This window comes from Cryptomeria japonica, chromosome 1 (assembly GCF_030272615.1).
Source record: "Cryptomeria japonica chromosome 1, Sugi_1.0, whole genome shotgun sequence".
In the NCBI taxonomy this organism is placed as follows: domain Eukaryota; kingdom Viridiplantae; phylum Streptophyta; class Pinopsida; order Cupressales; family Cupressaceae; genus Cryptomeria; species Cryptomeria japonica.
Window position 1 is genome coordinate 216,355,409 of NC_081405.1, and position 72,089 is coordinate 216,427,497.

Here is a 72,089-nt window from a genome sequence, read left to right on the forward strand (position 1 = left end):
TGAAAGACTTAACAAACACCAAAGCCAATGCAATCCGCAGGTAACTAGAATATGTATAACTCAATGCTTTGATGGATGTCCATGACCGGTTTAAAAACTTCAATATCGGTTTGCGAGCAGAGAGGGTGCATACAAAGGTTGTGAAATGTGGCTTTACACCTGCTGCATGTATTTGCTTGAAAACTTTGAAAGGTTTTTCAACAAGACATCGTGTGCATATCCTTCAATTATTGCATCATTAGATGACATCTCTTGAAGTCTACTTATGGTTCAAACCACACTAACTCATTATTTGGACCTAAAACCCATTGACTGGTCATTTTACAGAGCACTGTGATGCTACTCTTATTCGGCAGAATAGGAGGGCAAGAAGAAGAACATGTTTTGCCTAAGTAAATGGTCGTGAAACTGATGCTTCCTTCTTACCTTCCCTTACGCTTACTACCGAGGGTGATACCTTTACCCTGGCCCCTGACTCTGGAGATGGATCTCGATAAATTGTCATGGGATATCGAGATCTTTATCTGGCGTTGAAGGATTCGCTACTAGATCAGCTCCAACCGCTAAGGATGCTTCCTTTGCTATGGGTGTTCCAGGTTCTCGATTAATAAATATATGCATACTGTCAAACAGTGAACATGCAGTGTTTAATGTTCATGGTGCATCGAGGATTTTTGTCAAATAGTGGACATGTGGTATCTATGCTCCCACAATTCTTTGAAGCATTCAGTCAAATAGTGAACATGCAGTGTTTATGCTACCACATTTTGCATCATTCTGTCAAACAGTTCACATGCGTTGGTAAACTTCACAATGTCTTCGAAGTATTATGTTCATCTGTGAGTTGGAGAAAGAAGCTTAGCTACATGTTCCCATCCAGGAAGGACCATCCTAGTTGAATACTTCATTGTTTAGAAAGCACACCCCCTCCTCTTTTTGTTACTCCATCCTATTGAACCCCCGAGGAATCATAAACTCAATGAGGAGCTACCTGGAGCTAGCGAGGAAGAAGCCTACTGCCCCCCCTGATATTAAACTGAGCCTAATTAATAAATAGCTGCTATTTAGTCTTTCTTGCTAATGGCGTGACTTATTGATCGATTCCCAATTTATTCTGTCGCCTCCATTTGCCAAGCCAATTTTTTTTTACACTACAGATTAGGGTGTCTTCAAGAAATCCGACATAGGTATGAGGCTCAACCATGGACACCTGCAATTCATGTGATTGAAGTGTGTACAACTCTCATAACCTAAATAAATATTACAATATTAGAATGTATCTTAGAGTGCTCCATTAAATCAAAGATTTTGAGAGATTCCTTGCTATAAATTTCATGTTTGATTCTCCATTTTACAAGCTTGTTTACTAGCACAACAACAACCCATCCATTAAAGCCTTGTATTACTTCTGCTCAATAGATGAAGATAACTTAGAAATTTCTTTCAAATGCTCGAATAGAGGTTAGAATGCTAGGATTTTTTAGCAACTGAGCATATTAGGTTAGGATTGCTTCCTTTTTTAGCATTTTTAACCTTCCAAGGTTAGAAATATGAAATTTTTGAGCAACAAAGGGAATTAAGAAAAGGATCAGTTGCAACTATTCCATCAGAACCTACATAAAGACTTTTGATTACTCTTCCTCTTCAAAAAGGGCAAAACGAGAAATATATTGAAAACAATTTAAAATATTTGAATTATTTTTAAAAGAATAATTCAAATATTGTCCATTAAACTTCAATGCCTTGGTTTAGGAAAAAGGACCACAACTTTCAATTGGTAAGGAGTTATGCTCCAAAATTTGAAATATGCCTTCAAGGTAGGAAAATGAGCACATAACCTCATTTAGTCCTCATTACGAAACCTAGGGTGAGGGATTTTAATTGTTTTAGAGCAAGGAACATCAAAATTTGAAAATTTAAAATATAGCAAACTGTGAATTGGGTTTAGGCAAAAATTGGTCATATGGCACAAAATGATTCTTAGGACATGTTCACAAAGCGATTACCCTCAATTTATTATAATTTTCAAAAATCGTCCATTTTTCACATTTTGACTAACATATTTATAATTGACGATAATGTAGGTTAAGAATGACAACCTTAGATCACGTGCTCACTCATTTTGTAGAAATACATAATTGAGCCTTCATACAACATTGGGACCAATTTGAAGTTCAAATTTTGGGTATTTCAAATATGGGGCAACACTCTCTTTCCTCCTTGGTTCTTGTTTTCTTTTAGCTTGTATTGTAGCTCTCGAAGCTCATCCACGCTAAAGAAAAAATAACTGTAACTCAACATTTTTAAATTCTAGAAACAATTGTAATAGCATTCCTTTCATATTGAATAAAAGCAACAAGTTGTCCTTCTGAATCATCTTGTTTTGATTAATTAAAAACAGGGTTTTGAAAGGAACCCGAAACCTTGTTACAAAGCAGGAGAAAGATAAAGAATAAACGAGGCATAAAACAACAGTGCCTGATCACCCACATAAAGAATAGTTCCCAGTCAAAACAAAAAGGGAACACAAGACAAAGGAAGCAACACTAGACAACTAAAGGAAAGCACAAAGACATCACAAGAACAACTAAATGTTTCTCATAAGTTATTTAGCATGAACCACCATTTGCTTCATTTCGATCGCAAAATTTTTCATTTCTTCCAGCTCGTTTTCCTTGATATCAACCTGTTTCTGAGTGTTGGCCCTTGTTCTTTTTTCGTGACCCTTCTTCTCCATTTGATCCTTATCATCCTCCTTGCCTTTAATCTGTTCAAATTTGTTAATCATGATGTTAACATGGTCAATAGTGGCCTTAAGGATCTAGAAGTTTTGCTCGGCAATCCTCTTCACAGTAAGCTCCATCCTATCCACTCTGTTGACCAGATTGTTCAGGTTAGTATCCAGACCCTTAACATCTTTGTTCCCTTCTAACTCCTTCACCTTCTTTTCCGTTTCTAGAATTTTAATAACCATAGCCTCAATTGCTTAAGCCTTGTTAATAGAAACCATTAATTATTTTACGTTTTCAGAGAGAGGCTTCTCGCCCATAGTAGCCTTTTTTATCACATTGAGGTCAGTCTTCAAGTCACTAATCTCTTTCACCATTTTGCTAATGACCTCACAAAAACCCTTGATGCTGTCATTACCAATGTCACCATGACAGTCATTTTGATTTCCCATGTCGTTCTCCTGACCCTCATTTTGCATTCTCTGTGTGCTCAGGTTCTCCCCATGATCACCATCCAGCATTTCATCTTCCTCCTTACCCTTCTTATTATCGGTTTTTTCAACCTCAGTATCCTCATCAGAAGAAATAATAATCTTCCTTTTCTGAATCATCTTGTTCTTTGTTATGGTTGACCGAATTAAAGTTAGTTATTATGATTTGTCTTTAATCCTTTGCTTCTTTGTTCATTCCAAGTAATGTGGAGTAAGAAAATGTATGCTTAGTACAAGTTATATGTTGTGCATAATTGTTATATCAATATTGTGGAGTTGTAAAACATAGTTTCCTTCACACAAACTATTGAAAACAACGCCTTCGTATAAATTGCTCATGTGATAAATACTATAGGTTCAGTTGTGAAGATCAAAGTTTTTGATAATTCAGATTGTGAGTCAAGTTATCATTTTTAGATCCTAATATTGGTGCATCGCCTCCTAGTAGCATAGAGTTTCATTTCAAGCAATATTTCTCCCTCTTTTCCAAGCAAGTTTCAATAGTTTTAGGAGGTGTTATAAGGGAACCAACCCATAATCTAGAGAATCACCTTCATCATGAGAAACCCATAGGCTCAAAGGTGTTTCCATGTTGCACAAGATCACTAAGCATCAAAGCTTGAGCCATTGTGCACAATCCTTCGTGACACTAGTAATATAACTATGCTACCATCTCATGAGAGGGGTCTTGGCTGTGTAATGCTTCTTCCTCTTTCTTATATGCTATACCACTATACAGTCATACTTTCTAAGCTCAGAATACATTTATTATCTAAGTACATTTTATATAATTTATCATATATCATAGGAGCTTTCCTCCACTAAGCAAGGATTGTTTCTATTGCATCTTTTATTTTATCATAGGGGTTTTCCTCCATTAAGTGGGGTTTGTTTCTATCGTATCTTTCATCTTTTGTAATAGGGGTGTTCTTCCATTAAGAGGGGTTTGTTTCTATTACACTATCATTTATGTTTTATCTGAATCTATCTATCTGGCTATCTATAGAGGTAGAAACACCAAAGAAAGGATTTGACTAAGGGAAACCTCTATACAACCCCAACATTTTTCCCTCGTTTAAGTGTGTGTAGGTGGCAAACAGATCCAAGAAGTGTGGAGTAGTTTCAAAGCGATTATGACAATTTCTTCTCTATTTGTTCGTAAAAACGACAACATAGTGCGCAAAAAGAAGTCTTCATGGCGTGCTAGTGTCCTAAGTCTGAGACCTATGCAGACTGCTGGTAAAATTTATGTTCTGGTTAAGTACTTACTCTTGTACGATTATATTAATTTCCAGTATTTCATATGCTTATGCTATTTTTGTATTAGTGTAGTGTTCTTTTATTTCCTTTGTATCTTCCTGGTTCACCAGAGTGCTAGTTTAGTGAGGCATCGAAATAAAATTTATTCCTTGAGGTTTATCACTTCGAGGGTAGTGAATCCCCTCTACACTTTCTTTATGCTAAATGAAGTAAATAGACATACTAATTTAATTAAAACATACCGAGGGTAGTTTAAATTGTCCCCCTTACAACTTGCATCCCAATTTAAATAGTTTAACATGAGAGTCAACATACAATAATCAAAATTTTGAATCAAAATGATTAAGACGTAAATTTAAAATCAGATTACTATAATTATACCAAATTTTTTATCTAACAACTAAAAATATAAAAAAGAATCATATCCCCCCCAAAATACAAAGATATATATAAACTATAGCCAAATTCTATCAATCTTTATATATAAATAATTTAACACACAATGACAATAAATTTTTTGACTCAAAATAAACATGAAATAGATTTGAAACTAGACAACTATATTCATACCAATTTTTTTTATCTAACTAAAAACACAAAAAGAATAATATAAAAAAACAGACAAACAAATAAATGATTAAATAATATCTAAATTCTATCAATTTATAAATATAAATAATTTTATATACAAAATAACACATAACAATCAAGCGGATGTAGGCCTTGGCTCAATTGGTTGAAAGCATCTTGTTGCAAGTAGGTGGTCATGGGTGTGTTGCACTGTCAATGGTCCCAACACACTACCTACATTTTACAGTTTAAGAAAAACATAGAACAATCAAAATTTCTAAAAACATGAAAACAATCATATATTAAAATGCCAACATCATTGATAATCTATTGTAGGAAAGTGGTCACAAGATCCAATCCCTCATCTGTGTGGTACTAGAGGGTGCATTGCACCAATGTCATTGGTCCCAACAGACTATCTACATGATACAATGTAAAAAAATCCCAATGTATTGACATACTACATGTTACAGTTTAAAACGCATAAAACAATCAAATTTTCTAAAACATGAAAACAATCATATCTTAAAATAAATAAAATTATCTTAAAAAATGTATAGACAAATAAACGAATAAATAATATTCAAGGTCTATTCATCTTTTAACTATAAACACCTAACTTAATCAGATATCAAATGAACATATCTTAAAACATCACCTTTAAAAAACAAACCAAACACACACTTCTCTCCCTTGAAATCTTATCCTATCCACATAAACCCATTACACAATCAAATTTTCTAAAACATGAAAACAATCATATCTTTAAGCACACAAAATTACAAACATATATTTAAAAAATCATACAAACAACTAAAGAGATAAACAACATTCCTATCTTTAAATATAAACACCTAACTCCAATTAAATATCAAATTGACACATCTTAAAACATCACCTTAGAAAACAAAACCAAATATACAACTTATCCCCTTAAACCTTATCCAACGTCACTAGTCCCAACACACTACATGTTACAATTAATAAACAAATATAGAATAACCAAATTTTCTAACATGAAAACAATCCACACAAACCCATTTAAACTAAACCCCAAAAATTTAATAATACACAACCTAATCCTTCATCACCCTAACAATCATCTCCTCACAATTAAAATACAAAATTCCACTTTCAAATCTCCCATTCAATTTCCCAGAAACAAAAATCTCGCGTTCCACCCATTAAAGGAATGACTCATCATCATCATCCACTCATTTATCTTCCAATTGGTCGGACAGTATGCCACAATTTTGTCGCCGCCCCATTTAACGCAGGCAAAACACAACACGTGCACTATATCCATTTATTCATTCAGGTCGCTATACTTTGCACAGTCCTCACGCTTCCCAGAAACTACTACAATAAACAAATACTTGCCGTTTCGACAAAACTTGTCTTTCATAAAAAAAAGAAAAAGAAAAAACTTGTGTGAGTTCCAGTCTTCCAAGTCCCGACAAATATTTGTCCTGCCCTTTGAATAATCCCCCATTTCCACCGGCCAAGCCCGTGGAGGAGCTATCTGACTGGCGGGGGAGTTGGTGGAATTTTCTAAGTTAGCTTGCGTGGAAGATAATCACCAACTATTCTTGAGGGAAAATAGAGGCGAGCTATCGAGGTAGCACTCTACAGCATATTTTTCGTCATGCTTAAGAATATGCCATTTTCAATCGCCTTATGAAAGTCCGACCTATAAATTCTCATTTCATGCTCTGCACTTCATCGCAGCCTGTTTGTCCACGCAAATAACAATGTCAGGTACACACAAGAATTTGGTTTTGGTTTTGGTATTTGTCGCTTAGATTTTGTGGGGACGGGAATGTGTCTGTTTTAAACTTCCGATGAAGTGTTTAGCTGGAGTTAGTTCGTTTGAGGCAATTTTGTTTTCCAAAACAAAAAACCCTAGTTACAGAGGATTTCTTTGCCATAATTTTCGAAGCCCTAATTGTTGAGGAGTTTGACACGGCAGTTGAGCAGTCTCAAGCAGAATTGGATTTCTGAAAGTTGAGATACACAGGGCTTTGGTGTTGGCTGGGTCATTGTCTTTGTTAAATGTTCTGGTTTGGGATTCTTAGACCTAATTATTGAGGAGTTTTGACACGACAGTTGAGGAGCAGGCTCAAGCAGAATTGGATTTCTGAAAGTTGAGATAGACAAGGCTGTGGTGTTGGCTTGGCCATCGTCTTTGTTAAAATTCTTTGGTTTGGGATTTATAAGCTCTAAATCCTACGTTGATTTGGATTTTTTCGAATTCTTCAACCAGGTCTTGGAATTCTCCGTTTCAAATTTAGAAGAACGTTCATTCGGGCCTGAATTAGTATGTTTTAGTGAATTATCGTCCTTTTTTTATCAAATAGGGCGAATTCTGACCGTTTGGATGGTTCTGTCTTTGAAACTGTGATCAATGGGTTGAGTTTCTGTCCCTAGGATGGTTCAATTTTAGGTTTATGTGTTCAGGAGAAGATATTCTGGGTCATTATCTTAGTTTTAAGGAAATTTAGAAATTCTATCACCAGTAGAGATGTATGGAAGGATCAGCAATTACATATCTTCTGTAGCTGCCCCGTTCCACCCGTTTGGTGGTGCTGTAGACATAATTGTAGTGCAGCAGCAAGACGGGACGTTTAAAGGCACGCCTTGGTATGTTAGGTTTGGTAAATTTCAGGGTGTTTTGAAGCTCAACGAAAAAATTGTGACGGTGTCGGTGAATGGCGTAGATGCAGATTTTCATATGCATTTGCTTAATAATGGTCAGGCATATTTCTTGAGAGAAGAGGATTCTGATGAAGAAGACAGGAGTTCACATTCGTCAGTTGAAGATGATGTGGTCATTGGGAGCCGCAGAGAGAGCTTCAAGTCTGCTAGATCTCTTGTAGACATAGAAGAGCAAGTTGATAGTGGCGTTGGTGGCTATGGAGATGACGAAATGAAAGAGAACAAAATTAAGGCATCATTGGATGTGGATGGCATTTCAAGGAATCGTCAAAACAATGGGGAGGTATTCATTTCCTTTCCTGGGCACTGTTCCAACTTGTCAGATGAGCAGTTTGAGAATGACAATTCAAACTCTTTACCAGTGGACGAAAATAATGCCAGAGAACCCAATTTGGAGATTACATTGGACAATAGGGTCAATTTGGCTCTCTTGCCTTCGGAGGATGCTAGTCTCCAACAAGAAGCATCAGCTATTTCTTTGCAAGGAGAATTTGCAAATGGAAATGAGATACAAAATGTTTCTAGTCGCCTAGAACCTTCAACAGTGCAGCATATTAAGAGTACTTTTGTCAAGATAGATACGGTCAGTCAAACAGAGTACCAAGGCAGGGATTCTGACATTGGGTGGAATTCATATAAAGATACCTCAGTGTTCATAATGGAGGAAAGCTCAAGCACTCATGGTCTGGCTGGAGGGAATACCTCACAAACTGATGATATCGTTCTTTCTAGATACAGTACTTATGATTATGAAAATATGGAGCTATCACAATCAGAAGATGTTTTGGACTTTGGAAAAGCTGAGGATAGTAGCTCAGAAGTAGTCTTAATGAGTGTGGATGGTCATGTAATGACAGCACCTATTTCATCATTTAAGCGTGTAGGAAGTACAAATTTAATTAGAGATATATCTGCAAACAAAATTAACCCTTTAGAAACACTGGATAATAATTCCACTGAAAATAGAGCAGATCACTGTGACTTGGAGAACAAACAAGGCACTAATTCTGGTAATAATTGGCAGAAAGTTGCAGCTACTGGTACAGGTGAGAGCATCATGCAGACTCAATATGGCTTTGGCATTTCTGAGTCTGTTCTTGGTTCAGAGAGAGAATGCAAACAAATAGAGCAGCTTACAGACAGCGCTAATATAACAGAAATTGAGGCTCACACTGAGAATCATTCCAGAGAATCCGATGAGTGTTGTGTCCAATCAAAGGTAGACACCCTTCAAATGCCAAGAACTGAAAGTGAAATTGAGTTTGCATTTAATGATGAAGAAATTTTCAAAAGTTGCCTTGCTCTTAATGAGCTATCTACTGCTACAGGGGAAGAAGAAAAAAAATATAGTTTGACTTCTCCTTTGGAGACAGATGAAGGTTGTAATATGGGAGGAAGTGATGGGAGTGAAACAGAACCTTCTTCAGCTGCCTTGCAGCTTGATAATCCTCAAGCATTGCTTGCTGAAAGTTCACACTTATCAAAAATTTCGAGTAAATCTGATTTTCAACACTTAGTTGGCAGCATGCCTGATATCTCAATGCATAGATCTAGACCAATCCATATTCCAGGACAGCATGCAAAAGTAGGAGGCAATGCACAAGCATCTGGTTCACTGCCAAATTTGAGAGTCCCTTCTGCCAGTATGGAAAGAGCAGTCACTGAGCGGGTGTATAGACATTCTCTTGACATCAATTCTTCGTTCTGCAAATGGACTCCAAATAATGATATCTACACTCCAAGATTTGAGAATGCAAAGCATGATCTTCTTAAAAAGGAGAAAGATCAAACAGCTGGAGCTTCTGAATCATTCAGTTTGGATGACAAAGATACTTTAAACAAAAGTGTGCAACCTGATATGGGTACTGGTACGGCACAAAACCCATTTTAATAAATAGCAAGCTTAAAATGACACTTTTGCTTTTCTGTTGAGTAATATGTGCTTCGTAGGATTTCTTTTCGCTTCCACCTATGTTTTATATTAATTTTTGTTGGCATTGAATTCATTGTAGATGTAAAAATTTCTCTTTGTAGAGATTTGCTTTTCAAGGGAATGGGGGCTGAGGCTGCAGCTGAAGCTTTTGATTCTAAACGAGTATCAAGAGAGGTGTTTAGGAGTTCAGGGGCTGAGATAATAAAAAATGAAAAGCTTGTTGTAAAAATTAGCAACCGATATTACCCTTGGTCTGCAGCTGCGCCTATAATTCTTGGAATGGTTGCATTGGGTCTTGAAGCTCCTGCTGAAGTGGAGGGTGAAATTTCTGTAGATCATGTAGAAACAAAAGCAGTAAATGATTATGCATCAAACACTATTCCATCTTCCAGTGGACGTTGGAGACTTTGGCCTTTTACATTCAGGAGGCTTAAGACACCTGAAAAAAGCACCTCAGGAAGATCAGATTCCCAGGTTGAGTCAGTGGTTGACCAAGAGATTTCCTCGCAGAGTTCTTGTGATAAGGAAGTGGAATTAAAAAGTGGTTCAAGTAAACCACCACAGAAACGTAAGGTGCAGACAAATATTCCAACATCAGAGCAGTTAGCATCATTGAATCTTAAGGAAGGCCAGAACATGATCACCTTTACTTTTTTGACTACTATATGGGGGAAGCAACAGGTTAGAATTCATTTCAGCATTTCACTTTTTGGTCTAGATTTTGGGGCAAAAAGTTGATGTAGTTTATTAGGTTGTTTATTTCTAAAACTTGGACAGGTTGATGCTCGGATTTATTTGTGGAAATGGAACACTCGAATTGTGATATCGGACGTTGACGGAACTATCACCAAGTAAGTGAAATCAAATTGTTATCTTGGATGGATGTTGAATCCTGGTTGAACTATTATAGAGGAAATATGTCACAAAGTTTTGTATTGTTCAAGCTCAGCATAAATAAAATTTGGATTAAATTTGACAAAGGTAAAATTTGAAAAAAAAAATCGTAATTAAATTTGACAAGTATAAATTTGCATTTAAAAAAATAAATATTAAATTAAAATAAAATGATACCATGTTGAGTTTCTGTTTTTGTATATTGTGCTGTCCTTGGCATTGCTAAATTGTTATATTATGATTTTAATATAACATTATAATAAAATCATAAAGCACACATACTTACACACCTATGGCAATGTTTATTTAATTTATAGTTTCAGGATAACATTATAATAAATTGCGAAGCACTAATATTTGGGAGCCTAGGACGATGTTAATTTAATTTATAAATGTGGTAGGTCTGGATCCATTCATAAAGAATTTGTGGTGACCGTGAAACAAGGGAAAGAATCTTTTTGCCATTAGAACCTGTTGCTGCTGCTTGGGCGGTGTATGCTAAAATCATAGTGCATGGTAAAAGTTAAATTAAAATTGAAAACAAGTAGGATATGATATTGACGAGGAAGACAGATTAGAAATGGGAGTATAACTCCATGGAAACCTCATTCCTGGATGAAAAACGATGATTAATCACTGTATATAGACCAAAATTAAGAACATACTGCAGATGGAGATGCAGTTATTAGCATTTTTATATAGTAAAGATATTCCTAAGGATTAAGAATGGGCTGAATGAGGTTCATTGTATTTACTTTATCATAGGAGTTGGCCTTGATTTTAAATGTGTACTATATAATTATAAACGAATCTCTTCTTAAAATCCTGTTTGTGACTGTGGATGCTTGGAGGATGATAAATACCAAAGGAAGTTATTGTTGAGACTTTTATAAATTTAGTTTGCTCACTTTTTTCTCTTAGGCATCATAGGAAAGATAAGAGTGCTATGTTAGAAAAGGCCAAATTGTTTCTTTCAGGAAACTTAAAGTTCTATGTTAGAAAAGACCAAATTGTTTCTTTCAGTTTTTCAGATTAATCTTTCCATCTTTGTGGAGTCAAATTAGTGCCTACAAAAGTGTAGAAATTATAGCCTCTTGTCAAAAGTGTGATTGACTTGACTCTTATATAAATATAATTTTTTGTTTGGCAAGAAGATTCACAATTTTTTTTGAAACTTTAAACTTAATTAGCTTTCTACCTGTATGGTAGCTTGTTAAGACTTTTGACATATCTGCAAATATGTAATTAACTTATCCTTTATTATCTAATGAGCTCTACAGCCAGTGCTTGCATTCATGAATTGATAATAACTTAAGTATGTTTGATGAGCGTTATGGTGATTGTTAGTGTGAAAAAAAATATTTATAACCTACAATTTGATTCACAATTAGTGGGATTGGTTTCAAATGATTTTGTCAGTATCCTTCACTTTATTGTAATGTTACTCTTTTTTACTAGGTGTTTGTTACTTTAGTCTTTGAAATTTGCAACTGATTGGTGGTTTTGCAATCAGTAGCTTAAAGAGAAATGCTACTCAAAGCACATGACAAGGAAAAAGTACATATGCACAATTTAAAAACCGCATGTTGTAAACATCCTTTTGTAGTAAAGTTTTTTGACTATTTTACTTTGAATTGTAATAGCGATTACAATCAATCAAAATGAGCATACCTTGTAATTTTGTATTTGTGGCTTGTATGCAGATCTGATGTGCTGGGGCAGGTGATGCCTTTGGTTGGAAAAGACTGGACACAAACTGGTGTGGCACGACTTTTTTCTGCTATCAAGGTATTAAATCATCAAAATGAAATTCTTTACAGTGCAATAATAATTTTCTGACCCTACAAGACATAAATAGTTCTCTTGGATCTGTGCCTGGAAAAACCAAAGGAAAGCTGGATGTTATGGCTGCATGCAAGTACAAAATAACATGAACACACAGAAATACTAAGACCTTCAAAGAAACAGAATCTTTACAAAAATCATATTCATCATCTATGTCACAGAGTTTGCTACATTTCATAGTAGAAATTCAAAATCTGGCTAACATTATAAAAAACCTTTTAAATTTGTTAAAAAATGCCATTGATTTTGTACAGTTGTGAAAATGAAAATATAAAGGTTCTGCAACAAGTGTTTGGGAATTTGGGGGCATCCATGTTTTTTTTAAAATTAAAAAAGGAATAAAAAAGAAAAATTAAGTTGGTTGTAGGGCATTTTTGTTCTTCTGGCTCCTACACCACCGCACTTTATGATCTCTCCCCACACTACATTTTGTTCTCATCTAACACTACACATTTTATTTTGACAGATTCTTTTGACAGATTCTTTTGCCCTTTTTCTTTATGTGTACTAATTATTTACTGCAACAAATAATTTCCATCACTTCCGGCAGGCTTTGACACTCTGCTGCCTACACATTTTGCTTCCTGCAATTGTTTTCCCCGCGAATCTGTTTCAACTCATCTAGTGTTTGTTTCCCTGCGTTTTTTTTCCCTCCCTTGTTTGTAAGTTTCTGTGGGGCCTTTTGTCTTTTGTGTCCCTTATTTCAACTTCTTCCAAGGTGTTATTATTCATTGTGAATCCTCTATGTAAACAAAACATTTTAAAATTGATTCTTCTTTTAGTTGTATATTTCGATTTAGTGATAATCTTATCATTTCAATATTTTTAGTTTTTCTAATTAGCTTCATTTATTTATATTTTATCTTTTGCTTTTTTATTTATTACAAATATTAATTTATTTAAACGTTTTATTTATTATTTATTTTCTTTTTTAATTTTAAATTTATTTTGATTTCAAGATAATTTATAGATTTTTTTTTTTCGGGCAAGTTGCCACCAGAGGGGTAGCTCCCTTTCATTAAACAGCAAAAACTAAAAGAGATATTACTGTCTACATTGACCAATCTGCAAAATTTTATTGGTGGGAGAATTTATTTCATATTGTTCAGAAGATAGATGAGACCTTCTCGAAGCTCTTCTAAGTGTTCCACCTGTGGAGGAGAGAGGAGGCTTGGTTGCATAACAACATAATTCCTCCAAAGCTCCATGCTACACTTCGCTAATCTTTCTGAGAACAGATTAAAACATTCACTTAACTCCACAATGTTGTTCATTCCTAGTCTACTGAAGACACCTCCAACATTGTAGACAGCAGCAAAATGGTCATAGTTTCAGGTTGCTTCAAGCGTTTCTTTGTGCCAACTCAACTGTAAGTATATTTTAGTAGCAAGTTTCCCCAACATCTTCTGGCGTAGCACATCCCCAAAGGTCATGACAAAGGCACCCAGAATTTTGCTGTCGTGTACATGGCTATTTTCAAAAATTTCCATCCTGATAACAGCAACAATCACATGCTCCGTTGCTGGATAGGAATTACAAAGAGCCTCCTTAGCTGATTGGATTAATTTTCCACGTGCACAGCAGCACTGGTGATTCCTTATTGCAACCGTCTGCTCCATTATATCCTTGGAAGGAGATGATCCTAAGTAGTCAATTTAAACTGTTGGATGGCAACATTCTTGAATGAGAGGACTGTTATCCAGACTGAATATTTCCTCAGGATTTCCCTGTCCACATGGATCTTGAAAGGAAGGCTTGCTTGCAGTATTGACGTGATCCAAATCCAGAATGTCTTTCAACACAGGCGGCATGTTGCAGCACTCTGGTTTTACAATTTCAACAGTTTGTTTCATGCCTATCTTTGATGACAGGTCCACCGCCATATTTGCTTCCCTGTAAATGTGTTTAATTGTATAGTCCTCTAATCTGTCAAAATGGGTACGATTGTATCTATCCATTTCTGAAGTTTCCAGGTGGGTGCTCTTCTTTTCATAACAGAAGTAATGCATATTCGTGAATCCCCTTCAATGTCAACCATTTATACATTACCTTTGATTCATAGTTTGAGGCCTTCTAATAGAGCACCAAATTCGGCATCGTCATTTGTTCCTCCTAGAAGAAGATACCCTAAACTAGGGAAACTATTTCATTTCTCAGAATGCAGCACCACCCAAATTGCTAGTACCACATGATAGGCCCTCAAAATTCAATTTTAATCTTCCTCAATGGGGGAGCATTATTTATAGATATTAGATATATACTATTAGAATTTTATAATGATTCTTTTCCCAAATTTCATTGATCATGAATACAAACCTTGTGACATAGTTCAACACAATGATGGACTCTTTTCAGCATCGTAAAGAAAATTCCTTAAGGATTACAAACTTGTCCCCATTCCTTTCTACAAATCTTGGCATTGGCTTAGATCAACTCTCAAATTGGAGAATGGAAAAGAGACAAACAAAAACATGCAATGCTTGGAAGGAATGGGTTGAGCATAATTAAAGCAGCTGGTTCCTGGAGAGGATCTTAGTTCTGGAATATTGTATCTGGAAGGAAACCTCCTTCTGCTGTAAAAACCTGGATGAGTCACTGATGAATTACAAGGTCCTTGGTCAAGCTCACTGCAAATGGAGATTGCTGGTAGTAAAAGACATAAACTAGAAATGTATCCTTCTCAAAATTGAGGAGGCTGAACAAAGAATGCCTGGTCAGATGACAGGGTAGTGTGAATAAACTGCATTTTTCATCATAGGACTACATTTATAGGTTTAAAATGGGGTGGAGAACAGCTGGATATAGCAGGGAGGTTGTTGGAAGAGACAGGAGCAGTCAGTATAGATTTGATCATCACAGACCTTAACCAAAAATATTGCCAGACACCAGAATCTCAGTCAAGAAAGATGGAAGCTAACTAGATTCTAGTGCCAATTGATTTGTGCTTCTCAGAACTTACATCAGAAAATGAAGGGAACACACACAGAAATAAGAGAGAGTAAATAGATTACTCTGAAACTGATACTTGTACTCTTGATTAGTGGAACAAATAGACTCTCAATGATGAGGGATCATGCTGGCCAGATAAGGGCAAGCTTATATTGCAGGGTATGCCCGTACCTGGGGACATACCTGTACCAAATGGGTCCAGGTATGGGTTTTGGCTGTGGTATGCCCTTGGTATATACCAAGGACTGGGGGTACATCCCAGGTAGGTCTGAGACATACCTAGGGAGTACCTGTTGTGACCTTTTTTTCACACATCGCCCCATTGCAAATGGGGACCCTCTGATTTTCCTGCTTTCTAGGGTTTTGTTAGTGTCCTGTAACCTTTTGCTGCAGTTTCACCAAGCCTTGTCCAGTTTAGAGCATTTTAGGCCTTGACGATTGAAAGTTAGTTTTTGCAAGTTATGTGATTCCGGAGTGTGAACACCACCAGAGTGCTTAGAAAGGCCAAAGGACGAAGATCGCAATCGATTTGGACGAATTTGGACAACTTTCTATTTTTAGAAAGTTTGCTTTTTTGCTTTTTCCTATTTTTTAGGAAGTTTTGTTTTTGGCATTTTTAGCCCGATCCCCGATATGGCTATTTTTAGAAAGTTTTTCCTATTTTTTAGGGATGTCTGCTTTTTGCTTTTTCGGGATGCAAACCTAAGGTTTACACTTGCACCACTGACATGCCTCGACCGGAACTCAAAAATTCTAAGTTTTGACCTGAAAAAGCTAAATCCCTAGATTTTAGGCTTTTTGCTTTTTCGGGATGCAAACCTAGGGTTTACACTTGCACCATTGACCAGCTTCGACTGGAACTCGAAAATTCCAAATTTTGACCTAAAAAAGCTAAATCCCTAGATTTTAGGCTTTTTGCTTTTTCGGGATGCAAACCTAGGGTTTACACTTGCACCACTGACCAGCTTCGATCGGAACTCGAAAATTCCAAGTTTCGATCTAAAAAGCTAAATCCCTAGATTTTAGGCTTTTTGCTGCTTCAGATGATCCACCTAGGCATGGATTTCAAATTTCAAGTTAATCCGATTAAATTTGATTAAGTTGTGAAATTTTGAAATTTTTCTAAAAATCTTCTAAGTCTGGCTAAACGAAGGGTTTTGCAGGTACAAATGAGGCTATCCAGAAGTCCGCCATGTGTTGAAGAGGCCATGATGGCCAGCACTCTAAAGTCCGCCCATGAGGGGATGTTTTGAAGACCGCCTTGCATGGAGCAACCATCAAAGTCCGCCATGTATGCATTGGAAGCCATGTAGGGGACACCACCAAAGTCCGCCCAAGCAAGAGGAGGGATGCCTAAAGTCCGCCCAAGTGATGGAGGAGCTATCCTTAAAGTCCGCCACACCTTAGGGGGCCATGAAGGAGCTAACACCAAAGTCTGCCCAAGGTGGAGCACTCTCCAAAGTCCGCCCCGTGCCAAAATTTTGCCTTGAAGAGAGCTATGAGGGGAGCCTTTCAAAGTCCGCCCAAGGTGGAGAGCCTTCCAAAGTCCGCCCAAGCAAGAGGAGGGATGCCTAAAGTCTGCCCAAGCGATGGAGGAGCTATCCTTAAAGTCCACCACACCTTAGGGGGCCATGAAGGAGCTAACACCAAAGTCCGCCCAATGTGGAGCACTCTCCAAAGTCCGCCCCATGCCTTAGCCAAATTTTCACCAAGAAGGAGGTCATGTAGGAGCAAAGGCCAAAGTCCGCCAAGGTTAGAAGGGTCATGAAGGAGCCTTGCCTGAAGTCCGCCATGCCTTTGGGAGGTCACATGAGTGCCAAGTCCCAAGTCCGCCAAAGGTAAAGGAGACCATGTAGGAGCCCTCTCCCAAGTCCGCCAAAGTAAGAGAGCAAGGTAGGAGGTGCCAAGTTTAAAGTCTGCCAAGGGTAAAGAGAACAATAAGGAGAGGCGCCAGAAGTCCGTCCAAGGTGGAGAAGCCACCAAAGTCCGCCATAGTCATGTGGAAACCTTGCTAGAAGTCCGCCCAAGATGCTAAGTCATGGAAGAAGAGCCTTGCTAGAAGTCCGCTCTAGGGGATGTTGCTTGAAGTCCGCCCTAGGAGGTGTTTCTAAATTCCGCCCATGGAGATATTGCTTGAAGTCCGCCATGATTTGGAAGAGGCCATGATAACCAACACACCAAAGTCCGCCTAGGCCATGAAGGAAACTTGCCTGAAGTCCGCCCTATGCCTTAGCCTTCAAAGTTCGCCTTGATGGAATCCTTCCTAAAGTCTGCCCAAGATGAAAACAACCCATTAAAGGTCCGCCTACACATGGAAGGTCAAACAAAGTCAACATGATGTCACAAAATCCACAGAGATTTCGAAATTAAATCTAAAATGAAGAAAATATCTAAGGATTATTAAATATCTTCAAAATAAATCCAAAGTGGAAAGTTTTTTTTGAGGAAAAGAATATTGAAAGATTATTGAGATATTAAATCAAAATGGAAAGTTTTTTTGAAAGGGAATATTGGAGAATCGATAAATATCTTCAAACTTAAATCAAAATGGAATGTTTTTTTTGAGATATTGTCTTAAAACTGGGAAACATGAAGTTAAAATTAGAAGTATGGGTTGGATGATTTTAAGGGTTTCTACTTGAAGATTTAACCTTGTCTACAAATACTTCATTATCAACTTCATTATTACACCAAGAAGTTCAAAGTTACTAAGGAGAGCTTAGTAAAGTATGTCAGTTTGAAGATCATCTGGAGAAAATTCTAGATATTGCTGGAAGTTGGATAATATTTTTTGGCAAAAGGTTTACAGATTTCTGGAGAAAGGCAACTAGTACGAGGAAGAATCATCCAAACTTTTCTGAATTTTCTGAATATTTCGGAGAAAATTCTAGCCTTACTTCTATCCAAGTTAGAGGTGAAATTAAAATTGTGAATTTTCTGAATATTTTCCAGAATTTAATAAATGATTTTTTCGAAAATTTTGGAGGAAGAAAATCATTTTTTGGCTTAGTATGAATTTTTTTTGAAAGTTTTGACACTTGGTGGTAACCACAACCAACCTTAAGACTGAGGGTTTTAAGGTGAAAATTCGATTTTTATGGCTAAGTATGAGAATAAAAAAAGGGAAAATTTTCCAACACTTAGCCATTTCGCAGCCCCGTTATTTTCAAATCTTTGCAAATCCTTTTCTAACTTTAAAATTTCCATTGTTTGCCTGCAGGCCTTATACATTATGAAATTCCAGGTAGACAAAGATGCTCCTCCAGAGTCAAGGATGACTTCAAAGTGGAAGAATATCAACGACACCAACCTCGGACACATCAATCTGAGGGAGTTTAAGAAGCGAATGTTTGGTCTAGACAACCTTGTGCCTACCACCATTGCACAAAAAATGATGAAGAGTGGTATCGTGCATGCTGCCGGCTTCCTCCCCACCATGCAGTGCAATGAACTAGTAGTCAAATGTGCCAAACACTACAACCCCATCAGTAAGGATATTGTTGCACCTGATGGAAGAGTGTTGGCAAATGTCAGCGATGAGGCCATTAGAGAGGCCTTCAGGATCCCCGAGTACCACAACGCAGTATATATGACAAAGGACGAAGCTGACAGTCTGTACCATGACCACCTAGAGGAATATGATGCCATAGTTAACCATTCCTGGCTAGACAAGCCGAGGAAGGGCGCCTCCAAACTCCAGAGAAAGAGCCTAGTGCGAGCATACTTCAAGGAGGACATTGGGGACATGATTGTCTTGCTTAATAGAATAATAGGAAATCCTCAGGGAGCTCCATTCGAACCCGGATGATCAGCGACAACCTAGACAGCCAGCTAAGGAACCTAGAGGCGAATAGGACTTTCCTCATGAGTTCTTACTTGTTTTATTCTTTGGCCAGGACCTCCTACAGGTACAAAGGTCTCACTTGTAGAGAAGTTGGGAACAAGGAGAACCAATTTCCATTATATGATTGCTATCCCCAGTTCCACATGGAGGAGAAGTTCCATTTCAAAAGGGTGAATGATACCTTCCTGATGCACATTACCCGGACACTTCAAGGTGGCCTGCACCAGAGGCTCTCTCAAGAGTCTATGGACTTCATCGGTCGGTTCGGGTGTTGGTACATCCAATATCCAAAGTTCACTTACCTCCGAATTCAGGGATTCTTTGGGCCTCCATACAAGCTTCCAGCTTATCCTACCAACTGAGTGGTGTTGCTCGAGGTTGTGAGACAATTGGAGGAGTATATAGTGATTCAAAGGGATAAGCAGAAGAAGGCAGGGACGTCCTCACTTACAATTGGTAATGGGCTGGAAACATGTCCATCATCACAGGCTGCAGCCACCGCTGAGAAAGAACTGGCCTGGTATCCCTTCTATCAATACAAGGCAAGAAAAGATTTCGATCCATTTCATAGGATAAAGAAGATCGAAGGAACAACGTTTGAGCACAGACTGGATCTAGAAGACTACTGGGCTAATGCAGCCGATAGTTTCGAGATCCGGAAGAGGTTCTGCTCAAGAATTCCTTTGAGTATGGTGAGAGCAATGAAAGTATTTAGAGTTGCTGATCAGGTAGAAGAAAGCCTAGAACTTCAGCAGCCGGGCTTTGAAAAGATGAAGAATGAACCCTTAGTCTTAATAGATTGGACAGAGGGAGAGAAATCGGATCTAGCAGACCTCATGAGGTCGGTGGTTGAGTACTCAAGGTGGTGGGCGTCTGAAAAGACAAAACAGTTGAAAGCCAAAGGTATGACTTTGACTTATGAATTAATGGGAGTAGATGATACTCTGTCCGTCGACCTTTGTACCTCCGCCGGTGATGCTCAAAATCCAGAAAGTGTTGGGTCTCGAAAGAGGAAGGAGTTGGGTGGAAGCTCCACAAAGGTCACAGGGAAAAGGGCTGTAGGTGAGAGAAGAGAATCCAGCAAAAGTCACTCCATCCTAAGTGCTGCTTCCATTGCACTTGATCAGAGTGCAATTGGGGAGCAAGAGATGAACATCTGTGTGATTGATGATGAAGTAAGAGTGCTTTCCCAGCCAGTTGAGGAGGTGGTGGAAAAGGTCTTCCGAAGTCCAGACAGGGGGCAAATTGAAGCACCTGCAATCTTCTTGGATGGCATACCAACGAACCCAGGAGAGGTAGATGATGAGTTTGAACGGAACACTGTAGAACAATCAACCATTCCGAATAGGCTGAGAGCAAGGATAAAGGCCAAGGTTCCCAAGGAGGCCCACTCAACCGGGGAGGTCACCGCAGCATTCCTGAAGAAGGTGAATGAACCCGCTATAGTTAAACCGCCCAAACCAGCCAGGAAGTTTTCCTTGATTCAGAGAGACAGTGCCGGATTCAGGACAGTCCAGATAGCAGTGCCCAAAGAAGGGAAGACTAGGGACAATGTCACGACAGATGATTACAAGGTTACCACCATAGAGATTGGTAAGCCTACCCAGGACCAAGAGATCCAATATTTTGATGACTCCTGCAACGTTCTAAAGACGAGGCTGGCTCATGAAAAGGAAAAGAGGAAGAAAGTGGAAGAAGAGAACCAACAGTGGAAGAAGTATGTTCTCCATCTTACCAGTCCGCTCAACCATGAAGTCCCGGCTACTCCACCACAGCCTCTTCAGCAGGGATCAACGAAGGACTATGATGATATGAAGGGCTCGTATACTCAAGAAAAGGAATGGATTTCAGACGCTTCGGTGCGTGCTGACACCCTGGTGGAAAACTTAGTATCGGCACATGAGGCAACTTCTTTGTTGATTGATCGTATCCAGGATCTAGCATCCAATTGGGAAGAAGTGGATGAAATTCAGAATGAAATACTCCCTCACCTGAAGGTTATCCGAGGCATATCAAAGAGGAGCTTAGTGGATGCAGGCATCATACAGACAGGAGACAGGTACAACTTCGGCACGTGGTACTATACTCTGGTCACTCGGATTGAGGTTCTGAAGAAATTCGAGACCAAGTGTTTTGAGACAGAGGCAAGTGTTAGAGAGATCCTGGGCAAGGTATTCCGTGTGGCGTTAGAGATTTGGAAGAAGGAGAGCCTAAGGGAGAAGCATTTACAAACAGAGAACTTGAGAGCCAGGATTCAGGCAAGCTTCTTCCGGGATTCAGGGATGATTGACAAAGGCGATCTTTCAAAGATTGCAAACTTCCTCTCCATCGATGGCAACTTACTCACCCAAGCAGTGGAGTGGGAAGGCACCCTTGCCGCATGCGCCGACGATGTGGACCTCATCAACTTCCAGATTGGTGGTTTGCCAAGTGTCACCATGGAGGAGGTCAAGCTCATTGTGTCCAGATACGTTGAATCTCTGAAAGAGGAAAGTGGCCACTCACCTCAGTGAAATTAGCAGTTGCACCACTTGTCACTCTTTCATTTGTTTGAACTGATAGTATTTCAGGAAACCCTAATTAGGTTTTAGGACTTTGAATCTTGGCCCTTGATCACTGTTTGATCTCGGCCATTCGTTTATTTTTGAGAAACCATATAAGGTTGCCTCCTCTCATTTGAAAAGGGTGAGGTTTTTGATGTATTGTTGCTTAAGGTCATTTCCAGATAATATATTGCATGTGCGCTGCTTTGTAATCTCTATTATTTGAATGATTTGCATGGTTTCAATTGCCTCAACACTTAGTTAGAATTAATTTAGATTTGCTTTCATTGTTGTTAATTTGAATGAAGGATTTGATAAGTGTCAATTGATGGTGTATCTCCGCTCATACTTTTGGTAAATGGATGATTTCCATTCTACCGTGCAAAGTTAGTTTGAGCCCATCCCCTGTGCATCCCAACATCTCGATCATAAGCACAACCCATTGAAGATTGCACTGGCCTTGTGTAGTTGTCCTTAGTGTGGCGAAGCAAGGTTTGGTTTCTCGAGAGCACCTAGTTGATACCGTCTCCGAAATTCGTAGGATTAGATTAGCCTTCCTAAACCCTATTTCTTTTTCCCTTTCTTTTGAAAGTTTAAATCCCAGAAAATTTCCAAAAAAAGAAGAGCCTAAAATTGCTAAATCCATCTAAGTCCAGCAGTTCAAGATACTTGTCAAACGTAAGTCCCCCTTGAAATTTCAGCATACACTACCCAAGAAGCTATTCCACTAAAGTCGCTTGTTCCCACATATAGACCTTGGAATCAGTAGTGATTTTTCAGGAGAGGATAGAATACCTTCGGGTATCCTATCCTAATGTTTGGTAGATGATAAAACAGTCCTTGGATCATCCTCTGGGAGTAGCTGTGCGAACCAGAGGGAATTTTAAAAAAAAGGTGCCTTATTTAAAAAGACCACATCTCAAAAGAAAAATAGAAGAACAGATTAGTCACTTGATAAAAAATAAAATTTTCACCATTAATTGAAATGATTTTTATAATGTTTTGTAATGTTCAGCTTGTAAGTGCACAATTTCGTCATATTTGAACTAGAGCTCATTTTTTTCAAGGAAATATTCATAGCATGCCAACTCCAAAGATTGTATAAGAGATAATTAGCTAATCAAGGCAGGAATCAATTCTGGATCTAGCTGCCAGTCAAGGGATTGTATAGCAGATACTCAGTCAATTAAGGCAGGAATCAATTCTGTTTCCGGTTGCCATTCAAAGGAATCCTTCAAGAAACGATCAATTTGGCCATGCCTGTTCTAATGGACATGACGCATTGAGAATAAATTCATAAGATGGAGTTATGCTCATTTAATTTGAATATAAGACTGTCCAAATATGTGTGGTGAGTTGGGAGACTGATAATCATAACATTATATAGTTGCTTAGTGGATAGAAGGCAATTTCATGTCTAACATCTCTGAGCTTGCCCAACATTAATCTGCATGCACTATGAAGAAATATAACATCTACTAAGTAAGGAATTAAAATAAATCATTTAGTGCACAAAATTTCTGTTCTTACATTGGCAATCTCTCATCAAGTTCAAGTACTTATTATTATCAATTATCTTAATTACCATCATTTGTGTTTTCAATTCTGTATTTTTTTTGGAAATTATATATGTGTTTGTACATATACATGAACATAATATGCATATAAATATATATACATACGTCCATATGTATGTATCAAACCCAGACATACTGAAGCTGGGGAAAAAAATTGGCATACCACCAGAACTGAACCCTAACTGGTAACATAAGGGCAAGCGAAAAAGAAAAAGAGTAGAAAACATAAATAAAAAGTCCTTAAAGGTAATTACAGAATAAATTGCAAGAGTGGATGTCATTGCATTCCCTGCAGTTTCTTTTGAAAGTTACATGATTACAATCCAATAACTACCTCTAAGCCCAGCCATTCAATATTTGGATGATCTACTTTGAATGGCCTTTGCTTGGGTAACTTCCTCATGTATCCATGCACAATTGGAGAGATTTAGATGTATAGATTTATCAGTAACTGTAACTAATCATTCTATTTTATTACTTTGGACTCTACAGCATTATTGCTCCAAAGTGTAGCATTATAAAGTTTTATCGACATGTGCTGAAGGTCAAAATAACCATCCAGTGTCATGTTTTGGAACTAATGTTGCATGAAGAACCAGAGATTGCCCCAAAACCTTGGTTCTCAATTAATCACAACATCTAAATGTTCTTCAATGGGAAAGTGTATATGAAACATGCAGAGAAACAAAGATAAATGCAATTACTAGAGGTCATGAAGCCACCCTAAGAGCTTGAACTCCATTCTGTAAAGGCTGTATATTAAGGCTACAAGCAATCGAAGTTGCAAACACAACCATAGTCTGAGAAACTTCTCAACCGCTTAAGAAAACTCATGAGTAACATTGTTCCTGTTGGTAGCCCTTTTGTAGACACATTGTAGTCAACCTTTCTATTTGATCAGTAAATTGAGTGTGATGCTCTCAAACACCTCATCAACAACAGATGCTCAACTTGTTTCTTCTCACAAACACCTCCTAAATTGTGTTTATAGTGTGTTCTTTAGTACATTCACTTAACATTTATGTGTTGAAGGTAGTTTAACATCTCTTAGGCATAGTAACATGACATTAAAAATAAGAAAAGATGATAGATAATGACTTAGACAGAAGAACTTACCCTGGAGAAACCCTCAAAAGAGGAGTACAGCAAGAGTGAGCTAATTGCTCCTCATTTTTATTATGAAGATAACATACATTGTAGTAAGCCTTTACATCAACCAACCAAGCTTCAAAATAAATTCTGAAAGCCTTTAAATCCTACAATGTATAGCATCATGTTCCAAACTGCATGATATAACGTCCTATACATTCATTTGGTGCCAAAACACACCAACCAATGCATATGGGTTAAATTGAACTTACAAAAACCTGAATATTCTAACCCGTGTTTTGATTGTGTTTAAATTGCTGCTTCCATCGGGGCAAATCTGTGTACAATGCAGTTGATGATGAATTACTGCCTGTGGGAAGCAGCAAATTGATCAAAAATTGAAAACCACCATCTTCTAAGCCTTGCAAACCTACCCATCTTCCCTAGGATGCTTTGGATAATCCTGCGTCTTCACCTGACGTGAGTAAAAAATTTCTGACCACTGAAACTGGTGAAAATGCATCTCCATTTGGAGTTAAACTGGCTCTCTGACCAAGTAAACAAACCAACCACTGATTGTAACTTGGATCCATTTCTTGGATCATTATTGTTTTGGTTGCTAAAAATAATGTAGGGCTAGGGTTTCTAGAATTGCAAAAACAAAGGGTGAAAATCCCCAACTAATATTAAACAGAACAATTGGTGCTGCCAATATGTGTGAAGAATTTTAATATACTTTGAACACAAATGCCTACAAGCTTACTCTTTCATGCTATCATATTTGTAACCAGTGCTGGTTAGCTGTAGTCTTCATCAACACTGTTAAGCAGCCACTTATATTTTCATAGCAGAAAAAATAGCAGTGAAGGAGAATGGTCAAGCCCACCATTCTCTGCACCTGATTTCACTGGTCGCATCCTTTCACAGCTACTGCCTAATAAATCATTAAATCCCATGTAGATAAGAACACCATAGGAATGATCTCTAGCCGTCTGTATATCCCTTGCCTTTGTCACATCTAATTCTTTGCAAAGACAACCAATTTTAGATCATGATCCTCGCATATCTTCTGTATGGAATGTCATAAATTTAAAATATGAGTATTGGATATGCGGTGACGGTGCCAATCCTTATTTGAAAGTATATCCCATTAATAAGTGTTAGGAAATAATGTGGAATACCTAGTTACATTTAATCCATTTCTTACATAACCCATGAGAGAAAAGCATGCATACAAGCTTATAGAACCACCATTATGCAAAGATCAAATAGACAAGCCACAAGTTAACACAAGATATACCCTAGGAAAAAACATAGCCTCCAAAAACATCCATACTCAATCATATTAATCAGCCATAAATCAATACAAAACACTTATGCAGTTGCAATGAATACCCTCGAATCATCAAGCCCTCCAATGCATTCCCATGTGTCCAAGCGTAAATCCACACATCCCATGCCATGCTCCACAATTGCAATCCTCCAAAGGATTCAATACAATGACAACTCAAACCACCAGCCAACCTTAACCACCAAACGTGTGCTTGCTTTTTATACAAAATCTCACACAAATACAACTAGTGGTAAAGTAAAACCATGTGCCACAAAACCATGTGCTCACAATACGTAACCCTTGATCCCACATTTAATATTGGGTACTAAGTATTCTCTTTTTAAAATATATTTGCACCATATTAAATAATTACAACATAATATTACGATTTTACAATACAACTCATCAAGTGGTCTTGAGAATATTCCAATGGAATCTCTACATGTTTCATCTCCATGTCCATGTGCAACATCAAACACTTCAAGAAAGGTGCCCCCTTATCAAATCAAGCCAACTTGGCTTTGATACCAAATGTTGAAAACAAGATGAAACTTTACAGTGAAATTATGTTGATAATTTTATGCAACCAAATAAACATAGCAATAAATCAAAGATGGAAATGGATAACAAAATAAATGTAAACCATAACTCAATAATTACATGGAGAAACTCTTTCGGGAAAAAACTTCACACCCAAAGAGATCCAAGACTTGTATTAATCCTTGAAATGAGTTACATCAATACATTTCTCTCTTTGAATTCTTGTAGCACTTTTTTGCTTCAATAACCTGTGAAATAAATAAATAAATAAATAAATCACAAATGGTTTCGAAAACAATTTAGTCACAAATCACAAAAAAACTTCCTCTTTCAACTTGTGATTCTATCTGCCTTTTGAAAGATCTTCCTTATCTTATCAAGTTTTCATTTATCTTTCCCCTTTTTCATGTTTTTACTATTTTGACAATAAAAAAACATCTTACAGGTTGTCACAATTGCATTTAGCAACTTTCATGACAACTAAAAGATAATTACAATTTGCCAATTAATAATTAAATTAAAAAATAGCAATAGCAAGGCTGAGACATTTTCTCAACAATAAGGAGGGTGTAATGTAATAGGAGAGGGCAGCTAATATAGGAGATAAGAATGTTTAAGATAGCAGAATCAAATTGGTGGCTTGACTCTAAGATAGTGTAGGGGAAGAGGGTGAAGGATGTAGTGAGGAGATGGAGATGTCTTTTGGGGTGATGCAAAATATATTGTCTCCATCATTACTCCAATATTTAAAGTGATTAGATATGGGGATACCAATGCACTTAGTGTTGGAGAGACCCATATGAGTGCATTGATCTATGCTTGACCAAATGAAGGTTGTTGTGTGATAGAATGATCCCACATTGTGATTGAACAAATTCAGGCAATCAATCATTAGAGATGAGAGAAGCTCAAACTCCCTTGCACATGGCTGCCTATGCATTGAATGGGAAGTACCCATATAGGATTCATAGGTGAAGGTAGGGTTCATTAAGGCTATCCAAAAGATGTATGATTCTTCAAATGCTCACATCATTTGTATTGAGTGGACAAAATTTTGCCATTCTTAGGGGTCACTTTGAGGAGGCCAAGATATATAGAGAGACTATGGCACAAGAGAACCCAATTTAATGGTGGACTATGCATGGGCCTACTTCTTCGACTACCTCTCTAACCATTCATTTGCTATCTTAGGTTTCTAGTTCTTTTGTTGTTGAAAGGAATTGGTCTACTTATAGTTTCATCCACTCCATTAAGAGGGACAAGATTACCTCTAGGACTTGGAGAAGATTGTGTCTGTACATAACACCTTGCATCTCATAGGGAGAGTCCAACATCACAATGGGATATAGAGCTTGAGGAGCCAGCACAAGTTGGTGATGATGCTACACAAATAGGGCTGGTTGGTATTGGTTTGGAGAAGCTTGAGCATGTGGAGTCCAATAGTTCTAGTGATGAGGAGTTAGGGGATGATAGAGGCATCACTTCACGCTATTTTGTTATTTTGAAGATTTGTCATTGTAATCAGCATTATGAAATTTTGAATATAATATAAATTTTTTATTCAACATTTTCATTGTTAATGTTTACTTCAAAATTCAAATGTTTTGCAATGTGTTTACAACTTTACTGCTTAATGTTTTATTAGTTTACTTGTTTACTAGTTTAGTAGCTTATTTAGTATCCCAATATTTTTTTTAATTTTCATTTGCAATTCTAAGATTCTTGTACTTATTCCTATGCATCTTTTTATAACTAAACTTTCAAGTACTATATGTATTTGTGCCATCCTATCACCATCCCCAAACTTAGGCCATTGGTGGAGATCAAAACAGTCATGGGAGATATGTCCTCAACGTCCACAATGCCTTCTTTTGGACCAGATGGGTTTTAGTACAAGTTGATTTTGAATGACATGACAATTTGTCAATTTTAAGTGACTAATCAACAAGTGTAAACTCAACCTGATTGTTGTTTTGGATACCTCCAAACAAAAATTTGATAGGTTTTGAATATTTTGTATGTGGAAATTTATAATACTTGTATACCCTAGACCAAGATGATGTTTGTTGGGTTTTATTGTCTCCTAGATTTGCATAGCATGTGGATATTCAACAATAGGATGACTCAAAGGTATTCTATCAATAATAGGTTTTTGTTATCACAAAAGCTTGCACCCTTGCTGAGCTATCAACTTAGCAACCTTGTGAAACATGGAAACAACCCTTAAGTGTGGAACCTTGCGCAAAGGGGTTGAATCTCCGGAGAAGACCAGCTTCCTTCTCAATCTAGGTGTAGGTGTTGAACCAACTCAACACTTCAAAACTAACTCCTAGGCCTATCCTAACAAATTGCAGAGGTAAAGGGAAGAGAGAAATGCTTGAAATAAAAGGAGGTGATGCACCAAGAAGAGATTGTTCCTCTCCCTACTCGAAATGACACAAAAAATCAACTAAAACACCCAGGAGATGCACAAACTTCAGTTGTATGAGTAACCCCAATGCATGTATGAAGGTTAGAATTCACAGAATGCCAAGAGGGGAGAAGGTTTCCCACAAGTCACATTCAGAAATAAATTTAACCCAGCATATATGAGAGAAGGACCACAAAACATACACCTATGATGAAGGTAAGGAAACATTCACAGCATATATAAGTTGAAAGTAGGCAAAAATGGTGATTTTAATTAATTATAAGGCCAATGGCCAAACTTACAGTTGCACAAATACAAGATAAATACAAGAGAAGTGGGAGAGCATGGAATAGCTCAAGCCAACAGGGAGAGAACCCTTTACAATGAGGCTTAACAGCCTTTATATAGGAAAATGGTTACAAGAGTGATCATGACCCCTATATGTCAGTCTGGGAGTGCAGGGAAGTGCATGCACATGACTTGTACATGCAAGCAACCTAGCCATACCCACAAAAGACAATTCTGAGAAGGGTGGATTGACTGACCTTCCAAAGTCAGAGTATGCAAACATGACATAAGTCACCACAACAAGCATGGCCCCGTACCTCCCTTGATGGAAATCCTGCCAAAAACATTAAATGCACCTCTGCGGCTCCACAAAAAAAGTTGCATAAGTCACCAAAGCTGTTGGAGCATTTAAAGCTTTGAGTGTTGATCACGCCATTTGGAAGTGTTGCAAGCCAGAAGTAGTTTGGAAGACTTCAGAGATCTGGGTCGCCGAAGTTGGGGGAACTTCGGAGACCTATGTCACCGAAGTTGGGGAAACTTCAGAGACTTGGGTCACCAAAGTTGGGAAGACTTAGCAACTTGGGAACTTCGGGGTTCTGGAGTTCCGGGGTAGAAGAACTAGGAACTTGGGAACCTGGGGCATCCGGAGTCCGGGGTTGAAGAACTTAGGAACTTGGGAACTTGGGGGTTCCAGAGTTCTGGGGTAGAAGAACTAGGAACTTGGGGGTTCCGGAGTTCCGGGGTAGAAGAACTAGGAACTTGGGAACCTGGGGGTTCCGGGGTAGAAGAACTTAGGAACTTCCTTCTGACAAGACAGCACTTCACACTTCATAATTCCATTTCTTTTCTCCTTGATCAACTGGGGCAGCACTGGTCCATGGAACATATCTCTGATCGGTTCTCATTGATGGACCAAGGGTGTCATAAAATGACAACAGTTTTGACAACACACTTATTTATTTAGACCCGACATTGTCTTGTGGCACAAGAGGGGGCTTTTCACTTTACTCAAGAAATTTTTATCTTTACCAACCTTTTGAATTGAATTGCTTGTACAAGGAATATCATTATGGACAACATTTTTCTTCTTTGTTGGGGCATTGGGTGCCTATTGCAATCTATTGATTTCCTGCCATAACATCTTGTATTGGTTGCAAAACTACATAACGCATAGTTGCTAGGATACTGGTCCTGGTATAGGAGATTGGTATGGGTACTAGTTTGTGTTTTTTTGAAAAATAGGAGATGGGGGTAGTTGGAGATGCCATTTTTAAATATAATTTAATAATTTATAAATTTTCTACATTAAAACTGAAAATATCATGATATTGAACTTTCAAAACAAGAACACTGGTTAAATTTAACATTAACTTTAAAGTTTAAACACACAAATATGAGAGTGAAAGAGTTCATACTTACATATTTGATATTACATATTGAAATCCATAAATGTCAATTCGTTTTTATTCTTTTCATATGGGAACTCACCAAAATGTAGGGTTTTTATAATGAGAAATTAAGGAAATGATGGGAAGATGTCTTTGACGTACGTGAAGGGTTATCTACACACTCATTGTGCACATCAAATACACCAAGAACATATATTTTCAAAGCAATGTGATTGAATTTGCATTATTTAGCCGAAGCAATCTAGATAAATCACATATACAAGAATCAATGAATCATGACTCATCATCATAATTAGCATCAAAATCATGGATCAACATGATTCAATCTCATCCTATACTCTCATGCATATCGCAATAATAATCCATAGCAATTTTGAATGTTTCCTAAATCACCGTGCATGTTTGAACAATAATTTAATATTATAATGCAATCATATCAACTTTTAATTGATCATTTAACTATATCTTTTCATAACATATCAACCATTTGAATCATATATAGATCAAACTAGCATTTATATTCTCTTTAAAGAAAAACATGGAAATTAGGGTTAGTAATCACATAAAGGTATAACTATCCAATATAACTTAAATCAGCTGAATGAGAATCAATGCTGTTTTCTAAGTCCCATATATTCATGAGCTAAAATAAACATCCATATACAACATATATGAAAGCACTATCCGTCTATCAAAATCATGTACCAAAGTATCAATATCAAATATGAAGGGTAAGGTACAAAAGGTGCAGCAAGGATTGCAGAAGGAAATGGGTCTTTCACTGTCTGAGTGATTTTAGTACTGGAGAAGAGGAGGTCAAGAGTGGCATAGGGGTTTTTATATTTAAATTTTTTGCTGTTAAGCAATACATTCCCTTTGAATATGTCAATGTTGAATAAAAAATTGTAAGAACATCGTAGTGTGTTACTGGTAAGTCTTCCAATTTTCTGTAAAAGTCAATATATTATCAAAATGTAGTTCAATTGTGATGTCTTAGGTTGTTACTTGTAAGTCTTCCAATATTCTGTAAAAGCTCAATATATCATCAGAATGTTGTTCAATTGTGATATTAACAGTTCATTGAGGTTTATTAATGTTTTTTGGTTTCATATCTTTCTATTTCCTTGATGGCTTATGAAAATAAATTTCATGTTGGAAGGAACTCACACTGACTGTCTCTGCAGGAAAATGGTTATCAGCTACTATTTCTCAGCGCCCGTGCCATTGCTCAGGCCTATCTGACAAGACAATTTCTCCTTAATCTTAAACAGGTATTAATTTCTGTTCGGTACTGATATTGTTGTATAATATTAAACAATATTCATTTGATGAACGTTGCAAATGAATTGTTTCCCTGTATGTGATCTTATGAGATTAGAGACATCCTCATCTGTTAATAAAGTGTTTTTTCAAGATATATATGCACCTGTGGACCAGGGTATCAATATTTGATGTGTATGTTTGATGCAGGACGGGAAAGCATTACCCGATGGGCCTGTTGTGATATCTCCCGATGGGCTGTTTCCTTCCCTATACCGAGAAGGTAATTTGGTACCCATCTCTGGTATTTTTCTGTCTTTCCCTCCTATCATATCTGTTTTAATCTTCCCTTTTAGTATTACTTATACATGTTAAGAAACCAGCCTAAGATTCAAGATGAGTTTGACTGAGTTATATACAATTAATTTATGAATTAGGAGATTAATGAATACTGCAAATTGAGAACACTGATGAAATATATCTAACAATGATGATGTCATGTATCTGTGTATTCAAACAATGCCCAAGGACAGTCTAAAACTACAAATTTGTCTATGATGTTGAAAACTTTGACAAATCGTTTGAAATTTTTAAAAAGGTTTTTTTTTTCTCTGTGGCTTGCTACTTTCAAATAAATTTTAAGCAAACAGAAACTTTGACATATATATCATATAAATCAAATATGGCATCAACATCCTAGTTGTGCCTGTAGATCTTTGATGACAATAAACCTCTTTCCAGACCAGTATTCCAAGTCTAGAGAGACTTTACTAATGACCTATGTATCTCTTCATCACCTTTTGATATGTGTGTAGAATAAAATTTCAGTCTGAATGCAATGGTGAAAGGGACAGGTAACATATTTCTGAGTGCATCAGACTTATTGAACACTAAAGACTTTGTACACGTATTAGTAGGTAAAGGCTGATGCGATGTGAAGCATCTATGATTGAGGTGTGTGTACATATAAAACACAAGCATACAAGAACAAGTTAAATTAAGTTATAACATATCCTACTCACAATATATGGAACACTCCAATTAAGCATAAGAGTTAGTAAAATATTGATGAAAATAACAAATATTCTCACCAACACCAACCCTTGTTGCACCAAGCTATGGTGGTTGTGTTCCAAGATGATATGTGAGTAACCCTTACCAGCAACATAACATTGCATAAGGATTGTATCATGAAAATGAATTTATATATTTCTGGATGAAGAACTGGATGCTTGGATCAACTTGAGGGATTAAGGGTTCAATTTGGTTTAGAGGATTGTGTTGATGAGGAGAGGACAAGTGTTTCCCAATGTTTGGTGAGGATGAAGGGGTCCAAAATTAAAGGGAAATCAATAGTTGAGAATTCCCTTAGAAAAAGTGGATGGTGAGGATTGAAAGGGTTACCTTGTGGGTATGGGTAAATCTTTGATCCATGCGATGTATACCAAGACCCATGTCATATATACAAAGGACCCATATCTTGTGTATAAAGGCCCATGTCTATGTATACTTTTGGAGTATGCGCATTACTTGAGGGGATTAATGAGAGTTAGGAATGTGCAAGTGGGGGTTTAGTGGACCAAATGATTTTAGCCCACTCAATGAAAAGTGGATAAAATAGGCAATTAAATGAATAGGTATATTTATTTATTTTTGGCATGACGATGGGAGATAGGTAAATAAATATTTGGATTTATTTACCTAAGGTGGACTATAGAAGAAGGATGATTAATGATATAATGGCTAGAAATAGGATTAGGATAATAGTGATTTTATTAATTAAATAATAAAATATTAATTAATTAATTATTAATTATTAATTAATAATGGGATGAAAATTGGATAATTAATCGGATAAATAGAGATATATTCAATCTATTATAGAGGAAAAGGTTGGGTAATGGCCTGCAATGACAATGTATCAATTTCAGTCTACAAGGTGGTATTAATAAACTGAAAATTAATAATATATAACCTAGAAAATATGGTTTGTAAGGCTGGAACTAGTATATAGTAAAATCAAATGAACATTACTATTGGGGGCTACGGGGCCCTTAACCTCCTTGGAGTTCCCAAGATTGATCGTTCCTAGGATAAAAGTCATTTTTTAGGATAGCAGATAAAGTTTTAAGATGATCATCAAAAATTCATTTGAAATTACGCTTTTATTAATTTTATATTCTTGAATGGCTGGAGGATCTACTTCCTAATTGGTTAGCCAGTCTACCACTTTATTTTCTTCCCTATGCCACTGGGGTTTAAACTTTAGATCTTAATTCCATGTCGTCATAAAATGATGTGCAGAGGTGCCAGTACACATGAGAGCATTGAGCATTCAACTTTAAAGTATCCTTTGACAAGAGAAACTATCATCTTTATGATAAGGGCTCTATAACTGCAATGACGTCTGTAGATCTGTTGGAGAAGATGTGATGGCAACATTACATGTTTCATGCAGAATTGCAGTGCCTCCAGAGGCTGGGACCATCAAATGTGATATCTTTAAAATTGCTTGTTTATTTTCCAATTCTGTGAGAAGGGCTTCCATTCATCTTCATTATTCCCACTATAGCAGCTTCAATATGGTTCTGAAGCCTACCAATAGTCATGCCCCTTGATTGATCCCTGCATTATGTTCCAACCAAAGAAAGTTATGACTCAAACTCCTTTTGGGTCGAATTCCCCCAAATGAAATATAGAGAGTACTAAATTGAAGGGAGATGATGGTATTGAGCCAGGATAAATTAAAAGGTCTCATGAATTTTATATATAAGGTCTAGTAGCCATTTCTTAGGAGTTTTAGCATCTTCTCCAGCTGAGCATTATATTTTACATCGAGCCCTTATCTTCATTTTGTCAACAATTAGAGTTCTATTTCTTTTTGCTAACCAAAGGAGTCCTGCCTTAAGCCAACCCCCAATTGAACAATTTTCGACCAATCTGCTTGCTTTAAACTAGTGCTGTCATATTAACATGAAGGGTTGGTGGAAAATTGTTCATTTGAACAGATCTGTCATATGAACAGACCACTCTCTAGAAAAAGGAGTGCTGTCATATGAAAAAATACCGTCTAATGCCAATTTCTTGACAGTACTCTTTTGTATATTGAACAAACCTTAATATGCTTCATTTGTCATCAATTTGCTTAAGTAATCCATTTCTATATAAGTGATCTTTACTATGAAAATAGAGCATAGAAAGATTACCAAGATATTCATTCATCTTAATGAAATAGGGAGCGAAAACATTTTTATATAAGATTATAATAGACTTAGAAAAATGGATAAGAATGACTAAACTAATAAACAAAACAAAGAAAGCCAACAAAAGTTGGAATGACTATTAAAGCCTAAGATAAGAGCTAATTGACCATTACAATATAATAATACATTAATACCATCCCTTAAGGGTCAATCTATGAACAACACCAAGATTATCTCAACATTTTACAAATTTGTTAGGACTCAAAGACTTGGCAAAAATGTCTATAGTTTGGTCCTTTGTTGGACAATACAACATGATCCATCTTACACAAGTTGTCTGATGAAGTGACAATGTATTTCGACATGTTTGGTATACTTGTGGATGGCTGGATTCTTGTCAAGTTTGAACATCCCTTGATTGTCATAGAACAGGGGTATAGGCTTAGATTGTGATATTTTCATGTCAAATAGCATCCTTCTAAGCCAAATTGCCTCACATGCTGCTTTTACAAATCTCTAATATTCTACATCAATCAAGAAAAGAGCTACTACATGTTGCTTCTTGTTGGTCCATGCGACTACACTCGTGTCAAGGCTGAAAACATATCTAGAGGTGGATTTTTTGTCATCAATAGAAACTTCCCAATCTGAATATATAAACCCACACATATCTCAACACCCTCATCACTGCAATCCAATGTTTATTTTTGGTGCTGTCATGAATATGGAAATGAAACTCATAGCATAGCTCAAATCAGGTCTAGTGGCTGTAAGATATGACCTTTCATGCCCTTGATCTTGAGTAAATGCTCTTGTAAGGATGCTTTCTCATCTATCATGATTGAAAATAGCATATTCCTAAAAAAGAAGGCTCTGCGCATGTCTGAAGTCTCATGGAGCTCAATCTAAAATTTTAGCTGAAGTCATACTTGATTGGACTTTCTAATGTTATAAACAGTCTTCAAGGATTACTACTTTGTGTACAAATTCTGGAAAAATTTTAGACCAATTCTATCTAAAATTTATTTTCACTTTCATCATCAAGTTGCTGCAATCATTTGTTGATGCATTTTTGATACTTGGAAGGTCTGAGGTCAGTGCAAATTTAATCAGTGAATGTGTGCACTTGATATAATAGATGTATGGAATTATCTTTCTGCCATGTGTATGAGAGTTTGTAGTCTTTGAACTTTCAGTACTAGTGCATTCATTTATGTATTGCACTCCTTTTGCTAGGTATGCAAAGTTGGATGCTTCCTTCATGCAACATTCCTTACATAAGACAGAAAATTTGTCTACATTTACAGTGCGAGGTTTTGAATCATAGAAACAAGTATGCTTGCATTAAAACATGTGTTTTATGCTTTAACCCACTTTTGGGAGACAGAGAGAAGGAAGAAAACTATATCAATGTCCAGAGATGACCAAAATAGGTTAATGGGGATCAAAACTACAGTCAGCTGAAATAACCTGAAGGAGAAATAGCTGGTAATGTAAAGATAAAAGGAGACTACAAATGTGAGATACAGCTTATGATATATTTTTTGTATACAAGTCTCCGGTTATATTATATTCATACCAATTCTTATTTGTGCAATTACAATTTCATAGCATTTTGACCATAGAAGCAAAAATCTCCAAAAAATCTTGATTATAGCTGATATTTTGTCAGCACACGATTTTTTGCTTAAAAAATCCCATCTTTTTAAAAAACCATTGACTGTGATTTTCAACAATTTTTTAACGTTTAAATACATAAAAATCATATTCAAATCATGCCTGAAACCTTAATCAATCTTCGGCCAACTTGTGAAACCCTTGAAACCTAGGAAATGGTGAAATATTTTATGAATAATGTAGTTGCAATATTATTAGGGTACAACTACATGCAGGAGCTCGTTGAGAGGTGTATAGGAGGTACAACTATTTGCAAAATTGTAGGGAGTTCGGATGTGGTTCATTTGAGTCAAAAGTAGGCAATTATTTTCTGTGACACTGGTGCAAATACATTCTTTAACTTCACTCCCTATAAATAATATTTACACAAAATTCAGCCAGGATATACAAATATATGAATAATTTGTTAAATAAAATTTTCAATGTGCACATCACAAGGATCTTTCAATTAAATTAACAAGATTAAAAACGTCAAATCTATTTTATTTTGGTAGGGATGACCACCGTACTCGCTCCATCTCTAATAAGAGGAAATTGTCTTGTTTCAAGACTTAACAATTTTCTTAATTTAAATCGATTCCAGACAGTGTTCTGACCCTACACGGCGGGTGTATACAGAGCATCCATGTATGTAAATGATCAAGAAGGAGGATTCTCTAGGACAGGGATTTTGTTATTATCCACTAAGTAGCGATTTCCATATTTACCAAGGGGGGGGTGATTACAAATAAAACAGCCGCAGATCGTATTTAAGGGACATGTTAAATTAGTAACAATTAAATTAATAATATTCTGCAGTAGTAGAGGTAAAAGTCACCTAGAAAAGTCACCCAAAAGAGACGCCAGGGATGTGATTATGAAAGAGGCGCGACCCTTCCCTTCCAAGGAAGAGGTATATATGTGGGAGATTGGCTTTCAAGGAGAGGTAGGTAACTGGATCAAATAAGAACAGTTTTGATATAAATGAGCATACAGTGACTGAGCATTACACCAGAAATCTGGTATGGGATAGTAATTCTTGGGGTGGGTGACATGAAGTAATTCTATATAACTACCCACATAAAGAATAATATGAATGCTATCAAATGATATTATACTATATGGAATATAGTCAACCATGTGTATTCTTTATATACTTGTCTAAATGCTACAATTAGCCATGATAGGGATGCTAAGGGATTACAAGGAGAGGAAACAACAATGAGGTCCTCTTCTAAGTACACCCCATGAGGTCCTCTTCTAAGTACACCACCCCATGGGGGTTGACCGATAGTCCCATGAGGCCAAAGGGGTGCAAGGAGTGCTCTGCCGTTGGGTTTAGTAGGGAAGGATTCTCGGGACACCCTATTGTAATGCACATCAACCCATCTATCATGGTTGATCAATAGGCTAAGGAGCCCAATCATAAGAAATGGAACAGGATGGCATGATGAAGGGGAAATGGTTATAGGACACCTCACTAGGTACATCACCTCATATGGATGGCAAAGGGCCACATGAGGCCAAGAGGGATGGTATATCCACTCTTGGACCTAGGGTAGAGGATCTCTTGGGCACCCTGTCAAGTCACCTTACTATAGCTTCCCTATGGTTGAATTCCATCAATAAATTAGGTATATAATATGATTAAGTTAATTTTCCTCTATTCCATTTCTTGTTTTACTTGGAATTTTTGATTTTAGGGCAAAAATTATGGCATTTACAAAAAGGCAACATTACATTTCCATCCAAAGAGAGAGTATTTTACTGTTATGACAGGTGAATTGTTTATATTCCGAGGTTATATTTTGACTTGCTATTCTTACTTCATATTTAGATGCTAGGATTTCTTTCAATACCGTCAATACACTGTCAGACCTGGTTTAATATTGTGTCTACTTCTTATCTACATTGAATGTTAAATGAAATTTTCAATGTGGGTATCAAAAGGATCTTCCAATTTAAATTAACAAGATAAAAAATGTTAAATCTATTTTATTTTGTTGGGGCTTTTGTCTAAAGAGATAGTATTCTATTGTTATGACAGGTGAATGGTCCATATTCTGAGGTTACATTTTAGCTCATTGTGTCTACTTCATATTTTATGTCTAATAGTAATTTATGATTATCATGGTTTAATATTGTGTTTACAATGGTAGTCTTGTAAATCAGTTCTCTGGAAAGAAATAATTCATATTCCTGGCTAAATGGCTGGAATTTAATGCTAAGTTAGGTGCTCTATCATATCATTGGTTTGCTTGATGAATATGACAATGCTATAGTTTCAGTTTTTTACAGTCTCATTACTAGAAGTGAAGAGGTAATGTTAAGTGTAGGTCATCTTTGTCTTTATAGCATTTAATCCTTCTCTCAAGTTGTAGTACAAAAACCCTTGGCTGCATGAAAACATCAGCCTAATGTTTATATGTAACCCAGTATTGTACCAAGATGTCCAATCTTTGTGACATCAAAATCTTGGTTATTGTGATTTAAATGGTTATTCTGATATTATGCATATGTATCCTAAAATGTGTTTTGTGTCTATCTTCTACTTATACTTTATATGAGTTAGTAGTCTGACTAAATTTGTAGTTTTGGTTTAATAGCAAATCTTTTGAATGTGACTTGGTTTTGTATCTTGAATCTTTGAAAATGCATAATTCATGACCATTTGACTCTACCTGTTACGAGAAATGGTTTGTCTTTTATTGATTGTTTAGATTATAAGTTGGATGATATATTATTTGAAGTTTCCTACTTGAAAATTTCTCAGTGATAAATTTTTTTTTTCTTTTATTCTTTTGGGATGCAAACATGTTTATTCTAGTTGTTTCGAGGTCTTCCTAAGTTTTCAAAGGTTTCAAAGTTTGTTATGATATTGCAGTCTCTATTATTAAGCATTGATAAATTTTTTTTTTTTCTTTTATTCTTTAAGGATACAAACATGTTTATTCTAGTTGTTTTGAGGTCTTACTAAGTTTTCAAAGGTTGTTATGATACTATAGTCTCTATGATTAAGCATTCTTTTGATATTAATAATATTAATTTGGAATGTAGCATTGTTAGTAGCATTTTACCATCAATTTGTATCATACAAGAAGAATCAAGGTTTACTCACATATCATTTTGTGAAATGTTTTATTGTTAACTCAGCAATAACTTTATCAATTTCATAGAGAACTCACCAAATAACCATTTACTAGCAAAACTTACATGCTGCACTGCATTCTGCTATTTTAGACAAATTTTTCATTCGGACAATTCATGAGCTAAACTCTATTTTATTTCCTCTATATCTCTATGCTATGTAAATGCCTTCAAATTTAAAAAATAAGTAGTTTTCGTCTCTTTTTCAACTTTTATTTATGTTTTTAATAAATTTGATTTTTTCCTTTTATATCCAATTTTTTCAAAAGATCTTATACTTGTAGTTAGCCAATTTTTTCCCCTAAAGATTTTGCTGTAACGATTTTAACAACTGCATGAATTTCTTTGTCACATTTTGAAGGATAGCATATGTATTTGGTAAGGCTTAATCATTTTTTCACTAAGCTAATATTTGATTCATGTTTGCAGTTATACGAAGGGCCCCTCACGAGTTCAAGATTGCTTGCCTTGAGGTAACTTTTGAGGCATCTGAAGTTATCCTGGTTGATATATTAATATAGAATTTCAAAATTAGAAATATGAAATTTGATATATTAATATAGAATTTCAAAATTAGAAATATGAAATTGAAAAGCTATGTGAGTTAACTGTTTTTGAGTTCCACATTTTATTCTCAATATATAATTACATTTTCAAGAGGATGGAAATTAGGGAGGTTCCTACTCCTTAGAGGAGTTCATCTATTCTGGTCTGTAGTGTTTTATGTGAAGAGGTAATTCTATGACACAGAATTTCTAAAAATTTTTGACTGATTTTTTTTTCATACTTCTGTGTGTATAACATATCTTAGTCTGAATTATATTCATTCACTGCATTTGAGTTTTAGAACCTAAGAAGTTAAGGTGTATGTGCTCTTTTGAAGGAATTGACCATGGTAGTTTTTGCATCTTTCCTATTCATGTTTCGTGAGATCATCATATCCTATAGTTTCTGATAGTTGCACAATAGGGGTTGGCCCACATGGCCCTTTTTCACATATATATACTATGTTCTAATAAAATGTCATGATTGAAAGGATGCATCTATTGATGCAATGTGGGTCAATGCACTTCATTTTTTTTTCCTTGGACAGGAAACTAACAATTCTATAAGCCAAAATGGATGGTAGGTCTACAGGACAGGTGTCTGTGAATCTGATTGAAAGAAGTAAGCAGTTTAGGAATAAGAAGAAACTCTTAAACTTGGCTGTTCCATTAATATAGTTTTAAAGGTTTTGTAGTCCTCGATAGTAGAATAGAATTTCTGGAGAGACCTTTATTTTGACAAAAATGCCATTACACGGAATTTCTCCACAAACTCTATTGCACTTCCCTTAATTGGTTTACTTTGCTTGATAGAAACAATTACATGTTATGAAAAATCTTTTAATCTGTTAACATACCATCTGTAGCATTAGTTCTGAATGGTTTCAACGTCATACTGACAAATGCCTGCTCATTTTTCAATAAGATGGTGAGTTGCTACTGTTGCTTGTAGCAATACCATATAATACTACCATCCTTGGTATCATAGGTGGTCTTCTGGATCATTTTATGTAGTATCCTTCTAATTGTCATTCATGAATCCTTATATGTAATATTCTGCTCGTTTCCATTTTTTCCTCTAGTTACTCCAACCTTAATTTCTGCTCTGTAGGTTATTGCAAGAGTTTGCATTATAAATTATAAATTATGATAAATTAAAAAAAAACTTCAAATTATTACAAAATTTTCTTATCCTATTTTGCAAGTGGATTCTTAGAATCAAGAATATTTTTTAGTGTGTATGCCAAGCTTCTACACTCCACAGCTACTTAATTTTTACTGGAAGAGTTAAGTTTAGTTTGTGATTCTTATATGGCAGGATATACGGTTACTGTTTCCGCCTGACTGCAATCCATTCTACGCTGGTTTTGGGAATAGAGACACTGATGAGATTAGTTACCTGAAAGTTGGAATACCAAAGGGAAAAATATTTATTATTAATCCCAAGGTATTCATTTTCTACAAAGTTATAGGTGTTGGTTCGACCATTGTCTAGATTCTTCTATTTAGAATTGAGAAATTACATTTGTATTGCTGATGAGGCTCTAACTCTGGTCTGCATTTTGCCATTTGGAAAACAGGGGGAGGTAGTTGTCAATCATTCCGTGGCTGTAAAGTCATACACTTCGCTGCATAAACTTGCTGATGACATGTTTCCTCCCATGTCTACATGCGAGCAGGTGAATCTATCAACTCTATACTTAGATATCTTATGGTGGGAAAACAAAATGTCTGAGTTTTTTTTTTGGACTATATATTACAGGAGGCTTTTAATTCATGGAACTATTGGAAAGTACCACTTCCTGATATAGAAATTTAAGATTAACCTAGCGAACAGGCAAAGCATTCATGTGGAGAATTGTTATATGGGCATTGCCACCGATTGACTGGACAAACTCAGGTGGTATATCCCCTTTTTGAGAAGTACAATAGTTAACTTGTGATCATGACTGCTATATTATTTCCAGACAATTTTGTAACTGATGGTTTATTGTACTGATTATCTGGGCAGATATTAAGAGGGTTTGTTGAAGAAATATTCAAGAAGTGGCAACATTGTATCATATTTTTTGGAACTGATTCTTTTGTACAACTTGATCACTTGTTCGTAAGTTGAATTTATTCAGGCATAATATGAAACTTATTTATATATACCTATAGGCTATAGGTCTTAAGTTTACCCCAAGGGGTGATTCAATTCATTCTTTCCAATTCATCAAGAAGTCAGTATCATATTTAGTTGATGGATCTAGGAGGCCTCTCTCTGTGGGCTGCTGGTATCGAATTTGTTCCTTAGATGGCAAGAGCAGTTTCTATGTCACTGACACAATTTCTAAAATAAATGAACGGCACAATTTCACAGAACTTTTTGCAAGATAATATCCCATTTCCTTCATTTTCAGTGTGAAGCTACATATTCTTATGTACAACATATTTGAGAATTTCCATGTTTGGTCATTATCCAAGATAAATTGAATTATGGTTTAAAAATTATTTCAGAATACAGACTACAGTGTAAGCCATCCTAGTTGTTAAATTGGATTGTTGATTGTCTTTAATCCAGTTTGTTGAGAATCCTTCTAAACACTTACTACAATGTAAGCTATCTTGATTTGCTAAATAGGTTGGGGATTTTCTTTAATCCAGTTTGTTGAGATTCTCAAACTATGCATGGAAGAGTTGTGGTGTTGAATGTACGTTTTCCAAATTCAATAGTTTGACATGTTAATACCATTAAAAAGGAACATCATTTTCTTCAGACTGATTTGGTGATTCAGTTTTATTGATGTCAAGGTCAAATCTTCAATTTAAGATGCACGATAGAAGTTGTGTAATTTATCTTGCAATATATTTTGATGTAAAATATTGTTGAGCTTCTTTTAGATTGAATCAAGCCATGCCCTTTAAATAAAGTAACAATCTACCAATCATCGAATAAAATTCCACATGTCTTGAAAAGAGATGAACTTATCTAAAAGATAAGAAAGATAATTTCGATGTGCATGGTGCATAAGCTGTTCGTAGTTGTCATTGATATTGACTACTAGGATATTTTCTCTCTGCTGCTTTTCATTTACTTCTTATAATTAACTAATCAATAGAAGAATATACAATACTCAAATCAGTTATTTCTAGTAATTTTTACCCATTATTTTTAAATTCTTAAGCTATTCAAGGCATGCATCAATAATTTATTAATGCAATGGGTAAAGGTTAAAAGGGCGCTGCTATGTGACATTGTGATCATTAAAGCAATTTTCAACCGACGACCACATCATTCAGTTATTACGTTTGAAATTTTTTACAATTTGCCTAATCTCATAATAGGCTATTCAAGGCACCTCAATAATGCGTTTTATGGAAGTGAAGCTGAAGGGGTTTGTATGCTTTGTCATCATCAAGGCAATTTTCGATAGAAGACCATACCACCACCAGGCAGGTGTTTCCAGCAAGTTCTACCTTTCGTGCCCAAATTTCTTAGGCTATTCAACACATGCATATAATTAATTTGTAATGCAATTAGTAGAGGTGCGCTATGTAATCATCAAGACCAATTTTGGATTCATAATTTCAGCACTGTTACTAATAACATAGCCGAGGCTGCTCTGCATGTTATTAATTTTAATTGAATGTTGAAATCAAGAATCTGAAAGTTGAAATTCCATTCTGGCTGAAGGTGTTCTCACAAGCAAAACCCTGTTGCTGAAATCCATTGACCAATTAACACTGTCGCAAGGGATAGAGACCTATTAATTTTCATTTGCCTTGCCGTGTTTAGGCAACATTGGCGGTGCTTGGGCATATTAAAGGAATTGATTTTTTCATAGAAAATTGATTGGTTTTGCAAAGTCCATTTGAAATCCTTAACTATTTTTCATCATTTATTGGCGACATATAAGTCACATGTAAGAAGTATAAGGCAAATATATGTTATGAAATGATGCTTGATGGCTGTGGAGGCTGTCAAATGAAAGTCCTTGGGATGGTACAAAAACAGTATTCATTCTTTGGAATGCACCTATCAATTTATTGGAATAACATCTATCACATAATTAATTTGGTTTAAGTAGAGAAATCTTTTATGGAAGGGAATTAAATGGAATGCCGGGGATGTTCTATTTGGGAAGATGTTTAGCTTCTATATAATCCCTTGGGCTCTTCGGCACCTTGAACCTTCCTTGGTATATCTATCAAAACTATCATGGGTGAGAGTGATTGTCTATCATAAAATCAAGAATTCATTTAAAACCTGGAAACCTATTAATTTGGACTCTTCCAACCCCGAAGTTCTTGAACTCTTAAGCACTTTATTGGACTTGCTTAAAGGCTTTCATATTTGCCAAGGTGAGAGAGATGATGAAATTATATGGACAGCTACTCTAGAAAGGATCTAGAGTGCTAATTTTGGATATTAGGTTCTCTTCAGTTTCCTGTTGGGTGGATTTCAATTGCCTTCGGTTTAGAGTAAATTTCTAATTCTGAAAACCAACTTCTTTCTTTTTGTTTCTAATAGCTCCTCAGAAGGAAATTATCACCTAGGGTAAATACGATGAGAACAGGGTTTTTCACCCCAATATATGCAGTATTTGTGAAAGAGATTAAAGTGGCTTTTCACCTCTTGAAGGGTTTTCTCTCTCTCTCTCTCTCTCTATATATATATATATAAGGTTTGTCCGTCTTTAAAAAAACTCGATGCATCAGTTTAAGAGAATCAACAAAATCTAGATGGACTAAAAATAGATAATTAGCAAGAGAACAAAATCTCTAAACTCCATAACTAGGGCATAAGCATTTGTTACCTTGAAGATTGTACAAGTTTCAGGTATTAATAATAATGTTTTCCTTTATGTTAAAGAGATAGACCAATAGGAAAGCTATTTAAAAATAGTAATACTAAAGTTGAATATGGTGGACTAAATTGGAAGAACACTAGAAGAACTTGTACACTAGCAAGAAACATGAAAAATCACGAATCCTAAGAGTTATTATAATCACCATTCATAAAATCATAATTGCCAACAACACTTCAATTGTAAGGAAATCCATCATAACAGATTATTAATACACGATTCTTTTACAGCTGTCATTACCCAACTTAGGTGCCCACCTTCTCCATACAAAGCATTTCCTAACACTTGTCCATAATGTCATAGAATCTGTCATAAGCTGTCCTAAATAGGTGTGTCATAATGTTTGTCATATATTCTATCATAAATTTGTCATTACATAACACATGGCACCTACTTATCAATAATCCAAGATCCTCTAAATGGGATGCCTACTTCCTCATGTGAGGACAAAAACTCCATGTCACCTTTCTAGTAGGATGACAAGTCAACATGCCAACTCTTGCAAGATGACGAAACATCATGTGCAAAGAAAATTCTCTAGTAGGCTCATAAAATTAATTCAAACATAAAATAAATAAATCCAATTACCAATGTTAGGACTTACAAAGGTTGAGACACCTTAATCCCAACAATTGTTAGTCACTTGAAAGCATTAACCTTTAGTAGATATTTAGGATGCAATATACTGTTTGAAAGCTTAGGGGTTTTAACTCCCAAGTTATCTTTTAGAAGAGATTTATAGTCAACTTGCAAAATGCAAATCCCAAAACCTTTGAAACCTGATGAAGGGCTACTCCACCCAACACTTGCACATAGCACAACACCAGATAATAGTAGAAAAAATTCAACAAGAAAAATAACTCACTTCCTATTTCTTCAATAAAATGTAATTACAGTTTTAGAAAATTACAATACTACAACCACATGGGCTCAAATCATTACAAAGAAAATCAACTCTATAAGAAAACCCTACAATCTGGGTCTAACTTTTCTTCTTTTTAGCACCCAACGGTCTAGTCATTTTCTCACCCATGTGGATTTTTTATCGAAACATGAGTTTTGGTGGCACAACTTTTGGGAGCCATAACTTTTGACTTGGATGTTTAATTTGTTAGTATAATATATCATTGAAAAGCTTGCAAAGAGATATGCAATGCTTAAATTATTTGAAGACCATTTCATCCATTTTTTGAGCTTTTCTAAGGCTTCTAAGGTCTTCAAATTTTAGTTTGAAATTTTATAAAAGAAATCTTTTAGGACGAAAATATTAATATCTCCCAAATGGTACATGATATTGAGATGATTCTTTCATCAATCATTATATTTTTCAATCTCTCTCTCATTGGGGCCATTTTTCATATTCGTACGTGCTCGAATGGTTCACTTATGGAAAATAGTAGGGGATTATTTTTAGGCGTTGCAATTTTTCTACTATCCTACACCTCATAACTATCATTATGGGCTCCAAAACAACTAAAGAAAACTACAAAATAGAAGGACAATAAAATATTTTTGGGTGATGCAAGATTTCCCTTACACCAATGGATGTGCCTACATCAAAATCCTAGTTGAAGAAACTTGAATGTCCATCTAATGAGACCTTCTAGGATGCTAAAGTTGAGCTAAACAATCAATTAGGATTTAATGTCCCAAGCCAAAATAATAATGCAAATCTAATTCTTAACCTTCTCAAATACTTAATTAGTTGCATACCAACATTATCATGCCCTATACTATTAGTTAATAAGATCTTAGACTGTTGCAAGGTGTGCGCCCTTGGTCTCCTTGTGTTGTGCAGCACAAAGCTTAGGTTTGTGACATGGCTTAACCGCCTCCTGTGGATTCTATAAGTCTAGTGGTTGTATCGGGCATTAATAGGTCGATCTTTTGGTGCAACGACAACCACACTTGTAACAAGTGGTATCAGAGCTTGGTCACAGGTTCAAACCCCTCGCTTGCGTTGGGGGGGGGATTTTTGCAAGGTGTGCGCCCTTGGTCTCCTTGTGTTGTGCAACGTAGTGCTCAGGTTTGTGACATGGCTTAACCGCCTCCTATGGATTCTATAAGTCTAGTGGTTGTATTGGGCATTAACAGGTCGATCTTTAAACATAGACAACACATATTTAAATCACCATTTATACATCAACAATTTCATTACACTCCAATCAACAATGACAAAATGACATCTGATCTTATTATAATGAAAACCAAATACAATTTTTTTTTCGCTCTTTTTCTTATTACAATAATAACTAGATTATATTGAAATGATTTTATAATAGCAATAATGCATGCCAACAATAATGGAAAATCAAATTTATACAATGTTGTAGGAGCTCACATCCATTAAAGCTCAAATATAAACTTTATGTGAGGTCACCCTACAAAACCATTAGGGTTTTCATCTCAAGATTCCCATAATCGAATGCAAGTGTTCAAAATGGATTTTAAAAGGAATTTGGTTAAGTGTCGATGATGATCTTGAATGAAAATATTTGCTCCTATATAATATCCTCCACAAAAAAAAAAGCTTGGCCTCCATACACATTGACAACTTCAAATTTGAACAATGATCATGAGTGAAAAACATTTCACTTTGAAAGTAATGGTGCTCAAATAGACTACTAGAAACAATATGACACATGTTGGGCATTTAAGTGGGGAATGGAAACATAGGCAAAAATATCAAGAATCGAGGGTAAGCCATATAAAAAGCCTCATACTATAGGATGAGGTGTCAAGGGCTAAGCAATGGGCATGATGGTAAGGGAAAGTTTGTCAAGAAGGGAAGAGTAAAGTTGAAAGATAAAACATACTTAGGAAGGGAAAGAAAAAGTCACAATCATAAACCTAATATGTACAAACTTAGACTGATTGGAAATGGGACATGACAAGTCAACCTTGCTCAAAATTACTTGTCCTCAAGAAATTGCAAGCTTGGTTGTTCTAATTGTTTTTGGTCTCCATCCATTTCATCCTCCATCAAAAGACCTTTCCATCAAATCAAGTACTCCTTGGTGCTTTTGATTCCTAGCTTCCACTCCCTTACATCCATTATTCCTTCAGGAATAGAAACTAGTTTTTCATCTTCATCAATTGGAGGCAACTCATATGAGTGATCTATATGTTTTCCTAGTGTCTTTTAAGGCAAGACATGTGGAAAAAAAGTCAATATTGCTTGCCTTCGTCAGCTCCAACTCATAGGGGTGAACCCACAATAGTGGGTTACACTTTTTTGGACGAAAGAAATTGACTTCTTTGTCCAAAACTCAATTTTAGCCATGTTCTATCAAAACCCCCTTTTGATCAAATGCAAAAAATGCATTCGATCGAAACTCCCTTTCGATCGAACCCAAAAAAGCGCTCAACACAAAATTTATATTAAGGGGGTTCGATAGAAAGGGGGTTCGATCAAACCCCTTTCGATAGAACATATGTTCTATCGAACCTCCATGTTAGAGATCTCCCCCCAAACCTCTCATGGTTTATGCAAAATTTTGGCCTTTGAAGCTCAAATTGGGTGCTCAAATGGATGAATTTTGACAAACCCAAACGCATGATGGTAGTACTCGAAGAGAGCTTTCCAATGATTATTATTTTAATATATATTGAATTTATTAAGATTTTGTTTAGGTTAACTGAACATAGGTTTCACACCAAACATCAACTTCCGAGTTCAACGCTTATGGAAAAACAGTAAACAAGTGAAAAAAAAATATGAAAAATATCTACGCACTAGGTATTGAAGTCCTCTTATCAACCAAAAATAAAAATGAATTTCGTTACATACACACCAAGTTATGAACGACCAAATGGACATATGTCAAAATTATAGTTAACTCGACTTCAAAACTTAATAAAATATGAAATATTGAAGATAAGGTTATGAAACCAATTGCAAACATTAGATATGGATGTTACAAAACTAAATTCGAAAGAATCACATTCATATCTATTTTAGAATTTTTTTTTATGTCTGACCAAGTGAGTATCACTCTTTAAAAATGTTGTCTTTTGTAAAAAAATAGTTTTCGAGGGAGACAGACAAATGGAAACAAATTGATTCCAAAAATTTTCAAAAAAATATTTTTAGAATCTACACACAAAATGACACAAATCACTAGTTCACATTGTAGACACCTAAAATTGTCATGTCTAATTAAATAAATATTTTATTTATTTAATTATCTTTAGCCTAATTCTTCTATCAATTAAATAAATATTTATTTATTTAATTAATTCATTTATCCTCTTCTAGCCTTATTTCTCATTTAAATAAATACATTTATTTATTTAAATTATCCTTTTCCTAAATTAAATAAATATTTTATTTATTTAATTGATCCCACTTCTTCTATTAATTAAATAAATCTTTATTTATTTAATTAATTCATTAACCTTTTCCACCCATGACACATGTCATTCATCTCTTAATTCGTACACTACCTACCCCTTTCATTATTTTATTATTTTCTTTACCTATCCTCTAATCATAGCCGACCTCTTTTACACCTCTCAATCTTATCCCTCCATTTCTTATGGTGTCTTTTATATAAGGAGATGCTTCCTTCATTATCAAACCCTGGCTAATTCAATTATGTGCTTGACTACACTACGCTTTTCATATGCGATCCTACTTGCAACCACATTTCCATTCTTTGTTGAGCTCTTGTGCACATAAAATCTGAGAGCAAATATATCAAGCAAGATCAATGGAGATAGGAAGAATGGAAATTCAAACCCTATTGGACATGTGATGGTATAATCTTTGTGATTTCATTTGATTTGCATTGTCTTAGGTAATCTTCATATGTTATGGTGGATCTTTGTTGTTGTTAGGCTAGGGTTTTGTGGTTGAATTCATTTAGTCTTTCAACATTGTTGTTTCTATTTTCACCATATACATTTTGGCATGCTCGGTGGGACTCTTGTCCCTTTTGCATTTAACATCTTTGTTGCAGATTTTGTGTTTTGAAGTTGCAGATCTGACATTTTCGACAATATTTTGGTATTTTCGCGTTTGCGTACTTTCGGATCGCGTTTTTGGTTTTTAGCCGCATCTGTGACATCTAGGATCGCGTCCACACCCTCGACAGTTTTATTTTTTTTGCAGATTCCGGAAATTGCGTCTATGTTCCCTAGTCGCGTCTGTGGGGTTTTCAGGCGCATCTGTGTCCAGAAGCCGCATCTACATTCCGGAGCCACGTCTGTGTTTCACAGAAGCACGTCTGCGTTCAGAAGCCGTGTTTGTGTTTATGATACCCGTGTCTGTGCACATTGATTTTGTTTTTGGGGGTTTTCATTGATTCAGTTTTTAGTCATTCGGTTTTTTAGATCTGGTTTATTTTGAGCTAACATTTTCAGATCTAGCTAACGAAATTGGTGTAGCTTGTCTTGAAAGCAAAATCGTTTAGTCGAAGGCCCCTATTTTCACAAAGTCTTTTGGATCTAAAATTTACCTAACTTGTGTGCTTGCAGGAAGGGGTGATCATTTGAAACAATCCAAACTACTAACAAATCTTTGTTGTAGGACCTTGGCAAGGGTTTTTGATCTTTATTGTGTGCCTTGTTTTCATAGACTAGCAAACACTTCAATTGGTGCACTAAAATTGAATCATTGTCTTTTGTGTCTTGAGCAATAGGCTCTTTTTGTTTAATCTTTAGAGGGTCTGTCTCCCCGGGTGGTCATTAGGACTACTAGTGAAGAGAGAATGACTCAAGTGGTAGAAAAAGAAAAGCCATCTTCTTCCAAACCACTATAAATAACTGTATTCATGGTGAAAACTATGAATAACGTGTGCTGATTAGTTCATACCGACACTATGTCTCCCCATAAACCCATTTAATCAAATTTATTTGATCATTTGTAGGGCGTAACCCCTACCGACTGGGAGCTTTCTGTATTTACAGAGCTGAAAGTGCCGCATGTATGGCCACACGAGCGGATGCCCTTACTAGCACCTTTTTGTTTTAGAAGCCAAAATCCTTCTAGTTGTTGAGGCAGGAGGTTGGACCTCTGGTAGAGGCCCACACACATATGGTTTTTAGTAGAGATACAAAGTTCGCCACAAGGAATTTTTGTGGGGATTGATGCTTGGCTGCCCCGAGAAGTGAGTGCCGAGGGTGGAGCCAGTGGGGTCAAGCATCTAAGTATCCGCTCTAAATAGCGTAGCCTCAGGGGAAACTCCATGTGGGATCAACAACTATTGTCTTGGCCAGCCATAAGAATTGTGCTTGACTTATTTTGAACAATCAAACATTCAAGACCAAACATCAAAACATTGTGTCTTTTGTGTCTTCAAGTGTATGCAAAACAATTTTACATCAGACATCACACTTTCTTTGAGTCATTTTTGAGTCTAAAACTTGCAAACATTGAGTCCTCATCAACACTGTGTCCTCTTGTCATGAAAAAAATAGTCAAACATTCAGATTTGGTCACAACAAAGCAACTTCACAGATTGGGAAAAATTGCACAAATTTTACAGAAACGCGTTTGTGTTTGACATAATAGCGTCCGTGTCGTATAACCGCGTCTGTGAAGGGCAGAAACGCATCTGTGTTCTCAGAATCAACATTGCACTTAAAAAATCTCAGACTCGCGCTTGTGTTAAACAGAACCACGCCTGTGTCAGAAAATCGCGTTTGTGCAGTATACAGGCATGTCTGTGTTTAGAATTGAAAAACTTTTACAATCCAGCAAACAAACACAGTCAGTTTCAGAATTCTTGAGCTTCCTAGGTTATCTCTTCAGGTTTTCATCTAACATTCAACCTGTCTTTGGGTATCACAAATTCCATCATTGCTTTACACCTTACATTACATTCACATTTGTCTAAACTTGAGTCAAAAGGTCACTTGCTTGTCCTCATCTTACTTTGTCAACACACTACATACAACAACATTTTGCTAAGTGGTCCCTCATCAAGGTCTATCACCTTTGGGTCTCATTTGGTCTTACTTAGAGTCAAGGTCAACTTACCTCATCAAGAGAAACTATCCTCTCTTTGGAAGTCACACCTACTCTACTACATACATACTTAGTCTTACACTTTGGACATTGCAAGTAAACCTTAGATTCATATACATTCCATCCAACTCTTGGTCTTCCATACTCTTTTCCATTTTCATCTAGTCTCATACATCTTGGTCAATACCTAGTTCATGGTTGAAACCCGTTCCCAAAAATCTAGGAGAGAAACTAAAGAGGCTCAAGAGTCCGCAAACATGAGCTCCTATGAGTATGACAATGATATCTTTTTCAATTCTCATCATACTACATTACCTGACATGGATGCCTATAGAAAAATTCCAAATGTTGAGCACATGGACACTACAAACAACAATGATACACACAATGACAATATGGACAACTTTTCTGTACATTTAGCAGAAGTGGAAGACACCATTATGAATCCTCATTTTAATCGATTGGTTGAGGAAATAATGAGGAGAGATAGACAATACTTCCTACAAGTGATGGCACAAAGTGGAGCCAAGATACCTCATGATTTTGACATGTCTCAAATAATGGAAAATCGACCTTTACAACAAACTCACTCCAACATGGATCAAAGGAGGCCTAATAGTGGAGGCAATAGAGGACCACATATGGTGCCTGAATCACCATCATCTTTGTTTCAAAAACCAGAGGTCTCATACACACATGGTCATGCATATGATACTCACCTTCGCAGACCATTATGGAAGTCTTATGCAGAAAAATATGCTCAATCACATATCAATGCTAAGGATCAACCACCAAAGCAATTGGATATCCAAAGGCATGCTCAAATTTTGGACACAAGGAAACCCCGCGTCAAATTTGGGGGCAACACACTAGAAAAAACTCATGACATGCCTATAGAGTATGGTATACATGGACACAACAGATATTCCATTCCTCACCATGACTCTATACCAAGTGGTCCATATACGCAACATCATTATAGACCTCCTCCATATGAACATGTGTATGATCAATATCATCCATATATGCAACATACTCCTCCTCCACACATTGGTTCAGGCATGGGGTATGGTCCAAGAAGTCGATCTCAACCTAAGAACAATTTGGAGCAACAAATCAGGGACTTACAAAAGAAAATGGAGGACATAAATACACCAAAGCCAACATACACAATGAGAGACATATGTCCTTATCCATTTGACAAGAGCATTCCAATGCCTCCTTTTCCTACACATTTTGTGACACCTAAGTTTGATAAGTATAGAGGAAAAGGGGATCCTAAGGCACACATAAGATAGTTTTTCACAACTTGCATTGAGGTAGCAGCAGAAGAGACATATTTGATGAGATTATTCCCACAAAGCTTAGGTGATCAAGCTATGGAATGGTTCTCCCAACTTCCACCTGGTATTAAGTCATGGGGTGACTTAGCAGAGACATTTATCCAACATTTCTCATACAACATAGAGACAAACATATCAGTCACCACTTTGTCCAACACCAAGCAAAAAGAGGGAGAGTCTTTTGCATCATTTTTACAAAGATGGAGGAATCTAGCCAGTAGATGCTCTTGTGAAATTCCACAAAAACAAATGGTAGAGATGTTCACCCAAAATGTTAACAAAGACATTGGCTATGATCTAAGGAAAGCTTGTTTGTCCACCTTCAAGGACGTCATTGAAAAAGGCTTAGCGACAGAAAAGGTCCTAATTGAACAAGGAGTCATTAAGATATTCAAGGAAAACAAAGATGACTTTAAAGGAAAAGATAAGCCAAGATTTTGGAATAAAAACAAGAACACAGTCAATGATGGTGTTGATGCCAATACAGTGCGACCCAAAATTGTTTTTTCGGGATCAAGCTCTACAAACAATCAAGTGAATACTCAAACAACTTCTAGATCACGAAGGAAGTACACTCCATTAGGAGAACCACTAGAATCAGTTTTCAAGAAGCTAGTGGCAAACAAAGTAACCACAGTTCCAAATTTTCCTCCATATGAACCAAAGGTCAAACCAAATTGGTGGAATGATGATGAGTATTGTGAATTCCATAAGAGCAAGGGTCATAAAATAGGAAATTGTCATCGACTAAAGAACATTATACAAGATCTTATTGATAGAGGTGACATTGAGATTGAAGGGCATTCATCTAATCAAGAACATGAGATGTTTAAGTAACCATTCCCAAAGCATGACAAGGGAAAAGCTGCAGCCACAGATGACCAGACCAACTATACCAAAGCATCCTATAACTATGATTCAACTATCAATCACATCTCGATGGAAAATTATGTCTCTACCATTATCATCAAGGACAAAACACTTGAAAATTCTACCCAAAGACCCAAGATTGTCCTAAAAGGAATTGGATCTTCTTCCGAACCTACCTCTGAATGTCATGTTACAACCTGTCAAGGTAAATTCACTTTGCAAGGTGCTCCAGCTAAAAACGCTGCTTCCTCATCAACCAAGCCTGAGTATGACCTTTTAGAGCAGTTAGGGAAGACACCTGCGCATATCTCCATCCTTGAGCTCTTACACATATTCCCCGCACATAAAGCCATTCTTGACAAAATCTTGAGAGACACTGCCGTTCCTACTAATTTGAACGTGGACCAGTTTCAAGCCATGGTGGGATGCCTTTCCATTCCACACTCTCTTACATTCATAGAAGCCAATGACGCCTCTGTAAGTCAACCACATAATGCACCATTACACATTGAAGCCTTCATACACAAACATAGAATCAAATGAGTCCTGATAGATGGAGGAGCAGGTCTAAACATTTGTACATCGAGCACTATTAAACAATTGGGATATTCCGACAAAGCTGTGAATTCTACAAACAAAATTACCATCAAAGTATATGATGATGAAGAGCATTCATCCAAGGGCAGAGTCACCTTACCTCTCAGAGTTGGGCCAGTTACAAAGGATGTGGTTTGTCAAGTACTAGATCTTGATCTCACATACAACATATTGCTAGGATGTCCTTGGATTCATGAAATGAGGGCGGTCCCATCTACATATCACCAATGCATCAAGTTTCCTCACAATGGAGTTGAAATAACAGTTAATGGAGATCCTAATCCATTCATATATTGCAATAACTTGAGACCAAAAACTAAGACCATCATTCCCAATAATCGCGAAGCTGTTCCTTCTTCTGCATACATTGATCCTGAGTCATTAAAACCTTCGACATCGAAACAAGGTGAACTTAAGGGCAAATTCCAGGATGAGGGCATGGGTGAATACACTTTGAATCAGACCATGTACTTACAACAAGTCATGAGTTCACCAAAAGAATATGGAAGACTACATCCTAATAAGCAGGTATCTATCATTATACTCAAATGGGACCCTACTATCTTTCAAAGATGGGGTGAACTGGAAGAGGAAGAGTTATACAAAATGCTTTACAAAGATCTTGAACATGATACACAAGATAACATCAGTATACCATGTAAGAAGTATGGCAAAGGGTTCAAGATTCTACAAGAACTTGGGTATGATGGCAAAAGCCCTCTTGGGTTAAGAAAGGAAGGCATCATTGAACCTTTACAACCTGAATTGACATTCAAAAAGGAATACTCAAAGGGACTTGGTTTCGTGACTTCCAAGGTCCACACTCAAAGAACAGAAGAAGCATTACAAATCAAAGTTGCCAAAATTCAACAAGAGAATTGCTATTCCACAAACTCCAATGAATGGGAATGGGGTTCAGACAAATCCTCTAGTGACTATGAGCTCACCGAGACATTCAAAGAACCAAGTGAACCAACAGAAGAAGAGGAATTTAATAGGAAATTCAAAGTTGGTCAAGAAACAACCCCAGAGGATCCCATACAATCTTTGCCCCTAGGTCCTGGGTTGAAATCACATAGAATGAAAACACCTATCCCGGAATGTGCTACTAGTGATGATAATTTGGATTTGTTCACGATCGAGACTGATGAGGAGAGTGCCAATGATGACCTTGATAACTACCTCGACATACTTGAATATAACTGCATCTTCACTCTTAACCCCACTAACTTTGAAGACATCAAAGGCCTTCCCCTTGTTCACCACCAACTTATTGACTGGGACCATGAAGGACCTACACAGTTTGACACATTCCAAAATGATGAAGCCCTTATTGACTATCTTGGCATACAAGAGGATATTCCCCCTGGGGACCATAAAGCAGGATACACTATAGAACTCAATAGCGTGGCATATTTTGGTGAGGGTGTCGGACCTTCCAGTCGCAAAAATATAAAAATAAAAACAAACCAAGGGTCTTATGGTGAAAACCACACTGTGGCACTGTCTGACCCAAAAAAAGTAAAAAGAAAGGACGTATCTGAGGGCGAAAACCTCTCTGAGGCACCCGAAGATGGAAGGCTCGACATTCTCCCAGCATCATATGAGGAAAAGTCATCCATGTTGGTAGAGGAGAGTATCAAAACAAATATTGGCACCGAAGAAGTTCCACACAACATATTCTTGGCTCAATTTTTGACAGAGTCAGAAAGGTCAAAATTCATAAGTTTCTTCATGGAATGACAAATCAACTTTGCATGGTCATACGTTGATATGCCTGGATTGGATCGGGATTTGGTAATGCACCACTTGACAGTTAAATCAGGGGCAAAACCAGTGAAACCAAAATTAAGAAAGATGCATCCACAAGTGGCATTACTAGTCAAAGCAGAACTTGAGAAATTATTGGATGTCGGATTCATATGCCCAATTGATTATCTTGAATGGATCTCCAACTTAGTGCCTGTCAGTAAACCAGACCGTAGCATCAGAATATGTACAAATTTCAGAGACATCAACAAAGCTTGTCCTAAGGATGATTTTCTATTACCAAATATTGACTTGATTGTCGATCTCACAATAGGTCATGCGATGTTATCCTTGATGGATGGATTCTCTGGTTACAATCAAATAAAAATTGCATCCGAAGACCAGCACAAAACAACATTCACTTGTCCTTGTGGAACTTTCTGTTGGAATGTCATGCCCTTTGGGCTAAAAAATGCAGGCGCTACATATCAAAGAGCCATGACTACTATCTTTCATGATCTCATGCATGTAACTGTGGAAGATTATGTTGATGACCTCTTGGGTAAATCAATAAACAGAGATACACATTTGGACATACTTTCAATTGTCTTTGATTGGTTGGAAAAATATAAGGTAAGATTAAACCCCAAGAAATGTGTCTTTGGAGTAACCTCCGGGAAGCTTCTGGGATTCATTGTATCAAAAAGAGGAATTGAAGCCGATCTAGCAAAAGTCAAGGCCATCCTAGAGATGCAACCACCACGAAACATCAGTCAGCTTCGATCTTTGCAAGGGAGACTTCAATCCATATGAAGATTCATAGCACAACTTGCAGACAAATGTAATCCCTTTCAGCACTTGCTACATAAAAACATCAAATTCAAATGGGATGATAACTGTCAACAGGCTTTCCAGATACTCAAAGATTATCTTCTAAATCTGCCAGTTTTGATGCCACTAGTTCCAGATCAGCCTTTATTACTATACATATCAGCTACTTTAACAGCACTGGGGGCACTCTTAGCACAACAAGTTGCTGAGGGTAAAGAAAAGGCAGTATACTACATCAGTGGCACATTGGTGGGATATGAGCTAAATTACACACCAATTGAGCATGCATGTCTCACTGTGGTCTTTACTTCACAGAAATTATGACATTACATGCTAACTCATAAAACTAAGTTGGTTGCAAGGATCGATCCATTGAAATACCTTCTCAATAAAGCAATGCTTACTGGGCGACTAGCCAAATGGGTGATGCTCCTGAGTGAATTTGACATCAAGTATGTGGACATAAAAGCAATAAAAGGACAAGCTATCGCAGATCAGTTAGCAAATGCTCCCATGATAGATGATGTTCCTCTAATTTCTGAATTTCCAGATGAATCCATTTTAACAGTGTCACATGCAAAGCCATGGCAACTATACTTTGACGGCTCATACACACAACATGGGGCAGGAGCTGACATCCTCTTTATAAATGCTCAAGGGGATTCTATACCAAAATCATATCAATTATCATTTCCTTGCACTAATAACATAGCAGAATATGAGGAATTAACAACTGGATTACGGATTGTAGTTCAGTGGAAGATCCAGGAACTTCATGTTTTTAGGGACTCTCAACTTGTAATCCGTCAAGCAACTGATGGTTACCAAACAAAGGATGAGAAATTAATGCCTTACAAAAGAATGGTGGATGACCTGAAACAACATTTCACAAAGATAGACTTTGAGCAGATACCAAGAGAGCAGAATCGAGCTGCAGATGCCATGGCTACAATTGCTTCACTGATCGATCTACCTCCGAATGAGACCCGCTATGAGTTCTTGGTGGATAACCTTTTGGTTCCCTCATATGAAATCACTCCTATTGAGATGATATGTGTTGTTGGTCCTGAGTCCCAGTTATATGGTTCCATTTTCACATACCTTCGCGACAATATCCTACCTTTTGATCTATCCAATAACCAACATCTCACTTTCATTCGCCAATCTTCTCGATACGTCATTTTAGCCAATGTCCTATACCGTCGAGGTTTATATGGCACTCTTCTTAGATGTTTGGAAAGCGATGAAGCTCATATTGTGTTATGGGAAGTACATGAAGGGATATGTGGTCCACATTCAAGTGGTCCTACCTTAGCCAAGAAACTCATCAGGACTGGATATTACTGGCCCAATATGGAAAAAGACTCATATCAGTTTGTCAGGAAATGTAAGCAATGCCAACTTCATGGAGACCTCATCCATGCGCCAACACAAGAACTTCAACCAATTGCGACTCCTTGGCCCTTTTGTCAGTGGGGACTCGATCTCATAGGCAAGATTCACCCTCCATCCTCCAACGGTCATAAATTCATTATCACTGCCACAGAGTATTTTACAAAATGGATCGAAGCCATGCCTCTCATGCAAGTCACTGGAAAACAAATTGCTACATTCATTCTCAACTATATCATTTGTCGATACGGTATTCTTGTTTCCATTATCACCGATAACGGGCGTCCCTTCAAAAATCAGGATGTTCGTGAACTCTGTGACCGCTTCCATATTTCCCATCATTTCTCCACACCATATTACCCCCAAGGTAACGGTCAAGCTGAGGCATCTAATAGAACAATCCTTAAAATCTTAAAAAAGATAGTCGAAGACACTGGCCGTAATTGGCATATCCAACTTAATCCTGCACTTTGGGCCTACCACACAAGTGTCCGCACACCTACAGGAGCTACACCTTATTCACTTGTTTATGGCACTGAAGCTATCTTTCCTATTGAGGTCGAGCTACCCTCTTTACGAGTCTCTTTGCAAAACATTATCAGTGATGAAGACTATAGGGTTTCTCGCTTACAAGAACTTGAACTATTGGATGAATGAAGACAAACTGCTTTTAATCATCTCAAGGCTTATCAACAATGAATGAGTCGTAGCTACAATCACAAAGTCAAGCCTTGCACATTTGAGGTAGGTGATTTGGTTCTCAGAGAAAACCCCAAAAATTAGCAAGACAGAGAGAGGAAGGGCAAGTTTGAACCAAATTGGCTTGGTCCTTACATCATTACAGCAACATATGGATCTGGGGCATATCAGCTCTTAACCACATAGGGTGAACATTTAGAGGATCCTATCAACAACATGCACCTTCGCAGGTTTTACACATAGCTCTTCGGAATATCCTAATTCAAAAATACAAAAAAAATAAAAAAATTCAAAAAGACAAAAAAAAAATCATAAAATAAAAAAAATCGTTACTTGGTGAAAACCTGGCAAACAGGCGCCTTGTGACACAAAAAAAATTGAAAAAATAAAAAAAGTAAAGAAAAACATTTCGTCCAATGGTGAAAATCACTTCGGTGGCACCTTGGGCAAGTACCATGGTGAAAACTGGGTCACCGGTGCCATGTGCAGAGACAATGCTCCTCCCTCCTTCAGGATTCTATTTCATCTTTCACCTTGCACACACTCACAACCTATTCGTCCATAATAAAACTTACCCATTCCCATCATGGCTTGCTATTGATCTACCCAAGATTGGTTAGCCATTCATAATAAACCTCCTTTTCCCCCTCTTTCCATCCATAATAAATCCGCTCCTATCTGTGGCTAAGGCAAATCCTATGTCTAGTGATGGGTGTGGAATTGAGAGCATCACATGTTTTGAGGAGTACAGTTTCTTCCAGTTTTCTTCAGTCTATTCATGCACAATCCGCAATAAAGCAACATTTGCATCGCCAATTTGCAATAAATTTTTGCTTTCTCCGCAATAAAGTATCAGTTTCATGGATTCAGTCAGTTTTAGATGAGACATAGCAGCAACTATGGGCTTCAACAAATCAAATCTTTCAACAGACTCAGACAACATATGGTTCAGTGCGATCTATCCTTTTTGTGAAAGTAAACATCGTGACCAAAATCAAATAAGACTTATACAAGTGACAAGAGACACTAAACTTGAGGTCTACAATGGATGTTGGTGTCGAGTCTTAGTTTTATTTTGATTTTTATCTTTTGGTGACATGTCTTTTAGCTTTTTCGGGATGTCTTTGACTAGAGATTCTATCTCCAGGATGTCTTTGACTAGAAAGGCGAGGATGGGGTATCGTCACCTATTTTTATTTGTTGTCTGTGAATTGTCTCTTAGTAATGCTATGACTTGTCCAAGGATATGAGGACACTGAGAGTCTAGTGTGAACTGGGGCATTCCTTGTTTGAGACTATCTTATCTCCATGCAAACAGGTACAATGACTTTCTGGGTCGAACATATGCCTCGATTGTCATAACCTACTTGCCATAATAAAGCTCAATGATGATAACACACAAGAAGCTCTTTCACTTTCATATCTTCTATCTTCCATCCCCCTTTCTGGATTGACCTCCATCATCCTTCTTGAGTCCGTGTAGCCCATTATCACATGACTGAGTATAATGACACACCAAAAAAACATTTGCATTTCATGTAGTTGCACCTGCATTGCCACATATTAAGCATTTCATACATACATATAGATATCACAATTGCATCACATCCTGCACACAACACATGCTAGCACATTTTATATTCTCATCATGTAAATAATCATTTGCATTATCATATTCATTAACATTTTATACATTCACATTTGCATATGCATAACATATTAAAAACATAAAAGAACAAAAATAATGCATTTCATCATGTATATATTTGCATCCATGTCGGAACCATCACATAAAAACATACATCATGAAACATCTCATCACGTAGGTATGCATGCATATAGCTACTGCAAAGATGAATCATCTTATATATATATATATATATATATATATATATATATATAAAGTGTCATGATACAATGATGTCAAAATCATATGGCTACAAAATCACCCGAAGGTGTCTACATCATAATACAAAATGGTACAACACACTGATACATAGGGAGCCCTCTACGGCTATGATGAACTCCCTCCCTTGGAACCGCTTGGCCTTGACGGAGTCTGAGCCCTAGACAGACCCGCCCCAGGATCATCCCTTCTGTCCCCTCTATCTGGTGGTGGTGGAGGACCCATAACCCCACCGCTGGATGCCTGTCTCCTCTGGCTCCCTCCCATAGCTGTCGCTGTCCGCGATGATCAGTGGAATCTCCTTGCCCGCTGCTCTGGTGGCACTGCCCCATAATATAGGTCTTGCTAGTAACCTATCTCCTCCCCTGCCCATAGAACATAGGCATATCCAGCCCCTGTATCCTCTACCGCCTGCCTCTCAGCCCTCAGCGCTATCTCAACCTCTGTATAGCGCTGGATAGCCTGATCTCACTCAGGCTCTGTCTCCCTTAGTCTCCTCCTGAGCCTAGCCGTCTCCCTCTCCAAGTCCTGAATCTCATCTGCCTGTCCTTGGTAGATCTCCCTTAGCTCAAGCAGCTCATCCTCCTCCTCCTCGGCCCCCTGTGCCTCTTCCTGTGGCTCCCCCTGTACTGGTGCCTGTGCCTGTACCTGTACCTACCTCTGCCCCTGTCCCTGCACCTGTCTAGGACCTTGTGTTGCTGGCACCTGTAGTGGCAATCCACCGCAACCTCTCACCACCTAAGCCTGTCTCTCCTCCCCACCCTCTCTCCGTGGAGCCACCCTCCTCTCTCCAATAGCACCCCGCCTCCTCCGTTGGCCTCTCCCCCCACCATCTCCATCATCATCTCCATCCCCCCCACCATCTCCATCTATCGCCTCCCCTAGGTTAGTCAGTCGTGGAAAGGGATGCTCAGCCCAATATGTCATGTACTCTGCATCCATGCCTGCATCCTCAATCTCTAGCGACATATCCCATGGCATCAACACCATCTCTACTAGCTACGTCACGGCTTGATCATACAACAATAATGGCCCAAAGTTTGCCTGATCTCTGACTGTCCGAGCATACATCCTGGAACCTCGTGGCATCCACTAAATACGGTCAAACTGCCTGCATACCCTATCAATCAGCTGTCTCTCCAATACATAGGGCATCCGCCCAATCAGATATCTGCTCTAGAAAGAATAAGGTAGATCCACTGCATCCTCCTCCCACTGCTCGCACCCAAGGTACAACCTCCATATCACAGTGTTGATCTCATCCAGGACTTGACGCCAATGCTCCAACCTGCCAATCCATGGCTGGGATGTAATCATATCATACAGATGAACAAAACTGCGTCCATGGACCTTGCCCCTGAAGTGTATCAGTCGGGTAGCCGGTAGATGCTCATAGGCCCATACCTACAGCAATGTCACTCCGCAGCCCAATCCTATGGATCCGCGATACACAAATTGATGTAGCTCATAATACAAGTGTGCCAGCACACACGGTCCCAAGGTATATCTGGTGTGCTGTGTAACTAGTGTCTCCAAGGTGCTCCCTCAGCCCACAGCCAACCCTTGTGTCACCCTGTCTGGACACAGGAACCCATTGATCACTCCTCCTAGCACTGCTGGTAGTGCCAGTCCTATCACTATCATCATGTCCCATGCCATATGTCCAACTCTCATCTCTAGTCCAGGATCCCGAAACACTCGTCTCAGAGCCTCCCTATCTCCCTCTCGATCATAAGGACTCAGCTCCCCATGGATCGGTACCCGCAGAATCCTGTAAACATCCTCCAAGGTGACTATCATCTCACCCATCGACAAATGGAAAGTGCATGTCTCTGAGTGCCATCTCTCAGCTAGCGTAGTCAGCAACCCCATGTTTTCCCGAAACTCAGGCACATACATAATATATCGCAAACCCATACCCTCAATGGCAGCCCTGTCCTCAAATGTCAACTCTAGTCGCAATCTCTGAGTCGATGGAAATCTCTCTCGCAACTCCAGCATAGGCAGATACTCCTGCAGTCAAGCAAATCAATCATGTTAGTCATAGTGGCATTCCCTGTTCATCACAAAATGCTGCTTTTTATCTTAAGTGCTTATGATACTCTATCCTAGTGACACTCACTGTTCATCACAAAGTGTTGCTTCTATCCTAGTAACACTCATTGTTCATCACAAAGCGTTGCTATCTATCCTAGTGACACTCACTGTTCATCACAAAGTGTTGCTGATTATCCTAGTGGTGCTCCCTGTTCATCACAAAGTACTACATGTTTTGCACTCCATGTTCATCACAAAGTGCTGCTCACATTTGTACTCACTGTTCATCACAAAGTGCTGCTCATATTTTAGTACTCCCTGTTCATCACAAAGTACTATGTCTTGGTACTCACTATTCATCACAAAGTGCCTTGATCTATCCTATCCTAGGGCCTCTACTTGAGTGAATCCTCTTGAGTAGTTTCCTAATTGGCAACGTATGTTCTATCACAAAATTGTCAATCCTAGCCCTATTTGCTATCCTAGTCTTCCCTAGAGGACCTGCTTGAGTGTATCCTCTCAGCAACTTATCCAATCGACAGCGTATGTTCATCACATAACTGTTGATTTGACCTTGAAGACATAAACACGCCTTCATGACATAAACGCACTTAAAGACTGCACAAACGCGCTTGCTCTGCACAGATGCACCTAAGATAAACAGACATGCCTATGCTTTGCACAGACGTGCCTGTCTTGCACAAACGTGCCCACATTTCACAAACGCGCCTGAACAATGCAGACATGCTCGCATTTGACACAGACGCTTTTTCTAGCATAGACATGCCTGGCACAAACACAGACGCGCCTAGCCAACATAGACGCACCTGGCACCAGCACAGACGTGCCTCGACGTTTTGACATTTTTTGGACATTATTCAAACATGCATTTATTGCGCTACCTATGATGCATTTATGACAACATTTATTACAACAAAGTACAAGGAGGTTTTGCAGCACTTACCGGCTCTCCTGCATCTGCTAGCCTCTGATATCAACAAACGCAATTGAATCTATGAACCAATGCCATCGCTGCTGACTGCTGCTGCTCTATCTCGCTCTGCACTATGATCTCTTGGATGTGTGGATGACAATGAGGATGTATTTCCCTTGTAGTCTATCTTATAGACTGCCCTAGCCCTAGCCCTAGCCCTCGTCTCCCGAGTCAGTCTTCTTTATCCCGTGACTCTGTCACTCTATCCTATTCTTGTCAGTCCATTCTAGCCTTTCTTTCTTATCAAGAGATTGTCTGCGATCTTTTCAGACATTTTCATCCAATCTCTCGAGGGGGCATATCATTCCCATCTCGGGGCAACTTTGTATCAGTTCATCTTATCTTCTTTGAAACAACACGACAAGCTGCATTGTCTCAAAGAGGGGCAAAATGTAGACACCTAAAATTGTCATGTCTAATTAAATAAATATTTTATTTATTTAATTATCTTTTGCCTAATTCTTCTATTAATTAAATAAATATTTATTTATTTAATTAATTCATTTATCCTCTTCTAGCCTTATTTCTCATTTAAATAAATACATTTATTTATTTAAATTATCCTTTTCCTAAATTAAATAAATATTTTATTTGTTTAATTGATCCCACTTCTTCTATTAATTAAATAAATCTTTATTTATTTAATTAATTCATTAACCTTTTCCACCCATGACACATGTCATTCATCTCTTAATTCGTACACTACCTACCCCTTTCATTATTTTATTATTTTCTTTACCTACCCTCTAATCATAGCCAACCTCTTTTACACCTCTCAATCTTATCCCTCCATTTCTTATGGTGTCTTTTATATAAGGAGATGCTTCCTTCATTATTAGACCCTGGCTAATTCAATTATGCGCTCGACTACACTACGCTTTTCATATGCGATCTTACTTGCAACCACCTTTTCGTTCTTTGTTGAGCTCTTGTGCACATAAAATCTGAGAGCAAATATATCAAGAAAGATTGATGGAGATAGGAAGAATGGAGATTCAAACCCTATTGGACATGTGATGGTATAATCTTTGTGATATCATTTGATTTGCATTGTCTTAGGTAATCTTCATATGTTATGGTGGATCTTTGTTGTTGTTAGGCTAGGGTTTTGTGGTTGAATTCATTTAGTCTTTCAACATTGTTGTTTCCATTTTCACCATATACACACATCATCTAGAAATTCCTTATGGTTTAGCAGTAATAGGTGTTTGAATGTGAGGTTTTTTCTAAAAATGAATATTGCAGTGTCAAAGTTGGCAAAATAGTGTAACCCACTATTGTGGGTTCACCCATAGGTCATTTCACTAATGCTCCTTAGAATTTTGTAAGGCCCGTAGACATATGATTTGAGATTTTTGATCCATTTTTCAATAAGGAAGATTGCTTGTATGACTGTAATTTTACAAAAACCATGTTTTCAATCTCAAAATTTTTCTTGTTGTTATGATGGTCTACATACATATCTATTTTTTTGAGCTTGTTGGAGCTTATTCTTGAGCAACTATAGAATATATTGGATCAATCTGATCACATCACTTTCTCTTGATACCCTACTATTAATCAAAATGAGATCAATGAAGCTTCAAGATTCATCTATACAAGGCCATGAACAATGCCATCTAGATTGACATGTGGCAAGAGTTGTTTGTAATCGTGCTCCCCAATTAGAGCCACTTAATGTAACTCTTCTTTTGATCATCAACATAATTTTTCAAATAACCTTCCACTCATTTGTGCACAATTTTATTTCAGCCATATATTTGTGGGTGGTACTTAGTGCCAAGGGTGAACTCAATTCTTACCAAAAGGAAGAGCTCTTACCAAAACAAACTCATGAAGTGACTATATCTATCATTCATCATTCTCTTGGCTAGTCGATGGAGTCTCATCAATTCAATGAAAAACATATCAACCACTCACGACACCTTTAAATTTGAAGAGATGACAAAGAAATGTGCATACTTTGTTAGTTTGCCCACAACAACATATATATAGTCCTTACCTTGGACTTTAGGAATTGTTATGATGAAAAAAAGCATTGATAAAATTTCCAATTTCTATTCTAGGATAGGTAAGGGTTGCAAAAGACTAACTAGAAATGTTTACTCAATTTTATTCTTTTGACAAATGATGCATTCTTTGATAAGGGTGAGGACATCATCCTTAAGTCCCTTCCGTATGAACCTTCTCATGACTTATTTGTAGGTATTTAAATACCTAGGATGGATCACCAAGGGAGTAGCATAAATTTCCCAAAAAGCCATTCGATGCATACTTGATTTCGACATCAAGTAGACTCTTTTCTTGTAGAAAATAAGTACTTGTCGTCTGACAAATTCCTTCCAACACATCGACTATTGATGTGTTTTTGATATATCGTGTTATGATTTTGTTCTTCCAATTGATGGAGATACGAGACAAGAAATATATATTTATCCTTCTGGACAACACATCAACAACTCTTGGCATTACGGATGAATTGATTATGTGTTGCATTGATGTCAACAGTAGCTGCTATGGTTGGTTATCGATAGATAGGTTTTGGTTACCGACAGACAAGTTTTGGTTACCAATAGAAGATCTAGTGATATCGGCAGAAAGGACTATATGTTGGACACTTCTGGCATGTTTGGATCAATGGAGTATGTTTGACTTTATGTGTTACATGCTTCTGGAGAATGTTTTGGTTAGTTGGTATTGATTTAGTAATCAGATGCTATCATACACTCTTGTAAACCCTTACTAGCATGGGTTTAAGGTTTAACCAACAGATTTTTCACTGATAAATCTTGGCAGAATGCATAAGTGGTGTTGGTGTGACTTCTAGATGGATTTAAGGATGCTGAAGATGTTCTTTGATCATGCCTCAAATGATTGAAGACATTTCTCTAGCATGGTGGACCCATATTAGGTCCGGTGCCTACCTAGGTTATGGATCGGTATCATGTTAACGAGTTCTCTACACGGTACAGGGATGATTTATGGATTGGTTATTATTGTTTTGGTCTTAAGCCGACATGGCATATCATTGTAATATGGATGTATGTAATGATCTTATTGTAATATCTTTTAGGTGACCGACCTAATTGGTTTAGGCCTTAGGGTTGTTATAAATTGATGTAAGATCTCATTGTAGAAGATATGTTCATGGTCATGGAATGTAATATCATATGCGAAGGAGATTTGGTCGATCATAGGTGATTGAATTCAGATTAAGGAAGAGGTCAGAGGCCTCCAATATTGAGCTTAATCGAGACTATAATCAGGCATGGTAGATGCTATCTCTGGCAGTCCATTATTTTGGATTGTTGTCCATTTATCTTGAGGGGGTTATAACCTCTCTATAGTCAGTGAGACTCTTTTGTAATGAGCAGTACACTCTAGGCAGTGTGCCTTCCTGCATGTGCAGGCCCCTGCTTGTATCACATACTTTCTGTAGGGAGGCTTCCCACCGTGGTTTTTCCCTTTCCAGGTTTTCCACATACAAGTCATGGTGTTATGTGGTATGGTTGCATTGTGTTGATTATCTGTTTCATTCTTAAGTTTTATTGCTTGCTGGTATCTAGTTCTGCTATTCCGGTACTTAATGTTTACGTAATCCGGTTAAAGGTTATTAAGTGGTTTAATTGATATAATCTGTCAACAACTAATTCACACCCCTCTCTCAGTTGTTCATTGGTTATCCTAACAATTGGTATAAGAGCTTTGGTCCTCTTTTGCATTAGATTAACTGCTTGAGGTAGATCCTATGGCAGTTAACACTTCTAACCCACTGGCAACTATTTTTAGAAGAGAAATCCCTAAGCTTGATGGAACAAATTATGGGATATGGAAAATTCGAATGAAGACTCATATTAGATGTCTTGGCAAGGATATTTGGGAGATCACTGAGAAAGGATACACACCTTATGATTCGACATCTGACAATCCTGCTTCTGCAGACTTGGACAAGAATATTGAAAATGATTGTAGAGCTAGAGAAGCCCTCTTGTGTGCACTTACTAATAAACAAATCATGGGATTGACTGATAAATCATCGACAAAGGTTATGTGGGATAAATTGCAAACTCTGGATGAAGGTGATCATACTGTCAAAATTGCTAAATTTGATGGTTACCGGGTAAGGTATGAAAACTTGAAGATGGAAGATAATGAAAGAATTGCTCTGTTTATGGAAAGAGTAAATGAGATTGTTATGGGAATTCAATATTGTGGAGGATCTCTGAGTGAAGATGAAATAGTTTCAAAAGTCTTGAGAGCCCTTCCACCGACTTACAAGATGAAGGCAACTACAATTAATGAGCTGAGAACAATGACAACACTTCAGTTAACAGAGACATTTTGATTGGGAAATTATCTACTTATGAGCTTGAAGAATTTGGATCTTTTGGAGCTGTAAAGTCTGAACCTGCTTTTCATGCATCATCATCATCTACCAGAAAAAGTGATTGGAAAGCCTTATATGCAAAAGAACCGGAAGACATGAGGAAAGAAGATGAAGAATTTGAGCAACTTGAAGCCTTATTTTCTAGAAGAGTACCTAAAGGACTGATAGGAAGTAAGTATGAAGGAAAAGCACCTTTTAAATTTTTTGCATGTAATAAGATTAGTCATTTTGCATCTAGATGTCCTAAAAGGAATGCAAGATTTGAAGAAAGAGTTAAGAAAACATTTAAGCCTAATCAGAACAGATATAGATTCAAGAATATAAAATAGTGCTACATAGTAGATGAGGAAGGAGTAAGTGATGACTCTGAGGATGAACCAGAAACAAACTCTACTTGTGGATCCGACAATGGAAAGGAATGGGTGTTCTATGATTTAAAGGAAGATGAACTAGAACCAGCTATCAAGAATGAAGAAAAGGCCCTGGCAGCAAAAGTTGAAGATAAGGATGAATGGGTATTGATAGTGGATGCTCACATCATATGACTGGAGATAAAAGAAAATTTCTGTCCCTGCAAGAATACAATGGCAGTCAAGTCAGATTTGGAGATGACAAAGCATGTATGATCAAAGGTAGATGTATTATTTCTCTAGATGGCAAGCATAGTACTGATAATGTCTATTATGTAGAAGGTTTAAAGCATAATCTCTTAAGTGTTGGTCAATTGGTGGACAAGGGTTTCAAACTTCAGTTTAAAGATAGAAAATGCAAAATCATTAACAAAACTAGTTTGGAGATTGCAATTGGTACTCAAACTGGAGGTAATATCTTTCACTTGAATACTAGTAATAAGACATGTTTGATTGCTCATATTGATGAGAGTTGGCTATGGCATACAAGGTTGTGTCATGTTAATTTAAATTGTATTGTTATTAAGATCAGTTCAACAAAGGCAGTTAGAGATATACCTAAGATTATGAAGCCTCATAATCCGGTATGTAAGGAATGTCAATTGAGAAAGCAAGTTAGAACTTCTTTTAAGAGCGTACATGATAAATCTAATGATGTACTTGATTTGATTCACACTGATCTTTTTGGTCCAGCAAGGGCTAATATCTTTCAAGGTGATAGGTATTTCATGCTAATTATCGATGACTATTCTAGAATGATGTGGGTGAATTTTCTTAGGGAGAAGTCTGAAGCCTTTGAGAAAATCAAGATCTTTAAAGCAAAGGTTGAAACAGAAACTAGATTGAAAATCAAATGTCTAAGATCAGATCAAGGCGATGAGTTCACATCTCATGAATTTAATAGTAATTGTGAGACAAATGGAATTAGGAGACAATTATCTGCACCTAGGACTCCTCAAAAAAATGTAGTGGAAAGGAAAAATAAAACCTTTTTGGATGCAACAAGAACTATGATGATGGAAGCCAAATTGCCTCACATCTACTGGAGAGAAGCAGTGAGTACAATAGTCTACACATTCAATAGAGTTCACATCAAAGGTGAAACCGGTAAGACCCCTTATGAATTATGGTTTGGACATACACCTACTGTTAAATATTTCAGAATTTTTGGAAGTAAATGCTATATCAAAAGGGATGATTCAATTGGGAAGTTTGATCCTAGATGTGATGAAGGGATATTTGTTGGTTATTCAATTCAAAGCAAAGCATATAGAACTTATAACAAAAGATTACAAAAAATTATGGAGAGCGCTAATGTGAAAGTGGATGAGAAATATAGAAACCAATCTATATCATATGACAGGGAACTGACAGTGGAAATGATCATAACTGAACCGACAATGCCTCAATCGGTACAAGAAACTGAGATAGTTACACCAGTACAATAAAAAAATTCAGCTGTGACTGATGATCAGAGCAGTGAAGCTGAAGTTAAGAAGACACCAAGGTATGTAAGATTAAATCATTCTGAAGATCAAATCATTGGAGATAGGAACGAGGGAGTTATGACAACAAGAAGACTGACAAATGAAGAGGTATGTCTTATTTCTCAAATTGAATCGACATCTGTTACAGAAGCTTGTAAAGATAAACATTGGTTAAAGGCTATGGAAGATGAATTAGATCAAATAGAGAAGAATGAGACTTGGACTTTAGTTCCTCGTCCTAAAAATAAGAATGTTATTGGAACTAAATGGGTTTTTAGGAATAAACTGAATGAGGATGGTCAAGTTGTAAGAAACAAAGGTAGATTGGTTTGTAAAAGATATTTTCAAATGGAAGGAATTGATTATGGTGAGACATTTGCACCTCTAGCTAGAATTGAAGCTGTTAGACTATTTCTTGCCTATGTAGCTTATAAGAACTATAAGGTCTATCAAATGGATGTTAAATGTGTATTTCTGAATGGTGAACTTGAGGAAGAAGTATACATTGAGCAACTTGATGGATTTTCATGGACAGATGATAAAGATATGGTTTGTAGATTTAAGAAAGCTTTATATGGATTGAAACAAGCTCCTAGAGCTTGGTATGCATGGTTGGATAAATATATTTTGAAGTTTGGTTTTACTAAAGGAAGTGCTGATAGTAATTTATATTATAAGATCACTGATGATGATATTCTGATTATTGAAGTATTTGTTGATGATATCATTTTTGGAGGAGAAGATAAATTGTGCATGGAATTTTCTAATAATATGAAGAATGAATTTGAAATGTCCATGATTGGTGAGATGAATTTTTTCTTAGGTTTGCAGATTACTCAAACTAACAAAGGCATTTTTATTTGTCAAACTAAGTATCTGAGGGAATTGTTGAAGAAGTTTGGTATGAATAATTCCAAACCGGTAATACTCCTATGGTGACAAGTGAGAAACTATCTATCAAGGATACATCTACACCGATAAATCACACAAGGTATAAGACTATGATTGGTGGCTTGTTATATCCAACTCAGACTAGACCAGATATTATGAATGCAACAAGTATTGTTTCAAGATATCAAAGTAATCCTAAAGAAAATCATGAATGTGCAATAAAGAGGATATTTTGTTATTTGCAAGGAACAACAAAATTTGTCTTATGGTATTCTAGAGATGATGATTTCACTTTATGTGCATATACTGATTGAGATTGGGCAGGAGATATTGATGATAGGAAGAGCACTTCTGGTGGAGAATTCTTTCTGGGAAAGAAATTGGTTTCATGGATCAGTAAAAAATAGTCATGCATTTCTTTATCTACTACAGAAGCTGAATATGTT

The 72,089-nt window shown here is 36.9% G+C and overlaps 1 protein-coding gene across 2 annotated transcripts; it reads left to right on the forward strand.

The window, feature by feature from the left end:
• Positions 1–6,482: 6,482 nt before the first annotated feature.
• Positions 6,483–42,988, forward strand: LOC131042896 (phosphatidate phosphatase PAH1). Of its 2 annotated transcripts, none has more exons than XM_057976224.2 (11): positions 6,483–9,627; positions 9,778–10,379; positions 10,476–10,549; positions 12,296–12,380; positions 31,604–31,690; positions 31,890–31,962; positions 40,115–40,158; positions 41,549–41,677; positions 41,811–41,909; positions 41,993–42,130; positions 42,242–42,988. In XM_057976224.2, the coding sequence occupies exons 1-10, from the start codon at positions 7,572–7,574 to the stop codon at positions 42,047–42,049; spliced, it is 3,306 nt and encodes a 1,101-aa protein (XP_057832207.2). In that variant the 5' UTR covers positions 6,483–7,571; the 3' UTR covers positions 42,050–42,130; positions 42,242–42,988. The 2 variants fall into 2 exon arrangements, with proteins under 2 accessions (XP_057832207.2, XP_057832206.2); XM_057976223.2 differs by having other exon boundaries at positions 6,485–9,633.
• The last annotated feature ends 29,101 nt before the right edge of the window (positions 42,989–72,089 follow it).

Coding starts and splice junctions, on each gene's coding strand:
- LOC131042896 (XM_057976223.2), top strand. CDS start 7,572: ATGTATGGAAGGATCAGCAATTACATATCTTCTGTAGCTGCCCCGTTC. Junction 9,634..9,777: donor GCAACCTGATATGGGTACTG/GTACGGCACAAA, acceptor AATTCATTGTAG/ATGTAAAAATTTCTCTTTGT. Junction 41,910..41,992: donor CCATGTCTACATGCGAGCAG/GTGAATCTATCA, acceptor TATATATTACAG/GAGGCTTTTAATTCATGGAA.